This window comes from Prinia subflava (assembly GCF_021018805.1).
Source record: "Prinia subflava isolate CZ2003 ecotype Zambia chromosome W unlocalized genomic scaffold, Cam_Psub_1.2 scaffold_33_NEW, whole genome shotgun sequence".
In the NCBI taxonomy this organism is placed as follows: Eukaryota; Metazoa; Chordata; class Aves; order Passeriformes; family Cisticolidae; genus Prinia; species Prinia subflava.
Window position 1 is genome coordinate 3,301,223 of NW_026960610.1, and position 71,821 is coordinate 3,373,043.

General features: G+C 45.8%; 1 protein-coding gene across 4 annotated transcripts; it reads left to right on the forward strand.

Moving 5' to 3' along the window:
• Positions 1-2,762: 2,762 nt before the first annotated feature.
• Positions 2,763-38,768, forward strand: LOC134565100 (uncharacterized). Of its 4 annotated transcripts, XM_063424485.1 has the most exons (12): positions 2,763-3,014; positions 3,420-3,498; positions 5,698-5,834; positions 14,984-15,063; positions 18,404-21,055; positions 21,189-21,419; positions 22,304-22,386; positions 24,188-24,264; positions 24,765-27,742; positions 28,372-28,493; positions 30,701-30,824; positions 33,779-38,768. In XM_063424485.1, exons 3-5 carry the CDS (start codon positions 5,764-5,766, stop codon positions 19,720-19,722), a joined length of 1,470 nt encoding a protein of 489 aa, XP_063280555.1. In that variant the 5' UTR covers positions 2,763-3,014; positions 3,420-3,498; positions 5,698-5,763; the 3' UTR covers positions 19,723-21,055; positions 21,189-21,419; positions 22,304-22,386; positions 24,188-24,264; positions 24,765-27,742; positions 28,372-28,493; positions 30,701-30,824; positions 33,779-38,768. The 4 variants fall into 4 exon arrangements, with proteins under 4 accessions (XP_063280555.1, XP_063280554.1, XP_063280553.1 ...); XM_063424484.1 differs by lacking the exons at positions 2,763-3,014; positions 3,420-3,498; positions 5,698-5,834 and having other exon boundaries at positions 14,250-15,063; positions 33,779-37,272; positions 38,121-38,768; XM_063424483.1 differs by lacking the exons at positions 2,763-3,014; positions 3,420-3,498; positions 5,698-5,834 and having other exon boundaries at positions 14,250-15,063; positions 33,779-35,427; positions 36,171-38,768.
• The last annotated feature ends 33,053 nt before the right edge of the window (positions 38,769-71,821 follow it).

Below are 71,821 nucleotides of genomic sequence, written 5' to 3' on the forward strand. Positions count from 1 at the left end.
TCCTTTCTGTGTGGCTCTGCATAGACTTATGGATTGCTGGCTCCAAGATAGGCCTGCTCTTTCAAGGTCTGAAGGCATGGAATTGCAAACTAACCCAAAGCTGGTCAGCTAAACCTATCAACAGGGCAGTAAGTAAATGATATTACTTTATCTGAGGCACCTTCTTCCTCTAATTGGTTCTTGCACCAGCTTCTTGTTTCTTAAGCTATATCTTGATAAGTCCATGCAAGCATGCAGTCCTTTGGAAATTAGGACCTGTTCAGGGCTCATAAAGTTTTAGGAGCAAGTATTTGTACAGGTCTAAATCCCAAGTTTGCTTAGTTGTGCTAGAGTGAAGTGCAGCAGTGGATTGCTGCTCTGCCTCCTGCCCTTGCTGTCTCTGCAGAAGCTTCAAGCTCTGTGTGGTGCAGGGTGGCTTAAATTACCCCAGTGATTTGCTTCAGCATGGATGAGTCAGAGCTGTGAGTCTCCATTTATCTTTCTGAACACAGTAAAAGGAGTAATGCACACACCTCAGTGATGTATGGGGAATACTTCCCAAGTTGCATCAGATTTGCTTTAGCTTCTGGTTGGAAAATGCTGTTTAAAGGCCAACACAGCTCCAAAAAGCTGCATTGTACCACTTGCTTTTTTAAGATAGATGCCTCTAAGTGTCCCGGAGTACAGCATTACTTACCATGTCAGACAAATCCAGTTCCTGGCTTCTCTGGGTAAATATTAAAAATCTGATGACATCAGAAGGAGCCTGTTCCTGCTCCTTGGTGCAATGTCTGTGCTTTAGTCTGGCTTTCCTTCACTCATAGTAGCTGGCCATGGACCTGTGCACTGCTCAAGCCATGAAGACCTCTGTGATTGCAGCTGGATTGCTGTATCAGGGAGGATGCTTGCCTTGTATTTTGTGGTATTTCAGCTCAGGATTGCTTCCCAGAGAGGAGCTGTGTGGCAGGTACTGTGCTGGGTTGTTGAGGAAAATGTGATATAAATCTCTTTTGTTTGTTCAGTGTCCCAAGATGCGCCGCTATGCATTTGAGCTGAAGACAATAGACAAGTACAGCCACTATCTTACAGCTGAAACTGAGCAGGAGATGGAGGAATGGCTGGTTGCCTAGGTCGTTGTACGGGTATAAAGTCTCTAAAGGTCTTACAGCATTTTAGTATCTAAATAGAGTAATTTATTTATACAAAAGCACATATCTGAAGGCATAAGAGTTCTGAGAGCGGCCTTATTCTACAATCAATTATAAACCTAGGCAAACAAGTCTAAACAAGACAACAACCAAAGCATAGAAATCTCAACACACAGAGTTCCAATGAAACAGCAAACAAAGCACAGAACTCCCAACAAGCAAAACTAGTAAGACTACAAGCAAAGCATATCATTTACAGCCTCAGGGTAAAGCAACCTCTTATTAATGTCAGCGTTTTCAACCGCTGGGATCACACTAGCAGAGAGGAATCGATCACAATTTTCAGACAGGGATCTCAGCCGCAGGGATCATAACAACAAAAGGGACCCCGAAATTCCGAACCCACTCAGAGCCCTCGACCGCAGGGACGCGGGTACAGTGGGAAATCCCGAACCGCACAGAGCTCCCGTCCGGGGGATCGCGAGGGCAGTTGGAGGGCCCGAGCCGCGCAGGGTTCCCGTCCGGGGGATCGCGAGGGCAGTGGGGGCCCGAGCCGCACAGAGCTCCCGTCCGGGGGATCGCGAGGGCACTGGGGGCCCCGGGGTCCCTCCCCACGCAGAGTCCCCGGCTGTCCCGACCAGCGCTCTGGTGGCAAGTGCTGCAGGGAAAAAGGGGGAACCCCGGGGCCCAGGTCCCTTGGAGCGGGGACCGCGATGTATAATACCTTAAAATCCCGTCTCGGCTTCCTGTCAAGGATCGTTCCTCAGGTTGCAGGAGGTGGAGGTTGGATCGATAGATCGGATTGATCAATCAATCGATCCCTCCAAACCCCTGACCGACTGACACAGAAGCTTTTTATCCCAAATTGCAAAATGCATATTCATATTTTTTATCTACACACTAGCCAATCTAGGTACAATTCTAAAGTTCGTAAAACTACGAAGATCAGCGTCAAAACCTACGCACATAGCATATCTATTAACATAAACCTCTATCTTACTAGCATAAGGTTCTACCTTGTTGTACATAAAACTCATACTAAAAATTATAAACAGTACCCTACTCTATTTTTGTTATGTCTGTACTCTATCACTAAGCCTGAAGCTGTGTCCTTCTACACTGAACTAGGACTTAGGGCATGTAAAACTTAAGGCTCAGGGTTAGATTTCTACTTTATGTATCTAAAGCTTTTATATATTCTAATTTTTCTAAAGGTTTTAGTTCAATCTCTGTACTTCTCACTCTCTGTGGAGGATCCATGGAAACATGGACTCCGACAGCTGGTAACTGAGGAAGATAATTCAGAGCAATACTGAGAGTTTGGTGCAAGAGAAGAAAGATGCTGTGGAATCTGTCCAAGATTAGTTTGTAAACAAACACCTCCCTTCTCCCTTCTCCAGCAGGATACAAGCAGTGTGCCTGGAGAAGTGTATACTGTACTGTATTTAAAGCAAGAATTGTGGATGACACACAGTATCATGCAAAGGGGCTTAGTATAACACAGATGATAGTCTGAGGAATAAAAGTGGAGGGAAACATGACCCTTCTTCTGGATGGGAAATCCATGGCAAAGTTTCAAGGCTCCTGGAAAATTTGCTCTGTGCTGAAGTTCTGCTTTGGACAGACCTAGCAGACTGTAATAGTACACTTTGATAATCGTAATGCATGGAAAAAATCTTACTCCCAAGAAATGGAAAAATCTCTGTAAACTGTTTCTATGCTATTGTTAGCAAATACTGCAGGATGCTTTCTGGCAGAGCAGTCCTCCTGCAGTTGTTTTGAACATCTGTTTCTTGTGTCCTTGCAGATGATGAATCAAGCACACAGGGAAAGTCAGATAACATCCTGGAGAGCCTGGAAAGAAGCATGCCTCCAGAGCTGATGAAGGTATTGTGTTTGCAGGATCACTCTCCCCACCCACAGCTACTTCTGTCCAGCTTGTGAGAGGGGTTTTCTGCTTTCTGTGTCTCCAGCTCTGGGGGAGCTGTGCAGACACTAGGTCCTGGTGGGGTCTCTGTTATCCCACCTGTCTCATTGATGGAGCCCCATGGTTTGCGGCTACATGTTCCTCAGTTCCAAGTGTGGTTGCCTGCTTCTGCCTGCTTTTTCCTTCAGCATAGCCACATCTCTGTACTGTCCTTGCACCATGTCAGTGCTTTGCATCAGCTCATGTATCACAAAGACAATCTGAAAAATAATTATTTTGTTTTGACCCAGTTCTTTCCCAATAATGAGTGCTTGCCTCTGTGTGGCCACGCACTAATATCAATGCCTTCCTTTGTCCTAGTACAGAAGAGAAACAGATCAACTAAACAAACTGATCAGAAATGATGGAAGACAAAACATCTTTTCTTTTGACCCAGAAGTCCAGGTAAACATTCCCACATTTGCCAGTGTGAGGTTTTGCTCACTGTGTCGCGCCTCCCTTGTCCCCTTGCATGGCCACAGCTTTTGCCTGCAGAAGCAGCATGTTTTCCAGTGGAGAACAGAAGTGCAGCCCATATTCCTGTCAGTGAGAGCAGAACGAGATGTCAGTGCTCAGGTGATAGCTCCAGTACAGGGAAGAGTTGCAGCAGCCCCACACATGGCCTCCCTCCAGCTTTGCTGGCATTTGTGTGATGCATCCTGCTCTTGCTGGATTTCAAACCAGATTTTCTCTGGGGCTCTGAGAAGTTCTCATGCTTGCAAGAAGAAGCAGTGGAAGAGGTATTGCATGGATACCTGCAGTGCTACATGGGCTCAGCACATCTAGCACAGGGAGCAGTGGTGGCAAAGGCCATGACAGGGGTTTACAGGGAGAGCCTCAGTCTTCAGAGAGTTCTCAAATGTAGGGACAGACAAATGGAAAAAAACACCCTGTGCTGGTCTGATGCACTGGAGTAGAGGGTCATTGTCTATCGGACTGTTATCTTCTTGGCTTTGAACTTGAATTCTCTGCCAGGGTCCAGGTGTGGGATTTCAGTGGAATGAGCTGCAATTGCTAACAGAGTTTTAGAGAACTGTTCCAGGGTACGTCACTGTTTCTGGTTCTCCTTCTGGTTTGGTGTGTTCACACCTGTAAAATAGAACATTCTGGTTTAACAAGGAAATGTAATTAGTCTTTTGAAATAAATCCCCCTGTAGCCCCTCCAATGTTCCAATGCTAGCTCAGACCTTAGAGTGCTTTGGAAGAATATTTCATGGACAGGACAAAGGATTCCAAAAGAGGCTCTGACCCCCAGCTGTAGTTCAAGACGTTTATTCCAGCTGGTGACCAGAGGGGAAAGAGGACGAGTGCGGAAGAAGAGGGTCTTATCTGAGCTTCTCCCAGGGAGGGGTAATTGGGACACAGCCAATAGGGTCAGAAAGGGGAGGAAGGGTTAAACTACATGGTTACAGGCTCTAGGGGTCTCTGAGGGGGGAGAAACCATTCCCCAGGGGAATGTAACAGTCTTTAAAAGGTTTAGTTGTACAAAATGAGCTTTTCTCTTGGCAATTCTTTAGAATATTTAACAGAAGGAAGATAAGCATCCAGGAGGCTTTTTGGTTTTGTTGTGGTTTTTTTTTTTTTTAAGAGAAGCTCTGAGAAGCTTCCTATATTCTAGTCAGATAATAAAAATGGAAATATTACTCAGTGTGGAGCATCTAAGATAACTTCTTTTACGTAACCAAATGGTTAGGCTGAATTCACTGCCCTCTTTCTATACCCAGAGCACTTCATTCTGGTGTGGGTCAGTTGGATCTGCTGTAACACCAAGCATTCAAAGTCTTTGCTCCAGTCAGTGCTGGTACATGCACACTTGTATGCCTGATGCTAAGGAGACTGGGAGCAGGAACGTTTGCCTGCAATGTACTTTCCTCATGAAAAGAAAATAAGGGAAACAAAAATACCTGCTGGTATTTAGGGGTGTTTGGTTGCTCTGTCTCCAGTGCCCAGCACAATGGGTGTATCAAAGGCTGAGGGTCTTTGGTTGCAAGTGTGCCTGCTCTTTGAGGAGGATGGATGTGGAGGCACAGACCAGGCGTGAGTGTTCTAGGTTAGGGAGGAGGTGATGATAATCGGGCCTGTTTGTATTTCCCAGCCAGACACTCTTTGCTGTTTCTAGCCATACCAGTTAGTGCTGTCCTGCTGGACATGCCTTCCACTTTGAAATGTTGCTCACAATCCCACGTGTGCCTTCTCTCTATTTCAGGCACAGGGACCATCTCTAACCTAGTCATACCTTCATGGTGGAAGATACTTTTCTGATTGTAACGTTGTCTTATGTTCCACTTTCTTCCCCAAGCTCTAAGTGGTGTTTAGGAGGATCCCCCAGGTTACAACAAAGCAGGAAGGAACTGAAATAATTCTGAGGTTTAGTTTGCTGTGCTCTACAAAACAGGTTGCTAAAATTTGATACATACCCATGAATTCATGTCTTGAATACCTTTGTATAACATCATCAAATTGCACTCATTTGTGAATGTTTTGTACCTTTTGGACCACTTAAAAATTGATAAAGATAGCATTTGCAGTAATGTTATCCCTTAACATTATTCAGGGGGTTGTTTTCTTTTTTAATGAAACCAGATTTGTTTGTTTGCTATCTAGAGACTCGATTTCTCAGGGATTGAGCCAGATGTGAAGCCTTTTGAAGAAAAGTGCAGCAGGCGCTTCATGGTTTGCTGCCAGGACTTCTCCCTCAACCTCCTTGCTCAGCTGATGACAGGGCAGAAGGACCAACCAACGTAAGGGGAGCTCCTGGATGTCCTGCTTTGTCTTTTTTCCTCTCCTCAGCAAGAAAATACCTTGGCAAGTTAATCTGGGGGGGGCGTAAAATGATCCCATTTTGCTATGAGCACCAGTGAGACCTGGACAGATGATGACTGCTGTCCCAGTCATTGCAGGATTTGTTTGCCTTAGTATTTTGGTGTTCCAAGAATGTGTTTAGGGACAGGGTCTTTGCTGACATGCCTCAGCCTGCCAGAAACTGAAACTGCTGGGAAACCTGTGGTCCAGGGGCACAGGGAATGGGGAGTGTGTGTCTGCCAAATTCTGCATCCCTGTGAAAGTCCTGTTGGTAAATGATTAAGCTCCATCTCCAAACCACTCATGGCTGTGTTTTATTTCATTTCCCCTAATGTCAATGGATTTCCCTGTTCTGGAACCTTCTTCTGAGTCCCAGCCTAACTCTATTCACAGTCACTTTATTATATGCATTTGTTATTGTGCCAAAGTTGTGCCTTAACCTAAAAATGCTTGTATTTTCTGAGCCTCTGATGTCTGTAGACAGCTATTACCTCTCACTTCGGACTTTCTTCTGCTTGACTGAACAGACCAGTCTCCTCCAGTCTTTCCTCCCAAAACAAATCCCTGCTGTCACGTCCTGTGCTTTCTCTGGCTGGAGTCAGCCCTATATGCAGGGGTGCAGAGCAGCAGGGGAGGCAGAGGCACCAGCACTGCCCCATCTCTACTGATGCTGCCCTGTCTGATGCCTGGTAGAATCACAAAGGCTTTTTTGTGATGGTTTCATATTGGCAGTTCACAGCTCTGATACACAACACCAGGCTCAGTAACCCTCAGCAGATAGAGGCATTGCTAACAGCAAAGATTCTTGTTATCCATCCTTAATCAGGTCCAGAGTGAGACCTAATCAGCACATTTTCAGCATTGATGTAATGCCTCCAAGTCATGCTGGAATGTCTTGTGCATGCTACAGTTTTATCTTCAGGCCTGTATTTTTATCTTTCCATGGATGCATGCCTACTAGGATGTTTGAATTAGAAATACATGAATTATTGCCACTTGCCTGGTGCTGTCAAAGTCAGTGGCTACAAAGCAGTTGGCAGATTTTGCACATGCATTTCCTCAGCACTATAAGCCTTGTATTTGAGCTCTCCTGGCTGGGAGAGCTAACTTTCCTCCTGGGATAGCATCTGAGGAACATTTTGAGTGTCACAGTTGAGCCATCCAGAGCTGATGGACTTTGGAAAATAAATATAGTGATCTTTAGCAGGTGATCATAAACACTCTTAGGCTGATTTCTCATTGCAAAAGGATAAACAGCTCCGATAAATTGAGTTCATCTTTTCTTCCTGACTTCATAGTTTACCACTTACATAAAAAACATATGGATTTCATTCTTTATATTTCATATAACTTTGTTTATTGGCGATTGATTGAGAGACAGGAAGACTGATTCGGTGATCAGAATTCGATTTTACTCAGGTTTCCCAAAAGCTTATATACTGTTTCAAACAGGTTAATAATTTCTACTACAATAATCAGGTTAAAAATCACACAGAAAACTCATGCATTTTACAACAATTCTTTGCTTGCAGAAGTTGATTGAATCTTCTGTCTTCCCATAAGCAGGTTTAATCCCATCTCCTGTAATTTTCACAGTTCTGTTTGTTCCTGCCATGGCATCCTGATTATCAAACCAGCTATGCTAATCAAGTCTGTTTGACTCTCTGTCTTGTGTTTTCCCACATCTCCCCCTCCTGTATCAACCAAGAACACTCTCTTGATGGCCTTATTAATTAATCTCTGTACACAATGAAGCAAGCAAGGTATCATAACTAATACAATTATTATTAAAATCATTACATGCTTTCTTATTTTAAGAAAATCTTTTAGCCAAGGTGTCAAACCTTAGCCACTAAACAGGTTATTTAGCTAAGATCTAGATTTTACGTTTAGTTTAAACACACTGTAAAATATAAGGAATAATTATAACAATACATAATATAATGCTTAATACATATAAGCTTATTTTAACTAAATTTCTAATCTATTTATGGATTCTCTAGCTTCTCAGGAGTTTATTCCCCTATTCAAATCTATCATCTGCTTGCAGGTTTTTTACACTTTCTTTCAGGGCTGAGGCTTCACGATTCTTGCAACATAAACTGAATCTGTTACTAGATTAAAAGGAACAGAAAAATTGTGAAAAGCTCTGACAACAGTATCAAGTTCAACAATTTGAGGGGATTTTTCAAATGTGGATACATCTGATCTTTAGGCACTAGAAAAAGAATCTCTTTATACTGTTACTGATTTATGAGAGCGACCAGAACCATCTGTGAATACTGTTAAGGCTTGAAGTGGAACCTCACTTCTCTTAGATTTTTCTGTTAATTGAAATAAAGGTGTTAAAAGCTTATGTTTTGGAGGATGTATTGAGATTTGTCTGCAGAATTTAGCAAAGGCTATTTGATTAGCTTTAGATTCTTGAAATATCTAATTCAAATAAAGGTGATAAGAGGCAGCAAAACAATGGAAAATTTCACTCTTGCAAGAGAAGTTAGTCTGTCAGGCTTCAACAACTAGTTGGGCTATCATTTCATGTTGGGTACTGATGGTTTTGGTCGCTTGGTGAGGTAAAAAAATCAATGATAAGCACAGGGGCTGGTGCTTTGGAGTCTCATAGAAACATCAAAGCATGGGGCTGTTTTGCTAGATGCAAAAATATTAAAAGGAAAGGCAGTTTAGGTGCTTAGTGTGCAGCTTGCTGGTTTACCAAGCTCTGCAGTGCATGTTGAACTTGTAAATTAAGTTGTTTAGGTGATAAAAGGTTTGAATCTCTCTAGCAGTTCAAGCAAAGGACTTAGTTCTGCATTTGGGATTTCTAATAGGGACCTTGCTCCTAAAAAATTTTTGTACATCATGTAAAGTTTTGATTTCAGTTAAAATTTGCAAAGGTTGTGCCGAAATAGAATGCATTCTTATGCATCAGTCTAGATATTTCTATGGGAATCTCTTTTGAACTAAAAATCAAACTGGTTATCACAATCTTTGTCAAAAGCATGTAAGTTTAACAGGCTATGTCTGAGCACTAGAAACAATTCTCAGTAAATATTATGATAGTCAGGAAATCATCATATATCCTTATTCTCAGTGGCAGTAAGCCGCTGTGCTCTAATTCTTCAGGTGGATCAAACTTATATACACACATTAATCGTTGAATTTGTGCATTATTTCTGATGCATCTTGATGGATCACATTGACAGCAAATACCTTGTCTTTTATGAGATGCACAGTACTACAGTATCTCACATCTAACATATTTGCATTCAATCCAGGTTTGATGACAAACTAAACAAGAGAAGGAGAGAAGCAGTTCTGCATTAAGTTCTCACTCAAAGGCTGTAACCATTTGTTTAGAGTCCATCAGAACAATTTAAAAGACTGAAAACATAAAAGAGCTTTCTGCAGTCTTCTCAGCAGGGGTATCATCCTCGGCTCCCCCTTTCCTGTTAAGAACTTAAGAGACATTAATTTACCAAACTGGTTTTTTTTTCTTTCTAGGTTAGTTTTAAAGTCGTGCACTTCAATGACCTTTATACAAAATCTGACTGCATAAAAATTCTCCATTGAGATAGAACATCTCTCCCTCACAAAACTAGCAGCGAAGACAACACATAAGGCCTGAGAGTAGCTACTCTCCCCTCAGGTCCTGTGATTTGTACCAAGTATTGGCTTTGATAGCTTTGACTGTTTCTACCCAACCCTGAAAGGATCTGGGGGACAGGCATTAATGGCCAATCATTAGGCCATTGGTTTTGGGAGATAAGACTAATATCTGCGCTGATATCAATGAGTCTGGTTAAAATTAACTCTTTGCCTCTCAGAGACACTTTGCATCGGCACGTAGGACATGCAGGAGTTATGCGCTGCATCTAAAAAATTTGTGGTACCTCCGTTGAACCAAACTTGCCTCCCTTCTGATTAGCTATCGGAGGTCTGGATAAGGAGGCTGCTGGGAAAAGTACAAGCTGGGCAATTTTGGTCTCTGCCGGGACTACACGGGGGCGGCTGTGGGGTCCAAGCCATGATTTTTATTTCTTCAACCGTGTCAGAATCAATAACTCCCGGTAAAACAAACAATCCTGTGACTGAGGTAGAAGATCTACCTAAAAGCAAAGCATGGTGACCTGGTAGCAAAGGTCCATAAATTCCTGTGGGGAGACAAAACACTGAGCAATTGGTCAACGTTACTGTATCACAGGTTGAAATGTCCAATCTGGCGCTCCCTGGGGTTGCTGGACGTAGGTCAGAGATGGTCCGGCAGGCAGGGCCTGCGCTGGCTGGAAGCTGAAGGTTGGTTCCGGTTGTGACAGCTGCTGGGTTGGCTGTGGGACTTGTGTCTTCATGCGTTGCCATCCCATGCTGTGAGATGAGTTTCCCTGCAAAGGCTGGCCATTTTTGTGAAATTTAGAGCGACAGGAATTAGCAAAGCGAGGACCTTTCTGGCAGCGAGGGCACATACTCGGCATTCTGGGTTTTTGTGCCTTTCGACAGTCTTTTTTAATGTGCCCGGGCTCCCTGCAGCCGAAACAAACCAACTGCTTTTTGGGTATTATCTTTAAAGTGGCAAAAGCATCGGCTATGCCTTGTCCCACAGCTTGGTAGGTTACTGCTGTAGTGTGCTGCAATGTCCCCAGGCGGTTGCAGGCTTCTATCATTTGAAGCAGTGTGGGCTCAGGTTCTGGGGGCAGGGCTTTCAAGAGGCATTTACAGTCATCGTTAGCATTTTCTACAGCCAGTTTGAGGAGCACAACTTCCCTGGCTTGGTCATTATCAATCTGTCTCTCCAGTGCTTGTTTCAATTTGTCCACAAACTTCATATAGGGTTCTTGGGGAGCCTGTTTAATATTTATGAAGGACTGTTGTGGGGTTTTGGCATCAGGGACTTTAAGAAATGCAAAACGAGCTGCCTCTATGATCCCTTCCAGGGCTTCTCTCGGTAAGGCAGCCTGGCCATTAGGATCGGTATGCGCTCCCTCCCCTGCTAAGTGGTCAATAGTTAAGGCAACCAGGGCTTGGTTTGCTTGCCCTGCATATGTTACAATTAAGTTTTCCAGTCTCCTTTTCCATTGTGCCATGAATATCGCATATTGTGTTGGGGTGAGCAAAAGGTTTGCTAAGGATTTAACATCATGAGGGGTCATGAGGTGAGTAGTGAAAGTTGCTCTCAACAAATTACTGAAGTAAGGGGACCCCAGACCATATTCTGCCGCGGTACGGCGCACTTCCTTAATTTCTGAGTGGCCCAAGGGCTCCCATTGTGGATTCCCCCCCCTCGGGCTGAGTCGCACAGGGGCTACAAATATTTCTGCTGCAGTATCAAAGTCTCTGTCCTTAAGGGCTTTCGTTTTTATCTGTAACCAGTTGTTATGCATATTTGAAGGGAATAAGTTCAGATCTTTTTTGGGGCCGGGGTCAAAAGACTCTCCGTCACTGCTAGAGTCAGTATCCGCATAAGCGATTAGCATTTGGTGGCTCTGGGGTTGCTGGTGGGATACCGGTGGGGCTGCAGCTGGCGGCTGGGCTCTATCCTTGGCGTTCGTCGGGGAAGGGGTGTGGACGGGGGACAGGGAGCGGGACCTGGGCAGGTTTCGGTCTGGCACGGCCGCTGGGGCCGTCTCCGCGGTGGCCTTGCAGGCTGCCTCGCTCTCCCCCTCTTTTTTAATCGTGTCCATGACCGCCCTCCATGCAGGAAGCAGGCGTAGCTCTGGCTCGTGGCCAGGCAGCATAGCCAGGTCGTAGAGCTTTACGCCGACCTTGTCCCAGTAGCGGAGAGTAAAAATAGAAGAAGGGGTGGTATCAAGGAACATGCGTGACACCCATCGTAGGAGCGACTTAAGGTCTTGCTTAAGGATGGTGGATTTATGCTTGCTCAGCAAGCGTAGCATGGTTTCATTAACATCTCTCTTGTTGGACACGTCCTGTCCCATACTTTGAGTTCCCCTGGCTCACCTGTCACGTCACAGCGTACAGGTGATCGCAGGCCCAAACACGGTTCTCTCACCGTCACGATCAGTTCCAGGGGCATCGCCAATTGCCGTCAGATAGCTGGTTCTTCTCTCCTCACATGGGGCACCAATTATTGGCGATTGATTGAGAAATGGGAAGACTGATTTGGTGATCAGAATTTGATTTTACTCAGGTTTCCCAAAAGCTTATATGTTACATTCCCCTGTGGGAATGGTTTCTCCCCCCTCAGGGACCCCTGGAGCTCATGTCATGTAGTCTGACCCTTCCTTCCCTTTCTGACCCCATTGGCTGTGTGCCAGCTTGCCCCACCCTCAGAAGTCCTGAGAAAAGACCCTGTCCCCCTGGGGACGTCCTCTCTTTCCCCGGACACCATCTGGAAATAAACATCACTGCAGCTAAGGGTGAGAGCTTCTTTTGAATCCTTTTCCTTTCTCTTGATATATTCCTCCTAGGCCTGAGAAGGACTGAGCTAGCTAAGACCCGTAAGGAAATTAAAGGAGGTTTATTTATCAATTGGCACTCAAGTGGGTTGGAATAATTTCTCACAGCCCATGCGGAGCTGGGGACCTACTAACAGGGTCTCAGAAGCTTTTTGAGACGTTCAATTATCCTAGCCCCTTTGGCCACGTTCTGTTGCTATAGGTGGGTAGGGATAAGCTCGTAGCTTTTGATTTTCACCCTGTCACGAGTGAGCTTAAGACAGGACCTTCGGTTGCTCCTGACTCAGCACTATGCTCCCGCGGATCAGGTAAATACCTCTGTTTGGCTGTTACCCCGGGAATAACCTCCAAACTGGGAGAGAGTTATTTTTACCATTGGGAGTGTGGCAGGCGGGTGGACTCTAGGACCCAGTGGCTAGGAATTTTTTTTCTTTTTTTTTTCTTTTGTTTCCGATTGCCGCTGCCCGCCGGCCCCTGGAGCCGCTCCGCCCAGGGAGCCGTGTTTTTCGGGGAAATCCCAGCCCGGGCAAGTACCCCATCAGCCAAGCAAGGCTGCGGGACCCCCCCGGGGCCACCGGGGCTGGAGAACCGGCACAAATACGCGACCGCAGCCCCGGAGTTTTCCCTGCCTGTTTTCTCTGGACATAGGAAAAAACAGGAGTTATACAGCTGGCTGTAGCATCCGGAGGGTGGATTTTGAGCAAATAGCTTTCAGTAATATCGAATAATGGGCGTTCAGCTATCTGTTCATCAAAAGAGTGTAATAAAACAGCTTCAAGATCTTTTAAATAATGTTAAAATTTCCAAAAAGCTGCAGAAAAAATTTGTTCGCTGGCTAGAACATGAATTTACTGAAGCTGATTTGTTACAGATCGGTACTGTTTCTTTCTGGGACCACGTGGGTAATGTGATTACAGACAAAGTACAGAATAATGATCACGCTGCTTCTATATTTATTCCCATATTTTTGCAAGCTCGTAAACATCTAGAGTTAAGCAAACCTAGCCAGCAGCAGAAACTTCCCCCATGTAATCCTCTCTCTGACCCACCTTTATATCCAGGCTTACCATTCTCCTAGGACCCATTTAACACAGCAAGTTTTTCTCCGACAGATCCCTTTGGGGGTGCTGCGCCACCCCGGGGCTCCTGCCAGGCTGCAGACCCCCTGGGGGTCACTCTCCATGTGGCTGATAATAATGGCGGCTCCCATGTGCTCTGACCTTCCTCCCATAACCCCTTCTCCCCCCTACCCCCTGCCCCCACCCCCTATTCCAGTGCCAACCCCTTCTGGCCTCCGGCAGCCCTGCCCCACCCCCCCTCCCCCTGCCTCCCTCCCGCCTGCTGCGGCAGCACAGGGGGGGACGGGCCCCCCTCCCCTTACAGCCACGGCAGGGGGTGTGATTGCCTCACAGCAGGGGGAGGGGGACAGCCTGGGCTGCCCAGCCAGCATGGAGAGAGCATGCCTCCTCTTCCCAACCCCCAAGGGACTGCAAACGTTGTAACCCCAGTGTCCCCAGACACTGAGAGACCGGCAGCAGTTTCCAGACCCTTGGCAAATGCAGATGAACACATTTTCTCTGTTGCTCCTGTTACATATGTTGGTAGAAGGCAAGGTTCCAGGCAATACCAGCCACTTTCCTACCAAGATAAAGAGCTTGCAAAGTACAGCGTGAGTTTGGGAGAGACAGTGCCATCTTTAAAGGTATGTTTAGAGCCACATTTGATTCTAATGAAATGGTTCCCAGTGATATCAAGGACTTATTCAGATGTCTGTTATCTCCCTCAGAGTATGATCTATGGAATAATATGTGGAAAAGAGCTTTAAGAACAATTTTACAGGAGATTCAGCAAACCCCTAATGCAGCAAAAGACACTGAGGGACATGATATTACACTTGAACATCTGTGTGGGGAAGGGGCCTGGAATTGCCCAGAAAAACAAACTCGAGTGTTATCCAAGCCAGTTTTACTTAGGATTAGCAATGTAGCAGAGAAAATGTTTTATCAGCTACCATCAATGGAAGGGAAAGGAAGTTATATCAATGTTAAACAATTTGCTACATAGAATTTCTTGCAGTTTGTTGATCGTCTGAGGACACAGGTGGAACAACAAGTACCAGATCCCATGGTGCAGACAGAGCTGATCAAAGAGATGGCTCAAAGAAATGCTAATGAGACCTGTCGTAGAATTATTCTTAGCCTTCCCCTAGAACCTCCACCTACTCTGTCCCAGATGATAGAAGCTTGTTCCAGAAGGACAGAAATGTTCTGCGCATCTGAAAGAAATCCTGGACCTACACACCCACAGCATACAGCCCCTGCAGGACCAAACCCAAACAGGCAACTGATGCCACCAAATCAGCTGCAGCGCATCATCTGCCTCCGCTGCAGGAAACCAGGACACTTCACCAGAACCTGCCCTCAGACCCAGAAGCAGAAGAAATCCCAGACAAAAAAACTGAATTTACAGCGCGTGCCCGCTGTTAATACTACAACGCGCAAAGATATAAATATAGCGGGACTCACATTGGCAAAAGCCTCTCTCTTAAAGAAAAAGGGGGAGGGCAGGTCACAGGGTGTGGGGGTGCAAAAAAATGTAAATGTTAAATGCTCAACTAACAAGGTTTGGCAGCCACTAGGCCATTTTAGACTTGTAACTACCAAAGGTTTTCATTTCAGATCTACTGAGTGGATGGTTATAACAGTTGACCTATCAAACATCTCACAGGACCTGACGGTTTACGACATGGGATTGGACAGTGAGTATTTTGTTATTGGGGACACAGCACACACACCCTTGGAAATTGAGATAGCTCCCATGACCATTAAGGGAAAAATAATAGGCCTCATGTTGTTGGCTCACTGTATGCAACCACCCTTTTATCTTGTAGAGGGGCAAATTCTTGCTCAAGCCATTCCGGTTCCAGCAGAGATCACAGCAGACGGTAAATCACCAGAGGTCTACTGGACAGAAGTGGTGGGGGAACCTAAACCCTCTATGGCATGCAACATTGCTTGTGGGTCAGAGCACTTCCTAGTGGCGGGGGTGCTCGACACCGGCGCTGACATTACGATACTCCCACAAAGCATGTGGCCTTTGAAGTGGGAATTACAGCCTGTGGCTGGCAAACTTCAGGGCATAGTAGGAATCACAATGGCAAGGATTTCGAAAAACGTGGTGCAAATTGAGGGACCTGATGGAAAGGTGGCGAATGTCCGTCCTTTCGTAGCAGATTATAAGGCCCCACTGTGGGGGAGGGACACCATGTCCCAGTGGGGAGTCCAATTGGTCATTCCTAAAACACCCCAGGATTTTTGCAAGTAGCCACTGTGGAGCGCCCTACCCAAAAGTTAAAGTGGTTGGAAAACACCCCCAGATGGGTAGCACAGTGGCCTTTGAGTAAAGAAAAACTCAAGGCGCTGGAAAAACTCGTGGAAGAGCAATTAGCTCAGAGACATATTGTGGAGACAACAAGCCCCTGGAATTTCCCGATCTTTGTAATAAAGAAACCGGGAAAGAGCAAGTGGAGGTTGCTCCATGATCTACGAGAAATTAATAAAATAGTAGAAGACATGGGACCCCTCCAACCAGGAATGCCCACTCCAACAATGCTCCCCCGAGACTGGAAATTGGCTGTCTTAGACATCAAGGACTGTTTCTTCCAAATTCCATTGCACCCTGAAGATGCCCCAAGGTTTGCTTTCTCAGTTCCCAATGTCAATAGACAGGCTCCAATGAAGCGTTATCACTGGAGAGTCCTTCCCCAGGGTCTCAAATCGAGTCCTTTCATATGCCAACAATATGTAGCCTCATTACTGTCTCCAATACGCGCACAGAGAAAAGAAGCCATCATCCTTCACTACATGGATGATGTGCTGGTGTGTGGCCCTAATGACTCTATACTCCAACACACGCTTGACCTAGTGGTTAAAGTTTTAACCTCTGCTGGATTTCAATTACAGAAGGACAAGGTTCAAAGGATGCCACCTTGGAAGTACCTGGGTTTGCAAATCACTGCAAGGACCGTTGTTCCACAGAGTTTAGAAATTGGTTGCAATCCAAAAACCCTAGCGGATCTCCACTCCCTGTGTGGGTCTTTGAATTGGGTAAGACCCTGGCTAGGCCTCACAAATCCAGATCTCGAACCCTTCTTCAATTTACTGAAGGGGGAGAGGGAGCTGATGTCTCCCAGAGAACTGACCCCAGAGGCAAAGACGGCAATCGAAAAGGTACAGAAGGCCTTGTCAGAGAGGCAGGCTCATCGGTGTGAGCCAAACATGCCTTTCCATTTCATTGTTTTAGGAAAGCTGCCACATGTGCATGGTTTGATTTTCCAATGGATCGAAGAGCAGAGAAATTCACTCTTGATCATAGAGTGGGTCTTCCTCTCTCACCAAAGATCCAAGACCATCACAGAGCCACAGGAGTTGATGGCTCAGCTGATTCGGAAGGCCAGGGTAAGATTGTGTGAATTGGCAGGTTGTGACTTTGCATGTATTCACTTCCCGGTCAGACTTGCAGAGGAGGGAAAGAACTCTCCTGAGAGACTGACCAAAGAGATGTTTGAGCATTTGCTGCAGAGTAATGCCAGTCTCCAATTATCTCTGGACAGCTACAGGGGACAAATATCAGTCCATGCTCCGTCCCACAAGTTGTTCAGTGAGGAATTCCACCTCATTCCTCATGAGAAAAGGAGTCGGAGACCACTCAAAGCTCTCACAGTCTTCACAGACGCATCGGGGGCTTCCAATAAGTCGGTGATGACTTGGAGGAACCCACGGACTCAGCATTGGGAAGCTGATGTTGAGTTTGTGGAGGGATCCCCCCAAGTGGCTGAACTGGCCGCAGTGGTAAGAGCTTTTGAGAAGTTCTCAGAACCAATCAATTTGGTAACCGACTCTGCCTATGTGGCGGGAGTAGTGTCCAGAGCGGAGCAGGCTGTGCTCAAAGAAATAGAGAATGAACATCTCTTCAGGTTGCTTTCAAAGCTAATCTATTTAGTTTCTCGAGAGCATCCGTTTTACATGATGCATGTGAGGTCACACACTGATTTGACAGGTGAGATCGCAGAGGGGAATCGCCAGGCAGACTCCCTTGCACCACCAGTTGAGAAGACACATCTCCCTGATGTCTTCCAACAGGCAAAACTTAGTCACCAACACTACCATCAAAATGTGCCAGCCCTGATCCGACAATTCCAGCTGACACGGAGCCAGGCTCAAGCCATTGTAGGTACCTGTCCGAACTGCCAGCTCCAGGCCATGCCATCAATGGGCATGGGGGTTAACCCCAGGGGCCTGGGCAGCTGTGAGGTATGGCAGACAGACATCACACACATTCCTAGTTTCGGTCACCTCAAATATGTTCATGTGAGCATTGACACATATTCAGGTGCAGTGTATGCCTCTGCCCACGCAGGAGAAAAATCCATACATGCCAAGCAGCACCTAGTGCAAGCTTTTGCAGTGTTGGGAATTCCAAAAACAATCAAAACTGATAACGGCCCAGCGTATGTGTCCAAGGAGTTCCTAGAATTTATCCAGCAGTGGGGAGTGGAGCATAAAACTGGCATCCCTCACTCCCCCACAGGTCAAGGTGTGATTGAACATGCACACCAGACGCTCAAACAGGTTTTGGCTAGGCAGAACACCTCAGCTTTGTGGATGACTTCACAGCAGAAGCTCTGCAAGGCCATGTTTACTATCAATTTTCTGAACTGTTCATTTGAAAACATGAGTCCACCTGTGGTGCGTCATTTTAACAGTGGTGATCAGTTTAAATTGTCTCAGCGTCCACCAGTTTTGATTAGGGATCCTGAAACTTGGAAACCAAAGGTCCCTATGAGCTTGTGACCTGGGGTTGTGGCTATGCATGTGTGGCTACTCCCTCAGGCCCTCGGTGGATTCCCCAGAAGTGGGTGAAACCTTTTGTCCCCAAAAATCCAGCTCTGGCGGAAGGGGATGAGAAGCAAGTGACTGATGCTTCGAAGAGAAGATGCCACCGGATGGAAGAGAAAGAACCTCCCTAGGTGTGGATTTCTTCTGGCAGAAACAGGAACATTTTAACATGTTTTAAAAATGTTTGTTTTTCCCTTCTAGAGAAAACCTACCTCCCACTCAACCCTATGATGAACCCCATCCAAGTTGTCATCCTGCTAATGCTGAACAGTCTGGTAGCTGCATGGATCGTCCCTCAGCCGCGTCAGAACGTCTGGGTGACCCTGGCACAGACACTTCAGCAAGAAAACATATGTTTGTCCACTGCAGCAGCTAAGAACCCTATGTCCACCTGTCTGGTAGGAATTCCTTTGCAGGCTGGAGAATTTCCAGCAAGTTTGGACAAATACAAGTCCAACGAAGTTCCGGAGGCGCACACCCCACAACCACACAAGGATCATCAAAAACAAGATGTGTTTGCCATGAACCCCTTAGCGGAATGGGTGCGGGGTTTGCCCAAGGTAGCTCATGAACCTCAGGAGTTAGAACTATTGGGTTCCTCCCCTGCAACATACTGCATCCATTTCTCTGTCATCCCAAAACCCACTAGCACTGACGAGTACCACCTTATAAGACAGTTCCGGGGAGAGTTTACTGCAAAGAGGTGGTGTCATAATATAAGCCACATTGCAGCAGACAACCCATCTCACTCTAGCCCCAGAAGCCTCCCTAAGGGATTGTTCTTGGTTTGTGGGGATCGGGCATGGGCAGGAATTCCATTGCGGCTTTTAGGAGGGCCATGTACCGTAGGGCGATTGTCCGTATTGACACCCAACCAAACTTTAATTCGCGAATGGACTCACAAAAACAAATCGGCTGACAAAATTCAAAAAAGGAGTGCTGACAATTTGGACCCAAATTGTAATTCAGAAATTTTTCATTGGGCAAAGTCAAAAAGAGTTGCTGTATCCCTGTTTCTTCCGTGGGTAGCAGCAGCCAAAGCTCTAGGTGAATTGGGCCACCTAGAGTGCTGGGTGGTCAAACAGGCAAACTTAACATCCATCGCCATCAGCTCTCTCCTAGAAGACGAGGAGATTACCAGACAGGCCACCATCCAGAACCGTGCTGCTTTTGATTATCTTTTGCTATTGCATGGACATGAATGCCAGGAATTTGAAGGACTCTGTTGCATGAATCTGTCCTCAAAGGCTCCAAACATCCATGCTGCCCTCCGAAGCATGAACAACATGATCGGGCAAGTGAAGCAAGAATCTGAAGACTGGATCAAGGAACTGTTCAAGGGCTGGGGATTCACTGGGTGGTGGATTTCTGTAGTTAAAAAAATTTTGTTACTTTTTGTTATCCTTTTCCTTGTAACCATAGCATTCGGGATCCTACGCTGTTTGATTTTCAAGGCTATTAACAGCCTCATACCTTCTACCTCAGAAGTCAACCACATAGAGTTGGCAAACCTAAAGTGATCTGGTTTCCCTACCAATCATAAGTGGTGGGAAAACCCACACTCCGTGTCAAACTGAATTTGAGAATTTTTCTTGGTATCTTTTTAAACAAAAAAAGGAGGAGATGTTACATTCCCCTGGGGAAATGGTTTCTCTGCCCTCAGGGACCCCTGGAGCTCATGTCATGTAGTCTGACCCTTCCTTCCCTTTCTGACCCCATTGGCTGTGTGCCAGCTTGCCCCTCCCTCAGAAGTCCTGAGAAAAGACCCTGTCCCCCTGGGGACGTCCTCTCTTTCCCCGGACACCATCTGGAAATAAACATCACTGCAGCTAAGGGTGAGAGCCTCTTTTGAATCCTTTTCCTGTCTCTTGATATATTCCTCCTAGGCCTGAGAAGGACTGAGCTAGCTTAGACCCGTAAGGGAATTAAAGGAGGTTTATTTATCACTTATATACTATTTCAAACAGGTTAATAATTTCTACTACAATAATCAGGTTAAAAATCACACAGAAAACTCATGCATTTTACAACAATTCTTTGCTTGCAGAAGTTGATTGAATCTTTTCTCTTTCCATAGGCAGGTTTAATCCCATCTCCTGTAATTTTCACAGTTCTGTTTGTTCCTGCCATGGCATCCTGGTTATCAAACCAGCTATGCTAATCAAGTCTGACTCTCTGTCTCGTGTATTCCCATATTTGTTCAAACTGACTAGATCAAAATGCAAGAAGGTGCAGGAAAAAATGGATCTGTATATTTATAAAGCAAATAAACATGGATTGTGTGTCACAGTTCTGTGAAATGCTGGTGTACCAAACTAAAGGAACAAATAGAAGCAGAAGGTTCCCAGTTTCCTTATCAGGGAAAGCAATGCATGTTGATACTCTTTAGCCTGTGCTGTGCATTTTTTATGACGCACATATTCAAAAAAATTTCCAGGTTGAGCCCTTTTTCCTAAGCTTGGCATTATTCGACCTGAAAAGTAATTGCAAGATTTCAGCTGACTTCCACATGGACTTGAACCCTCCATCTGTCCGGGACATGCTGCTGGATAACTCTGAGCCTGGAGCAGAGGGCACCCAGGGACACTGTCCTGGACAGAGCCTTGAGCACAAGGTCCCTGAGTCCTGCCTGCGCTACATAAAATGGACGAATATCTCACTTTCTCCTCATTCTGTGTCACTGCTGAGGCTTTTCAGTGACTGTGGAGTGTGGTGTTATCCACTGTGTGATAACCAGAAGCCAGCATTTCTCTGGAGTTTTGGTCGGTGTCCAAGTTGCCACGCAGGGCTCACTGGCAGCGACAGGCCAGGTGCCAGGGACAGATTTCCAAGACTTGGCCATGCTCAAGCCTGGTAAGCCCCTATGGCCCATCCCCAGGGCAGGATGTGTGGGGGGTGTGGGAAGGAGCAGTGGGATGATCAGGGCCAGACCCCATGGTGCACATTGGGATCCTGCTGTGTGACAGCCGCTGCTTCTCTGTTGCAGGGGGTGTTCTCCGTGACCAACCCACACACAGAGATCTTCCTGGTGGCCCATGTGGAGAAGGTGCTGCAGGGCAGCATCGCCCACTGTGTAGAGCCCTACATGAAAAACTCAGACCCCGGGAAGGTACTGGCTGGGGCCATGGGAGTATCAACTGAGTGATGCTGTCTGCTGCTGCAGGGAGTAGAGCAGGCTGAAACATGGGTTCTTCTGCGGCTCTTCAGTTTCTTTCTGGTAAATGCAGTCTTTGTCCATTCTGTTTGCATTGTTCCCAGGCTGGCTTCTGTTGGGCTGTCCTGGGAGACTTGATTCCTTCCCCTGGAAAGAGCTAGAGGATTTTTAGAAAGAGGCAAGCATTTGGGGCCAGACCTTTTCCCATTACACTTCAGCAAGCCAAAGCCTGGGCTGGCAGGAAAAAGTGGGACACTTCATCCCCAGAATGAAGTGTCTGCATAGAATCATGGAATCCTTTGTCTTGGAAAAACCCTATAAAATCACTGAGTCCAACCATTAATCCAGCACTGTCAACCCCACCACTCAACCACGTCCCTAAACACCACATCTACATGTGTTTTAAATACCTCTACCACTTCTCTGGGCAGCCTGTTCTAGTGCTTGACAATCCTCTGAGTGAAGAATTTTTTCCTGCCATCCAAGGGAGAGGCCCTGCTGCTGCCACCAGCATCAGTCTCTGCATCCAGGTGGAGCTGATGCTGCCTTGTTGCAGCCAGTCAAGAGTAGTTCCTGAAAAGTCAATTATAGAATATGTGGTAATGATGGCATTCCCTTGGCACACTTTGTAAGTCAGTATAGGATGAGCCAATTGCAGTCAGTTTTGGAAAATAAAATAATACCCTTTGGCAAATAGAGCACTAATACCCTGACAGTTCAATCCCGAGGAGGTTTAACATGACTGCCCACAACGTTAGCTATTGCTTTGCAAAGTAACAGCTGTAGGTGGCAGGAAGTGACAGACAGGGATGTCTGTCAGCTGTGCTGGTGCCTGGGGAGCAGACGAAAAAATGCTCCTCCCTGGAGACTGCAGCACCCTTCACTGCTGCTTGGGGGCAGCCTCAAGGTGCTGGCACACACTGACCTGCCTCTCTCATGTTTTGCAGACTGCCCAGAAGGTCCATAAGGTGGCCAAGCAGGTGTGCAGCCGTCTAGGGCAATACTGGATGCCGTTTGGCTGGGCTGCCAGGTCAGTGCTCGGGCTGGGCTGTAACCTCAGGCTGGGCTCTGCCTACAGTGGGAGCTGCTGCTGCTGCTGAGAGTGACCTGGGACACGATTGGGAAAGGGCCAAGTGACTGAAGTCAGTGAGGTTGCAGCTGAGGGCAGAGTTTGGCTCTGACTCCCAAGAAAGAATTGGGATTGGCCTGAAATGCTCTATCTAGAATTAGAAACAAAATATTGAAAAGTAAACAGTGATAGGGCTGGGAAGGCAGTAACCTTCCTACTGACCTGTAGCTACTGCTATCAGGGCAGAACATTCCTGGGGACAAAATACACCATCCCATGATACCAAGGGAATCACTGCAGAAATTCCCTCCTGGCACCAGCCATTGCCAGGGACAGGATGAGAGCAGAGGACTTCCCAGCCTGGCAGTGGCAATCAGACAGGATTTGTTTTCTATCTTAAACTCTGCTTTAATTAATGTTCTTGGGAATGGCTGGAGGTAGTGATCCCATTCCCTTGCTGTTCTTTTACTGAGACTGGTAAGTATGTCAGTGCTAACTCTTAAATCTCAGTCAGAGGAAGGCAGTATCATCTACTGCCTCTTAGTGCTAAATTGCATTTTGGTGCTGACAAAAAGGGTGAGAATGACATGGGAACACAGAAAGCTGTCACAGTGGGCTGGAGTCTGGGGATATACTGCTTGCCATATGTATTCTTGAACTGGATGTTGCTGTGATGCTGGCTGCTCATCTTTGAGATGGTGGTTTTGGGATGCAGCTGGATCCTGGGAGCCAGCACTCAGCCCTCTTCCAAGTGGATCCTCACCCTAATGGTGTGCTCTGGGCAGGCATTGACTTTGACTGGCTTCAGGTTTGTTCCTGCTGGGTAAAGAGCTGCCTTTAGACACCAAGGAACTGAGTGGACTGGTGCGGGGAGCTGTCTTGCTCTGCATCCCTGGAACATTTCCCCTGTGGGTCTCAAAGGAAAGTGCTTGCACAGAAGGGGACTGCAGATGCTTTAATGTTCCTATTATACACACACACATTATTTTCAAGGGCAGAGATGCTGGTATTTATCCAGGGTAGAATCCAGTCTCCTGCTCTGGCTTCAGGAGGAAGCTGATGCATGTCCCCAAACTGGTTTTTATCGTGCACTCCTTTCCTAGGAGGATTTCTGTGCTCTGACCCCATATGCAAGTGAGAAGATGCTTTACCACTTGGTGTTAGTGGGAGGGGGTGGAAGGGTGTTTGTGATTGTGCACCAGGCTTGGAAATGGGCTGAATGTGTCCTTCTGACTTGGCTGGAGAGAGGGGAATGGGTAATGATGTCCCATGTGATTTCATGAGACAATTGCAGCCTGGGTGGGGTCTAAACACCAGTCAGAGTGGGAGAGCAGTCAGGTCTGGGGTACTGGGAGCAGTCACAGGCCAGTAAACCTCTTGCCTGATGAACTCCCTTTCAAATGTGTCAAAGACCTCAGTGTCTGTATATTTACCAACATTTAGAAAATACACCTTTTCTGCAGACCAGTTTTCAGACTCTCAGGGCACTCTTGATGCTGATGGAAAATTCTCACCCCTGTATAAGCAAGACAGTGGCAAACTCTCAAATGAAGATATGCTGAAGCTTTTAGCTGAGTATAAGTAAGTGTGAGAGACTGGTGCAGGGGCTGGGCAGGCATTTTGACATACATTTTTAAACAGTTAAGTGTAAGCATGTGATGACAATTTCTAAAATACTTGGAGGGTAGCAAAAAATGCTGATGATGTGCTCAGCACCTGAGCTTTCAAGGTTCACACTCTTGTTCCTTTCTCCCTAACACAGGCCAGAGAAGACAAAACTGCCGGTCATTCCAGCCCAGTTAAATATCATCATCAAAGACATCCCGCTAGACTTCACAAGTAAGGATCTTGGATCTTAACATAAGTGCTGATGGCCTGAGCCTCAGGAGATAATGCTTCAAGGGGGGATTTTGCTGTTTCATTAACAAGAGTATCTCAAGGTTGCAATAAGAAATGAGTAATTCAGTGCAACCACTGGCTTGTAAGTCTTTCTGATGCATATTGTGGAGATGTGGTCCAAGTGCAGAGATTTACCTGAGGGATTGATCTGCTTTACAGTTTAGCCATCACATCCTAAATCCAAAGGAAGCCAGCTGCCTGCTTTTGCATCAATCTCATATGACACTTTTGATCCATAACATTGTAGGGCTTTACAAACATAGTCAGTGTTTCTGATTCTTTACTTTGCATTTAAAGAAACTGAAGCAAAGAAAGGACTTGTGATGTGTTGAGTGTCGTTCCATGGGCTTTTGGCAACTCCTGTCACAGGTTGTGTATGGTAATCTGTCCAAAAGGCTTTTCTAGTGGACCTAATTTTTTCTGTTCTTATTCTCTTCCAGATTGTTTTGAAATGAACAGGGCTAATGCCTTTATTAATATTCAGCTCTTTATTAAAGTGATCAGCTGGGTGGTAGAGCCCGACGGAGTTTTCCCACGCTGCTGTAGCAATCCAGAGGAGCAGGAAGTGTTCCAGTTCACCATTCAGCTGCAGACAGCAAGTGCCAAGTCTTTGTTCCCATGGGAACTCCTAGATGCCGAGGCCGTTTCTACAGGTTAATAGGTCTTAAAGGTCCAAGAACATTTTAAGGTCTTATACGAAGTTGTTTATTACATGAAAGCATGTATCTGAAGGTGTGAGAGTCCTAAATGAGCGGTCTTACAGTCTCACAATCGGTTATGAGTATAAAGTCTTAGAAATAAAATACCAGAATAAACAGTAGTCTTAACATGGAATTAAACATAACATTCCAGCCTTAGAATAAAACAACCTTCAACTCCTGACCCCAAACAGGGTTCCTGGCCGCGAGGATCTCACTGACAGAAAAGGGGTCCCGAATCCCAAACAGAGTTCCTGGCCGCAGGGATTGCAGTGACAGGAAGGGGGTCCCGAGGTCCCAAACCCACACAGAGTTCCCAGCTGCAGGGCCACAATGGCAGAAAGGGATCCCGGGGTCCCGAACCCCTGCAGAGTCCCCGGCAGCCCCGAACAGAGTTCCGTGGCAAGCGCCGCAAAGGGGAAAGGGAAGGGACAGGACCCCGGGGCCCTGCTCCCAAGTGACAAAGACTACAATAGATGGTACCTTTAGAATCCCATTCAGCTCCTTGGCAGGGCTCGTTCTTCAGGCTGCAGAAGGTGGAGGTTGGATTGATAGATCAGATTGATCAATCGATACCTTCACTTCCAACCTTTTTATCTATAAGTTACAAATGCATATTCATATCTTTATCTACACACTGGCCAATCTAGGTGCAATTTTTAAAGTTCGTAAAACTACAAAAAACTATGAAAAGCAGTATCACAAAACCTACACATATAGCATATCTATCAGTGCAAAAACTCTATCTTGCTAGTGTAAAAGTTCTATCTTATTGTGCTTAAAAATTCTATCATGTTATGTGAAAAACTCTATCTTAGAATACGTAAAAAACTTTATCTTATTTGCGCAAAATTCATACCAAAAATTATAAACAGTACTCTATTTTTGTTGTGTCTAAACTATCACTAGGCCTGAAGCTCTGTACTTCTACACTAACAATTAGGCACTTAGGGCATGTGAAGCTTAAAACTGAGGCTTACATTTCTACTTTATGTGTGTGTGGCTTTATATATTCTAATTTTTCTAAAGGTTTTATTTCAGTCCCTGCTCTTCTCACTCTCTACGGGGGATCCATGGAAACATGGACTCCAACACCTAGAAGCTCTCTCTGGTCACCTTGAGGAGGCAGAGTGGTGCAGGTCTGTCGCTGATATGCACAGCAGCAGATATCAGCTTTTTACCCTCATGGGATAAACCCGAGGCTTTTTTTCTTTGTCTGCCACTCGAGCTGGCCCAGCCCCATGTCAGTCTGGCTCTTTACAGACCGTGGTGAGTTCTCAAACTGGGTCAGGGGGTGCGTCCACCTCCTCCTCGGCAAGAACATCGCCTGGCTCTTCCACCATGTACAGTCTTCCATCTTGGGGTGCCGTTCATCTCCAAAGAACTGTTCCAGCGTACTGTGTGTTCATCTTATTTGCATATGCCTTCCTCGAATAGGCAGTGTGGGGGGGGGGCTGGGTGAGCTCCAACTACAGTAGATACAATCAGGACAATCAACTAGCTTTTAACATGCTAATTCAGAAATGCAGGACTGGCAAGATATCTGCCCAGCACTCACACCCACTGAGAATTTGTTCATAACAGTTTCACAGCTTCTTATATTCCTATAAAACCTTTTGAGAAGGGCAGTGAGGACATTGCAGTTGAAGTGGAGGAGCTTCTCCCAGAAGTTGCAAAATACTGTTACCCCTTCATGGTCTACAAAAACCACCTCTATGTCTACCCCTTACACTTGAAGTATGAGAACCTGAAGGTGTTTGCAAAGGTGAGTGACCTGGGCAGTGAGCTGGGCAGTGACCTGCAGCCAGGCTTGGTGTGGGCCAGGGTGATGCTGCTGCTCATCCTCCTGTTCTCCCCCATTTCAAGCCAGGAATATTGCTGTCTGTGTTGAGTTCAGGGATTCAGATGAAGCTGATGCCAGGCCATTAAAGGTGGGTTAATGTTACCTGTTAACGGGGCTGCCATTTGGCCACTGCTGGATGTTCTGTACCAGCCAGGCTGAGCAGGGCAGGAGAAAAGCACTGAGTTTCCATGATCACTGGTTTAATTTGGCCAGCTGATTTAGGGTGGCAGGACCCCAAATTTAGCTCTTCATTTGTGTTTCCAGTGCATATATGGCAAACCTGGGGGCCGTCTGCTGACCACAAATGTGTATGCTGCCCTGCTGCATCACAACCAGAGCCCAGAGTTCTATGATGAGGTAAAAGCAAAGTGTGGCAAACAGCAGATCTTCCTGGATGCTACAATGCCAAGGGGCTTTTCAGGGTACCTCTTTTTCCAGGGCTGGGTGAAATACAAATAAAGGTAATCACCAGCCCTTTGCCTCAGCAGAAGGGCTCAGCAAAGCCAGAGCCTTTGTAAATTTTTCATGTCAGTTTGTTTTCTGCTGTCTACTGTCACGCTTTGTGTACTCCATTCACACACCCCCATTAATAAGTAATGTTGCAAATGTGATGAAAATGTTAGGAGCCATTTAAGATGGGTAAGAATGTGTCTTGTGTAACTCCATACAATATAACATTTGTGAAATGAAATAGAACTAAAATATTACTCCACAACTAAAAATACAGTCTGATCTATCGTGATATCATTTTAGATTACAATTGAGCTTCCAATTCACCTCCATCAAAAGCATCATTTGCTTTTCATCTTCTATCATGTCAGCTGTGAAATTAATACAAAGGCAACATCGAAAAATCAAGACACTGTTGAAACTCAAGGTATGTTCAATGCTTAAATTACTTCTGTTGGAGTGTAAAAGGCCAAGATAAAACAAATGTAGAAACATGAAAAAAGTGATTAACATACCAGCCTATCTGAATTTTCTTTTCTAAAAGCAACCTAATACAAAATTGTAGGTCTAAAATGGAATAAACTCAATGTCTTTAGTTTATATTAAAGGTCAAATTTTTGCTGCAGTCTGACAACTCTTTCTGTGTGTTCCTGACTTGACTTGCACAAATGTGCTGTTGTCAGGCAAGTCACCAATAAAAACTTGCTGCGAGATCAGGGTCTCAGGGGTTGATCCTACCAACACGAGGCATGTGCACACCTGGGTCCCACAGGTTAGGAAGCCTCTCCCTTCATGCAGTACTCACAGGACCCTCATGATGCACAGCCATTGCTCACCCACTATTCCTGCCCCTCACACCCACTCCTGGTCTGTGCTGTGTCTGAATTTTGTTCACTATGTAAAAGGTGCTTTAATGACACTGGCGTGGTTGATCCCTTGCTGAAGCCACTTGCACAACTACAGGTTTGGACTTCCCAGGGTGAGACAGAGCTCTTTTTGAGCTGAACACGTAGCACTGTGTGTCTGCTGACTCTGCTGCCATGGTTGCCTCCGCAGTGGGGTTCGCCTGGGTGCCGTTGCTGAAGGACAGGCGGATTGTCACCCTGGAGCGGCACCTGCCGGTGTCATCAAACCTCTTCCCTGGGTACCTGGGGCTTGGAGACATGGACTCACGGAAGGTAGGAAGGCCTTCCATTTAGAATGGGCTTGAATGGAAAAGGAAGAGGAAAAGTTGAGCGTTTGTTACCACTAAATTCCCAGTTTCTGCTGGTGCTTTGCTCAGCTGAAAAGATCTCTACTGCAGGGCACCTCCAAAGCTTAAAGTTCTTAGGGATGGGAGTCAGGACACCTTTAATTCCACTTTCTCTGCTTATGCAAGTTGCAGAGGGTATTTCTGTGGTGGACTGGGCTGCTGCAGATGGCAGAGCAGGAGAGTGAGCCTGTTCTCTGTGTGCATGTTTTCATGGGGAAGGTGGTGTTTATACTGGGGGTGAACCCCTTCTTCCACCCCAGCCTGTACCTTCTGACCAGGTGTCTGCACAGAGCCACCTTTTCACCACAGTCTGAAACCAAGTATTTGAGTGTTGTCTGTTCACAGCAGCCCAGTATGGAGCCAAAGTGGGTGGATGGAGCAAAGCCACTGTTTAAAATCAGAATCCATTTGGACTCAACCATTTACACCCAGCTAAGTCAAACACCTTAAAAACTTGCAGCACAAATGCAAAGGAAGAGACTGCTATGTCTCTACTACAGCTAAGCCATAGGTGGTGTGGGAAAGAAGGCCCTGGTATCTGATTTGCAAAGCAGCACTGAGATAAATCTGAAGCAGCATGGCTGGGATTACTTGCAAGGATCTGCCCCTTGGCTGGATGGGATGAGATAATTGTGTGACTGAATGAGCCTAGGGAGAGGCTAATGTTTCCTTGGCCAATTCCACTATAACTGGCAGGAACAAGGAAACATTTGAGCAAATGACCAGCTTCAATGATGCAAAAGAGAGAACTGGTGCATATGAGAGGCTTCCTCAAACTGTAGTATCATTAATGTTGAAAAGACCTCTAAGATCATTGAGTCCAAGCTAGTATTAGACTTTTTATTAATTTTTTTTTTTAAAGTTCTCTGACAACAGCAGACACAAGAAAACAGTCTTGGTTTCCATTTGAAAGCAGTTCAGGCTATTTTACCAAATCCTAGTATGTTCTGTTGTCTTATGATAGTGGTGTGTCACTGTGAGCCTTGCTCAGCAAACTAGGAAAATCTCATGGCAACATCGGTGGACTTCCCTAAGTTTAACATGATGTGCAGCAAAGATCCCCAGCACATTCTCTAGGGCATGTCCTGTCAGCACTGCTCCTGGGGGAATGCTCTTGGCTGGATGTCACCAGCTACATTTACATTCAGAGCAATTGGCTTTCAGCATCTAATTCTGTTTTGAAGATTTACTGATTCTGTACAGCACTGAGAGCAGCATAGTAGTTGTGGTTCCCACCAAATTACATTTCCAGATGCTTTTCAGAGTTAAATAACCCATTAATTAAATCTAACCTTGGAGGAGGAGGGAGAGTAATGGGAAGGAGAGTCTGCCTCAGATGGATAGTAGGAGGCTGGTGATGCAGGTGGTGAGACAGTTTCTGTGAGTTGCAGCTGTTGAGAGGGCTTCTGTTTCTCCAGGCCAGTGTTGGTTGGGGATTGGGGTTCAGGTTAGTACAACGACTGGAGAATTTTAACACTGCTGGAAGTTTTATGCTTAATATTGAGGTTAGTTGGGAGCCAGGGGCTGAGCAGTGGGTGGGTATGTTGGAAAAGACAGAGAGCAGTCCTGGGAGATGGCAGCTGGCAATCATAAGTGCCACTGGCAGGGACATGAGGTTTTCTGGGGACATGGCCCACTGCTTCAGATAAGTCACCAGATTTCCAAGTGCAAGTGATAGTGGAGGGTTAAAAAAATAATTTCTGTATAAGTTAACCGCGGGTAGTTGAGGGGGGGAAGGTAGAAGACGCACAATCTGAACTTGGCGCAGTCTGGCCTTGGAACAAACGTCAGCTTTCTACAACCAGCCTCATACTATTGTTTTAATTGAATCAAGTGTGACTCCAGCCCAGGAGATAATTGAGAAGCATTGTTTTAACCAAATCAAGTATAACTCAGGGTAAAGCATAGGTATGATTTAAGATAGTAACTAAGAAATAGGAGAACCAGTATCTAGGGGTGGAGGTTAGTTAACATATGCATAATTTGAAACTATAAAAATCACAAATCAACTCTGTATTCTTGGGCACAAGATTTGGGCATTTCATGCCCCTGTGTCCCGCACACTCAAAGAACCGCATATGATTGCCTTTGTGTGGTTATATGTTTTCCTACGCTAACATTTTGGCGACGCAGATGGGACCTTGTGGGCACAGCCAGGACCCCGCGACCCGATCACGCTCCAGCCGGCACCGGGTGATTTCTCGGGGAGCCCATTGGCGCCGTGACCCTCGCCGCTCACAATGACCCCTGGTGAGAGGTAAGGTTCTTTATTTTCTGGTCTGGGGGCCTGCCATTAAGACGCAGCGAAAGCTACGCTTGGTTGGGCAAAAGGAATTCCTGGTGGTATTGCCTAGGCAGTCGTCTGTCAGACATCACAAAAGCGTTGCAGGTTCAGCATCTATGGTTTTTATGTATCTGTAATATGGAAAAACTAAAAGGGTTAAAAGAGGTTTTGGGCAGCAATAATGCCTCTATACCAAGTTCTTCTCCTCTGGGTTGTTTGTTGGCACACTGGAAAGAGGGGAATTTTGGTCAGGAATTACGAAAAGATAAATTGACTGAGTATTGTAATGTGAGCTGGCCAAAATATGCTTTGCCTGAAAACCAGAGGTGGCCACAGAACGGGTCTTTAGACGTAAAGGTTATTATGCAACTTAGATCGCTTTGTACACAAGATGGAATGGTGGAACAAATCCCATACCTGGATTTATTTCTATGCTTGCTCGAAAAACCAGTTTTGTGGGGTAGCAGCAACATGGAAGCAGTAAGGCTTGAAAATAAAAAATGTCTGGCTTATGTCCAAAATAAATGTTGTATGCAGCATGCGATTTTAAGTGAAGCTTTGGGGAGAGGAAGAGATGAACTGGAACCGGATTTATTAGTAGCCCCTGTAGCTCCTGGATCCACCACAGCCCCCTCGACACCGAGTTCTACCCCACTCACCCTGACCCCACTTGATTCCCTTACACCTCCCTCACTCACGCCAGCACAATATGTTTCCCCCCCACCTTTGTCTGCTGAAGGTAATTATCCTCCTCTGTCTGCTCAGGTGCCTGCCCCTCCTCTGCCTGCTCAGAGAACCCCCCCTTCTCCACATATACCTGCTCAAAGCTGTCCTGCCCCCCCGCCGATGCCTGCTGAAAGATTTATTCCTCCTCCAACACCAGTTCAAGGGTACCCTCCACTCCCACCTACACCTCCTTTACCAGCTCCTATCCCCTCTGCCCCCCTGTACCCTCCCCTGCCAGACTCGCCTGTCCAGGATGTGATTGTGAGGCTGAAGCAAAGGGGGGATGCAGAGAAGACAGATAGAATGGAAAGTAGTGACAGTGAAGAGGATGAGCTAGATGCCCCAGTAGCTCACCGAACACGAGGAAAACTGGCCCCAGAGTGGCCTAAGGCAGGAAAGAGTATATTGAAATCAGGCAAACAAAAGAGAACAATTATTGCACCACTAAGGCAAGGGGTGAGAACTAATGGACCTGTCTTTGTAAAGGTACCCTTTTCACCTGCTGATTTAGTTATATGGAAACAATCAGCTGGAACATATAGAGAAAACCCAGATAAGGTAGCTTGCGTGGTTAAGATGATAATGAAAACTCAGAACCCTGATTGGGAAGATATTCATGTGATATTAGACACTCTGATGGATGAGACAGAAAGGGACATGGTACTTCGGGCAGCAAGAGAAAGAGCTAGAGAAGACATACGAAATGGTTTGGTGACAGGGACACTGGATTACAATTTTCCCACTGCAGACCCAGAGTGGGACGCTAATGACCCATCTGGAGTAGATATGTTAAGGCTAAAGAGATATCAGGAGTGGATTTCAATCGGTGTTCAACAGGCAATACCTAAGAGTATGAACTGGTCTAAGTTGTATGAAATTCGACAGGAAAAGAAAGAATCTCCCACTGCCTTTCTAGAAAGACTCAAGGAAGCAGCTAGAAGATATACTGATCTTCAGGTAGACAGTGAGCAAGGGAGAACTCAGCTTGCCTTTATTTTTCTGGGTCAGGCACAGGAAGATATTAGGAAAAAGCTACAGAAACTGGAAGGTGAAGAGTTAAGAAACTTGGATAAACTCCTAGAGGTTGCCTGGAAAGTTTACAATAACAGGGACAGAGAAGTTGCCAAGAAACAGGGACAAAGCCTTTTGGCAGTTTTACAGAGACAGGGGCGAGGACGTGGTAGAGGAGGTCGTGACGGTAATAGAGGTGGCTTTGACAGAGGTTCTGGTCATGGAAGGCTAGGTCTGAACCAGTGTGCGTATTGTCGAATGGAGGGACACTGGAAAAGGGAGTATCTGAGTCAGTTTAGCCAGAATGGTCAGCCTCATTTAGACAGCATGTTTAATCAGAGTGGTGAGCCTCAGTTGGATGGTGTAGCCAGAGTCATGGTTTTACATGAGAGAGAGTCAGGATCAAGAGAGCCCATGGTGACTTTGCATTTAGAAGGGAAAGACGTAGATTTTCTCATTGACACAGGGGCAACACATTCTGTATTAAATTATCTTGAGGGGCAAGTCGGGAACAAGTCAGCAGCAGTCATCGGAGCCACAGGGAAGGAGGAGATACGACCATTCCTGCAACCCCTAGATATGAGCTTTGAAGATAAGATCTTGACCCATGAATTCTTATACATGCCAGATTGCCCAACTCCGCTCTTAGGGCACAATCTGCCGGCAGCACTGGAGGCAGTAATTACTTTTGAGAATGGTGAACTTGTAATGAGAATACCTGAGTCTAAGACAGAAAGGATTTTGATGATAAAAGAAAAACCAATTTCTAATATTCCTAAGGAAGTAGAGGATGCAGTAATTCCCTCTGGGAAACAGATGTACCTGGAAAATCTAAGTTAGCACAAACGGTACATGTAGAGTTAAAAGAAGGAGCAAAGGCTGTACGAATCAAACAGTACCCTATAAAACCAGAAGCACGACAGGGAATAGCAAAGACCATTGATAAATTCTTAAAATATCGAATTCTAGAGGAATGTGAATCAGAATACAACACCCCAATATTCCCAGTAAAGAAACCCAATGGTGAGTATAGACTTGTACAGGATTTAAGAGGCATAAATGAAATAACCAAAGACATTCATCCAGTGGTTGCCAATCCCTATACATTGTTAGCATCCATAAAAGAGATATATAAATGGTTTACTGTAATTGACTTAAAAGATGCCTTCTTCTGCATACCCCTTGACCAGGAAAGTAGGAAACTATTTGCCTTTGAGTGGGAACATCCAGAAAATGGAAGAAAAACCCAGCTCACCTGGATGCGACTCCCGATGGGGTACAAGAACTCACCCACTTTATTTGGGAGTCAACTGGCAAAGGAACTGGAAATCTGGACCAGAGAAGGGCAAGTACCGAGAGACCAATATCTATTACTCCAGTATGTAGATGACATTTTGATTGCAACAGAGGAAGAAATGACCTGCATAAAGGTAACCTTTGAGATTTTAAATTCATTAGGAATGGGAGGGTATAAGGTATCCAGAGAAAAGGCACAGATTGCTCAACAGACTGTGATTTACCTGGGATGTGAAATCTCACAAGGGCAGAGAAAACTGGGTACTAATTGTATTCAAGCTACCTGTGTTATTCCAGAGCCCCAGAATCTACACGAGCTGCGGATCTTCCTTGGAATGACTGGGTGTTGTCGCCTGTGGATCATGGACTATGGACTGATTGCAAAACCCTTGTATGAGGCTCAGAAGACACAGCCGTTCACCTGGGGCAAACCACAGAAAGAGGCCTTCCATAAGTTAAAGGAAGCATTGACAACTGCTCCTGCGTTGGGGTTACCTGATCTGTCTAAAGACTTTCAGCTGTACGTGCATGAAAGGCAGCGACTGGCACTGGGAGTCCTGACCCAACAACTGGGAAGCTGGAAAAGGCCGGTGGGTTACTTTTCCAAACAACTCGACAACGTAAGTGCCGGATGGCCTTCATGTCTGCGGGCAGTGGCAGCTACCAAGCTGCTGATACAGGAAGCCAGGAAGCTCACAATGGGAAGACACATAGATGTCTATGTCCCACACATGGTAACTACAGTCCTGGAACAAAAGGGGGGCCATTGGCTCTCTCCAAGACGGATGATGAAATTCCAGGTAACCCTGACTGAGCAGGATGACGTTGCACTAAAAACAACTAACCTCTTGAATCCAGCTCTATTTCTAGGTGCCACAGCTGAGGAAGGTCCATTAGAGCATGACTGTCTAGAAGTAATCGAGCACACCTATTCAGCAAGAACAGACCTGAAGGATGTCCCCCTAGAGCAACCAGAGTGGGAACTCTTTACAGATGGAAGCAGCTTCATGGAAAATGGAACCAGATACGCAGGATATGCAGTAACTACAATTGATGTAGTAATAGAGGCAAAAGCACTACCACCTAATACATCTGCACAGAGGGCAGAACTAATTGCATTAACCAGAGCACTAGAGCTGAGTGAGGGGAATACAGTAAATATATGGGCTGACTCCAAATATGCCTTCGGAGTAGTGCATGTACATGGAGCTTTATGGAAAGAAAGAGGAATGCTGTCCTCCCAAGGTACACAAGGTACACATCAAGATGCGGTCCTACAACTGATAGATGCAGTACAAAAACCTGAACAAGTAGCAGTCATGGCTTGCAAAGCACATCAATCAGGCAACTCCAAAATTTGTGAAGGAAATCGAAGAGCAGATTGGGCAGCCCGTCAGGTAGTGTGAGAGGTGCAGAAAACAATGGCATTGATACCTTCAAGACTTAATATCTCTCAATTTAATTTGCCTCCTAAGCCAAAATATACAATAGAAGACGACAAACTAGCACAACTGCTGAAGGCACAGAAGAACGCAGAAGGGTGGTATGTAACTGCACAAGGGTAAATAGTGGTACCTCCTTTGGTAATGAGAGAAATTTTACAGGTAAAACATAATGAGTGTCACTGGGGTGCAGAGGCGTTGGTAAAGTGGTTAAGACAATACCTAATCTCAGTATGGATGCAAACAGTGTCCAAGTCAGCAATGTCTAAATGTGAAATCTGCCTAAAAAACAACCCGGCAGCTAGACGACAGGCACAGTTAGGCAGAATTCGGATGGGAATAGAACCAGGAGACTATTGGCAAGTGGATTTTGCAGAATTGCCAAGAACTCGGGAATACAAATACCTGTTAGTAGGGGTTGACACATTTTCTGGATGGCCAGAAGCCCTTCCCTGTCTCACAAACCAAGCAAAGGAAACAGTTAAGTGGTTATTACAGATCATTCCCAGGTTTGGGGTGCCCCTAGGGATATCATCAGACAGAGGCCCACACTTCATAGCCACCGTGGTACAAGAGGTAAGCAAGTTATTGGGAATATCTTGGGACCTCCACACACCATGGAGACCCCAGTCAAGTGGGCAAGTAGAGAGAATGAACCAGACACTGAAGGGGCAGATCAGTAAAATATGCTAGGAAGCCAAACTGCAGTGGCCGCAGGCTTTACCAATAGCATTGCTGAGAATTCGGATAAAGCCTAGGAGTGGGATGTCAGTTAGTCCTTATGAAATATTGTATGGGAAACCATATGAATCTCCTAACCCATATCCAAATGTTCATGTCACAGGGAAACAAGATGTGTATAATTATGTTCTGTCCCTCGGGAAAACTCTAGCTCGCCTTCGAAGTGTTCTCGTGTGGAACAGACCACTGGCCCTGGAGAATTCAGTCCACAATATCGAACCAGGAGATGAAGTATACATCAAAACCTGGAACGAAGAACCACTAAAAGATAAGTGGACTGGTCCTCATCAGGTACTGCTAACCACCTTTACAGCAGTCAAAGTGGCTGGAGTGGAACCCTGGATACACTACACACGCGTGAAGGAGGTCCCTCGTGGAGTCCAATCGTGGGCTGTAGAAACTATAGGACCGACAAAGCTGAGGCTAAAACGTCTGTAACTGCTCAAATGGTATCGGTAATTGTGCTCATGCTCTTCTTGTGGGTAATGTTAATTTCATGGATACTAATGTCACCAGTGGGGATATCTGTTACTTTGGGATATGGAATACAGAAGGGTCAACTAACCACTCTTCATTCTAGAATGAAGAGAGAGGTACAGGCAAAAACACAAGTAATAGAAATTTCTAATGAAATTCGGGCTGAGAAGGTAATGATTGGATTGATCAGAGACTTTGCCAAAATGCACAATACCAGCAGAATAACGGCCTGTCTGCCAATACCAAAGGCAGCAGGGGACCCAGTAAGCTGGGGAATATTAACGTCAAAATTACCTGAAATAGGAGGGAACAAAACAGTCAAATGTAAACAAGTACCAGAGTCAAGGGTGGTGGTCAAAGAGTACTGGAAGATAACAGAGAGATCCTATATGCAACCTATGAGAAAATCAGACTGCACTCTTAGTAATGGCAAATTAGGACAAATCGTAGAGTGGTGGGTTAAGGACCAAGACCTTGCAAAATAGGAATGTTGGTTTCTACACTATCAAAAGATCAGGGACAACGCTACAGAGAGCATTGTGGTGTGGAAATGTGAAGAAAAGGATTGGAAAGGACTGGAACCCTGGGACAGTGCATGGTCTATGAGTATCCTCCAGAGATTCCAATATATGGCAAGCACACCCTGGTGGATTAAATGGAAAGGCGAAAATGAGACAGATCCCACGGTGAAAAGTACTGGTACTAGCAGTCAGAAAGAGGCAGATAAGGTAAGTTGGTGGGTATGTAATAAAATTTATGATTGCACCTCTGATTACGTGGAAATAAAACAGTGGTCACCACTGGCAGTAGCCTTACGAATCAGTTGTGCCTGCAGGAAAATTAGACACAAACAAGGCAAAATAGATTCCAAGATTATAGTAGGATGTAGCAGGAGTACAATTCAAAGTCCAGGACCGTTTGTATGGGCAATGAGTGATGGCACATGGACAACACACTTGCCTATGGATGGGGAGGTAAGAGAAATCACCCTGGGCCTTCCCACTTTATGTCCAATTTGGAAGAAATCCCCATTTAATGGGAGCCGTGAGCCCTTGCAAATAAAAGCAAAACGAGATGTCTCAGAAGACAAGAACCCAGATGACACTTGGCAGGAACCCTCTAGTGGAGTAAAGATTGGGTGGGCCCTAGAATCCTTGTTTGGTCCCGTTGCAAATTATCGAAATAGAGAAATGCTATATAGACTCACAGGTCAGGTAGATAGATTAGCAAGAATCACACGAGAGGGATTTAAGGAACTCAACATGCAATTACAGGCCACCACCAAAATGACTGCAAAATCGTTTGGCTTTAGATATGTTACTTTTGAAAGAACACGGAGTGTGTAGATATTTAAAGAGACAAATTGACCATTGCTGCATCCACATCCCAAATGTAACTGCAGATGTAGAACATGACATCAGCCAGTTAAAACAAATAGAGCATGAGGCACAAAAGGAACAATAGGATTTAGCTACCAGCTGGTTAGGTAAAATCTTTAAAGGATTAGGATGGAATGAGAGTTCATGGATAAAGTCTATCCTTGAAAATCTGATAATTTTACTAATTTTATTTTTAGCAATTTGGTTAGTTTACAGAATCCTGAAGAGAGAGATACAGAAAAAGGCATCTTGGAACAGGACCATAATGAAGACATTGGCACGGAATCCATATCCAGCGCCTTCGATCCTCAACAACATCTGGGACAAAACCCATGACAACCGAGGATTTAAAGCTGAACATCCAGTAGAAACTCTGAAGCCAAATGGACTGTATTAAGTGAAAGCATTTACACTTCGTATATTAGAGTGAAAATACTTTCAAAGGGGGGAATGATAGTGGAGAGTTAAAAATATTTTCTGTGTAAGCTAACTGCGGGTGGTGGGGGAAGGTAGAAGACGCACGGCTTAAAACCTGATGCAGCCTGGCCTTGGAACAAACGTCAGCTTTCTGCAACCAGCTTCATACTATTGTTTTAATTGAATCAAGTGTGACTCCAGCCCAGGAGATAATTGAGAAGCATTGTTTTAACCAAATCAAGTATAACTCAGGGTAAAGCATAAGTATGATTTAAGATAGTAACTAAGAAATAGGAGAACCAGTATCTAGGGGTGGAGGTTAGTTAACATATGTATAACTTGAAGCTATAAAATCCCAAAACATCTCTGTATTCCTGGGCACAAGATTTGGGCATTCCATGCCCGTGTCTCGCGCGCTCAAATAAAGAACCGCATACGATCACCTTTGTGTGGTTATATGTTTTCCTACGCTAACGCCCTCTGATCCGCCCCAGTCTGCCGCATGTCCTGCTCTGCTGGGGATGCCTTGCAGAGCTGAGAAAGAACTGAGAGATAATGAAGAATAAACATCCTTGCAAACATGCACTAGCGGACTCAGCTTGTCTTCTCTGGCTCTGGCATGAGACCTTTTGGGCAAGAGAAACTTGAAAGTCTTATTACCACGGGGAACAGCAACCCCAAGGAAAGTCTCAGAGAACAGCAACCCTGAGAGAAAACCTTATTACCTCGGGGAACAACAACCCTGAGGACAGTCTCAGGGAAAAGCAACCCTGAGAGAGAGAGAGTCCCGAAAACCTTATTACCTCGGGGAACAGCAACCCCGAGGAGAATCTCAGGGAACAGAAACCCTGAGAGGTGCATGTGACCACGCAAGAAGTCCTTGTTCTTGTCCATGTCCTTGTCTTCTTGTCTGCAAACAGAAGCACCACCCCACTTGTGTCTCCCTTAAAAAGCAGGGGTTTCAGAGAGGTGGTCAGGTGCCTGTGTGCAGGGACACCTCCCAAAAACCAGAAGACTCAGACACTTCGCAGTTTGCACATTTGTGCCCACATGAAGGGCCATTTCATACCGAACATACTCTGCTATCAGGCAAGACACCATCAGCTCACAGTACTAGTACAAGGGTATGGGACTCCTGAGTGACCCATCACAGCGCTGCCTGCCTGTGTAATCCCAAAAGCTGGTAGATACCTGTCTTGGTTTGAAAGATATCTGTTAGGAAGGGGGCAGGACCTCCCTAGAGATGGAGAATTCGAATCTCCTCTCTCTAAGTTATTCTAATTTAAAAAATTAAAGGAGCTTTCAGACAGAGGTATGGGGATAGGAATAACAGTTCTTTACTAGTATATATGACAAAACAACAAACAAACAACAACTACAGCATTAATAATAAACAGAACTAGGAACCTTGAGGGTTTTCTTTCACAAAAACGCCTGGGGCAGTTTGATCTCGGTGCCCCTGCAGGACTCCGAGAGGCTGAGCTGGAAGGATGGAAAGTCCCGGGCTGGTGGATGAGATGAGTAGCTCTGCGCTGGTAGCTGAAATGGCTGGGGTGTCCTGGCAGGGCTTGGCAGTGCAGGGCTACAGAGTAGCAGGAGAGCCTCAAAGCTCCGGAGAAGCAGCGGCGGTGGGGGGAGAGGCTGGAGAAAGCGAGCTCAGGATTCCTGGGTACACAAGCAGATGACTGTAGATTTCTCAGGACGAGACAGAGGCAGAGTGATGGCCACAAACCCTTCTTGTAATGGGGGGCAGCTTGACTGTCTTCTCGGAGGCTGAGAGCAAGCAAGAGTGAGTTCCCCTCCCCCAGCTCTGTCTTCTTGCTTTTCCCAAACCTCGTCATCTCTCCCCTCTGAGGGACACTCCCAGGGACTCAAAAACAATAGGTGTAGCCTTGTGCTGCCATGTCCCTCAAGTACTCCCTTTTGTTCTGACTAAGTAGTCATCAAGGCTTCTTGGAAACTTATGGGAAAAAAATTCTGTAAGTGAAAAAAAAAAACAAATCTAACCCCCAACATTATCTACCCTGATTTTTTTTCCCATACCAACTTATTACATTGAATTTAAACTTTTAGAAATATATACACACATGCACTACCTAAATTATATACATCTGTACATACAGATATGGGTACAGACACATGATGTGGGTAGTTCATCCTAAAACAAGGTCTCCTTGAGGTATGCATCAGGCTTCTCCATCCCTTTGCATCACCCACCAGGTGCATCCTGGTCCCTGAGTGAAGACAACCCCACGGATGGGATTGTCTTTGCTGGAGGCAGAATTAATCTAAATGTTTTTTCCCAGCATACCTTTCATGTGTACTACTGGAACCTTATCTCTATCTGTTGTTCTCAGGGGCTCAGATTGGGCAGGGCCTGCTCAATTGGTGGAACCTCGAGTATTCACTAACCATGTGGCTTTTGCTAAATTAATCTCCCAGTTCTTGAACGTCCCCCCACCCAGTGCCTTCAAGGTGGTTTTAAGCAGGCCATTGCACCGTTCAACTTTCTCGGCTGCTGGTGCGTGATAAGGAATATGGTACACCCACTCAACGCCATGTTCCCTAGCTCAGGCTGCTATAAGGCTGTTCTTGAAACAGGTTCCATTGTCTGACTTGATTCTCTCAGGGGTGCCATGTCTCCACAGGACTTGCTTTTCTAGGCCTAGGATGGTGTTCCGGGCAGTAGCGTGAGGCACAGGGTAGGTTTCCAGCCATCCAGTGGTGGCTTCCACCATGGTCAGCACTTAGCGCTTGCCTTGGCAGGTTTGGGGAAGGGTGATAAAGTCAATTTGCTAGGCTTCCCCATACTTGTATTTGGACCACCGCCTGCCAGTTGGCCTTTTTCCACTTTTTCAGCCAACCTCACAGAGCATTGGCTACCGTCTATGAATCAGTGTAGAGGTAGAGCTTTGGCCACGTCTCTCTCTCAGCAATGTCTAGGGCCAATTGAACAGCCTTGAGTTCTGCAAGTTGACTCGATCTACCTTCTCCTTCAGTGGCTTGTGCAACTTGTCGTGGGGGGCTCCATACAGCTGCTTTCTACTTCTGGTTCATCTTTATGATGCGACAGGAACCGTCAGTGAAAGAGCGTAGCATGTTTCTTCTGCTGGCAGCTGATTATACGGAGGAGCTTCTTCAGCACGTGTCACTTGTTCTTGTTCCTCTTCATCCGTGAGACCCAAGTTTTCACCTTCTGGCCAGTTTGTGATTATCTCCAAAATCTCAGGGCGATTTGGGTTTCTGATACGGGCGCACTGAGTGATGAGGGCAGTCCATTTGCTCCATGTGGCATTGGTGGCGTGGTGGGTAGAGGGAACCTTTCCTTTGAACATCTACCCCAACACTGGTAGTCGGGGTGCTAGGAGGAGGTGGGCTTCTGTCCTAATCACTTCTGAGGTAGCCTGGACTCCTTCATAGGCAGCTAAGATTTCTTTCTCTGTTGGGGTGTAGTTGGCTTCAGACCCTCTGTAGCTCTGACTCCAGAATCCCAGTGGTCGACCCCGAGTCTCACCAGGCACCTTCTGCCAAAGGCTCCAGGACAGGCCATGGTTCCCGGCTGCAGAGTAGAGCACGTTCTTCAGCTCTGGTCCTGTCCTGAGTGGGCCTAGGGCTACCGCATGAGCGATCTCTTGCTTGATCTGGGCAAAGGCTTGCTGCTGTTCAGGGCCCCAGTGGAAATCCTTCTTGTGGGTAACCAGGTAGAGAGGGCTCACAATCTGGCTGTACTCAGGAATATGCATTCTCCAAAAGCCTATGGCGCCTAGGAAAGCTTGCATTTCCTTCTTGCTGGTTGGTGGAGACATCGCAGTGATCTTACTGATGACCTCAGTGGGAATCTGATGCCGCCCATCTTCCCACTTTACTCCCAGGAACTGGATCTTCTTGGCAGGTCTCTTGACTTTGCTCTTTTTGATGGCAAAACCAGCTTCCAGGAGAATCTGGATGATCTTTTCTCTTTTCTCGAATACTTCTTTTGCTGTGTTCCCCCACACAATGATGTCATCAATGTACTGTAGATGTTCCGGAGCCTCACCCTTTTCTAGTGCAGCCTGGATCAGACTATGGTAGATGGTGGGACTGTGCTTCTACCCCTGGGGCAGTCGGTTCCAGGTGTACTGCACGCCCCTCCAGGTGAAAGCAAACTGAGGCCTGCATTCTGCAGCTACAGGAATGGAGAAAAATGCATTAGCGATGTCGATTGTGGCATACCACTTTGCTGCTTTGGACTCCAGCTCGTACTGGAGTTCCAGCATGTCCGGCACAGCGACACTCAGCGGTGGAGTCACTTCATTCAAGCTACGATAGTCCACAGTCAGTCTCTATTCTCCATCAGACTTGCGCACAGGCCAAATAGGGCTGTTGAAGGGTGAGTGGGTTTTGCTGACCACCCCTTGGCTCTCTAGCTCTCGGATCATCTTGTGGATGGGGATCACAGTATCTCGATTCATCCAATACTGCTGGCGATGCACTGTGGAGGTGGCAACAGGTACTCGTTGCTCTTCTACCTTCAGGACTCTTACTGCAGATGGGTTCTCTGATAATCTAGGCAAGGTGTTCAATTCCTTAATGCCCTCTGCTTCTACAGCAGCTATTCCAAAAGCCCATCTGAACTCCTTAGGGTCTTTGTAATAGCCATTCCTGAGATAGTCTATGCCCAGAATACTCGGAGCCTCTGGGCCAGTCACAACTGGATGTTTCTGCCACTCCTTCCCAGTCAGGCTCTCCTTGGCTTCTAACAGAGTCAATTCTTGTGATCCCCCTGTCACCCCAGCAATGGAAATAGGTTCTGTTCCCACATGTTCTGATGGCATTAGGGTACACTGCAAACTGGTATCGACCAAAGCTTCATATTTCTGTGGCTCTGATGTGCCAGGCCATAGAACCCACACACTCTAAAAGACTCGGTTTTCCAGTGCCTCTTCCTGGCTAGAGGCAGGGTCCCTCTAGCACTGGTTACTACTCTCTTCTTGTGCATACATAGTAGAGGTTCCTTCAAGGGGGTCTGACAGAGCATCCTCATTTCTGTAATACCTGACAGCCTGGTCATGGGAGGCTGAGGCTACCTTCATTCTAGTGGAACCCCCTCGGTTAGTGTTTCTCTCTTTGAGCTCACGCGCCCGTGCTGCTAGAACAGAAGTGGGTTTCCCATCCCACCTTCCTATGTCTTCCCCATGGTCACGCAGGAAGGACCACAGGTCAGCTCGTGGGGTGTACACTCTCTCTCTAGCCGAGGGATGTTGGGTTCTGACTCTGGGGCCCGTGACTCACCGGTGCCACATGGGAACTGTTCCTCCTCATCTCCTCCCTTACCTCCCTTATCTCCTCTTGGAGTTCTTTAACCACGGCAGAGACCTGAGTTTGTATTGGGCCACTGATCATACTGTCAAAATTTCTAAGCTTGCTGGCTACAGAACCTACAGTCACTCGGTTGGTATCAGCATTAATCATTGACATGAATGTGGTGTATTCAGATGGCCCTTTAGTTGCTAGATTCCACAACATTTGCCCTGTGCACCTGACGTTGTCGGGGTCATTGTCATGTTGTCCACCCCTCCCAAAAACTACCTCCAGTATTGCCACTTCTCTCAGCTGTTGGATCCCTTCCTCAACAGTCTTCCAGTGCATGCTGAGGTGGTGGTCCTGCATTCTGTCTCTGTGGACAAACCTCTCCCTTACACTCATCAAAAGCTGCTCCCAAAGGTGAAGGGGTCCTTGCTCTTTTACAAATACCTGATTCACACCTGAGTCTTGGGTCAAGGGTCCCATATTCCTTGCCTCACTACCATCTAGTTGCACACCTCTAGCCATAAGGTCCTAAACCCTAAGTAACCAGGTTGTATAAGGTTCACGTCCCCGTCGTGCAACATCTTTTTGCAGACTACGGAGGTTTTCATATGACAGGGACTCAGTGATGATCTCAACTTCTGGCTCCCCTGTGGGTTGTGAGGGCCCTCCTTTTTTATCCTTATCACCTGGGTGCTCTGATTTCACCTTATATTTCTTCCTTTCCACATGGGCAACTGCTGCTGGCTGTGACTGCCCCTGTGGTTCAGCTGGAACCTGGACAGTTGTAACGTCTGTGGGTTCCACTGCTGCACCTTCAGACTCTCCCTCTTCAGGGCAGGGGGAGGGTTTGCCACCATCTGGGGGTAATGAGGCCAATGAGGCCACCACTATGGAAGTGTGCTCCTTCAGCATCTGGCCTATCTCCTTCACCAGAAATCCCACCACATCTGGGTGGTTCATTTCTGAGGTGGGCTTCATGGCAGCGTCAGGTGGTGGGGCAGCATCCTTAGTCTGTGGGGCAGTGTCAGGCTCCATGGCAGCACCCTCAGTCTCTAGGGCAGTATCCTTATTCTCTGGGCTAGGTATCAGGGTGGTTATCCAGGCCAGTCTCCCCTTATCTCTGAATGGTAAACAGAACAGGCATACCAGCAGCACCAGCCACTGTATGATATCATTAGCATTTAGAGAAGATTTAAACCCTTCCAAAACTGGTGGAATAGACCCAAACAGCTGAGTGAAGGGCTGGGAAAAAATTTCCCTGGTGTCATTTCCTCACAGTAGGTACCATTGTTAAAGTAACCCCACAAACAAACACTTAGTGTGATAGCCATGTATCCATGTGCCTGCCTTCCAGAGGAGGTTAAAAATCCATGAATTCCTCACCTTATTAACCCATAGTGCAAACTGGATAACAGCCACAGTAGCCTTAGTGAGAGGGCCCATGTTTAAATAAGGGCCTGCAAATGGGAGAAACACAGCCACAACCACATGCCACCAAAATCAAGGTAAGCTAGACCACATGATGCTATTTAGGGAGGTTTCTATACCCAGTGCACAAGGTCACTTAAGAACTGTTATTCCTTTTCCTCTCAGTGCCCTCAAGCCCCACGTTGGGCACCAAAAATCTGTCTTGGTTTGAAAGACAGATATCTGCTAGGAAGGGGGCAGGACCTCCCTAGAGATGGAGAATTCGAATCTCCTCTCTCTAAATTATTCTAATTAAAAAAATTAAAGGAGCTTTCAGACAGAGGTATGAGGATAGGAATAACAGTTCTTTACTAGTATATATGGCAAAACAACAAACAAAGTGTTATAAATGCCAATACGATATTCGAATTAAAATAATAATTTGGTTTATTAATAAAAATCAAATTACAGAATTTCGATAAACCCAACAACAGAGGAGACACTTGACAGTCTTTTCCCGGGAAAATGCCAAGGGTGAACCGTGAGATACAGAACCTGGCAGTCTGCTGTCTCCCCCAACGGTTCACAAATTTGCCCGGTTCAGGTCTTGGTTTTTATACACTTTATTCTGCCTTCGGCAATATTTCCCCATATTTCCCTTTGTTTCCCGACTAGCTATTTAAATTCGAGAGTTTCCCCGACCAGGCTGAAAAGAGTTCTTTTTCTCAGTTCATATGTTAATGTCCAATTCCTATAGATCTTTATGGTTGATGAATGGTCGAGATATGGACGATAGTGCTTGATGGTCTGTGAGGGTGTCAACCAAGGTGTGGATCGCTGGGCCACCTTATCTTGATGGGTCTTCTCCCGGTGTTCGAGAAGGCTGCAGGTTTTCCCGTAAATCCTTTGTTCCTTTCTGAATGGTGGCGCCTGCTTTTTCAGAGTTGTTAGTTTCACCATCTGCTACAAGGTCTCCTAAAACATATACTTTACCCAATACACATTTATACAATTTTATAGTTTTTTAGTTAACCATAAGAACATGAATTAATCATTTCATATTTTTCACACAGACAACAACTACAGCATTAATAATAAACAGAACTAGGAACCTTGAGGGTTTTCTTTCACAAAAACGCCTGGGGCAGTTTGATCTCGGTGCCCCTGCAGGACTCCGAGAGGCTGAGCTGGAAGGATGGAAAGTCCCGGGCTGGTGGATGAGATGAGTAGCTCTGCGCTGGTAGCTGAAACGGCTGGGGTGTCCTGGCAGGGCTTGGCAGTGCAGGGCTACAGAGTAGCAGGAGAGCCTCAAAGCTCCGGAGAAGCAGCGGCGGTGGGGGGAGAGGCTGGAGAAAGCGAGCTCAGGATTCCTGGGTACACGAGCAGATGACTGTAGATTTCTCAGGACGAGACAGAGGCAGAGTGATGGCCGCAAACTCTTCTTGTAATGGGGGGCAGCTTGACTGTCTTCTCGGAGGCTGAGAGCAAGCAAGAGTGAGTTCCCCTCCCCCAGCTCTGTCTTCTTGCTTTTCCCAAACCTCGTCATCTCTCCCCTCTGAGGGACACTCCCAGGGACTCAAAAACAATAGGTGTAGCCTTGTGCTGCCATGTCCCTCAAGTACTCCCTTTTGTTCTGACTAAGTAGTCATCGAGGCTTTTTGGAAACTTATGGGAAAAAAATTCTGTAAGTGAAAAAAAAAAAACAAATCTAACCCCCAACAATACCACAACTTTAACTCTTGGTATCTTCTCTGGATGTTTAAGATTTGCATTGTAGAATGACATGTGGCTTTTGGAGGTGTGGGACTTTGGAGGTCAAGGTCTTTCTCAACCAGAAGCATTCCTTATGGGATAACATGCAGCTTGTGGCCACCCGCCCTTTGGGAGTAAGGTGAAGGCACAGCTGTGTTGCTGCAAGCTCTCACTAAAAGTGAACTCGAGCAAGCAGATTTCCTGTTCAAAATGCACTGATGAACTTTGAAGTTTGAGCCCATCTTGGGTAAATCTGTGTGGCCCTGCAGTTACTGGCAGCTTTCCAGCTCAGCCTGCTGTGCTCTGTGGGACTGGTCCCCACCCTTTCCATCCTGCTAATACAAGAAAAGCCTGAATAGAGTGAACAATGCTCTGCATAGGGATCCGACAAACCCTATGTCCTATTCCACGTGACCTTAACGAAGTCACAATCCTTCTGTTTCCCTTTCCACCCACACAGGACTTTTCTACTCAGACCCAGTTCTTTAGAAGGGACGAGCGATGTTTGCTAACCCCAGCCCCAGAGCCAGTGGGAACATGAGCTCTTGCCTGTTCACACTGCAGGCAGGCAGAAGCAGCCTCCCATGCAGCTGCAGCATGTTCCCCAGTGGGTCACCATGGCAGGAAGGAGAACCCCAAAAATATAAAACCTGCAGATATGCTGCTCCTATGCTGCAGCTTAGACACAGCCACTGTTCTACAGCAAAAGGCTGCTCATATAAGCATCCTGCTGTCCCTCGGGGTCTTCACGATGTAAACAAGTGGTCAGGGCTTGCACACCTGGGGCTGTGTCACCTGAGAAGACAGTTTTTAGGTGAGCTCTATCAGCAAGAGCAGTCCATATGTCTCAATTCAGCAACTGCAACCATGTGAGACAACACACTGTAGTCGTGGTTGAAGCTCTTCAGCTAAAAATACAGCAGTAATGCAAAACTTAAAAGGACAGGAATATATTCCAAGGAAGAAGTAATTAAGAGCTTATAGCTTGTTTTTGTTAGTTAATGGCCCAAGGCAAAGTTCAGAGTAAGTCATGCACTGAATACGAGCACTGGATTTCAGTAACAATCCATTTCATGGTAGGCTATGACATGTAATCCATGTCAACTCTGATAGTTTAAAAACCCCCAAAAACACCAACACAAAAAACCGCACAAAACCCCCCAAACCACAAATGTTTTGGACAGATGGGCACCAGTTTCCCAGAGTCTTTTTTTTTTTTTTTTTTTTTAATTCCCAAGAGTTCAGGACACCAGCCAGGTGGGAACACAGCTATTGTTTTGATTACAGCTTCATCCTTTTAATCACACAACTCAGGCTGCAGAAAGCCTCCTCTGACTGACATTATAAAGTTTTGGTGGTACTTTTGTCACATCAGCTCTGGATGTTTGTTGTATTTCAGGGCTGTAAATCAAAGAATTGTATTCCCCTAGAGCATTTCTTTTCTTTTTTGTCATACTGAAAGATGCTGAGATTTTGGAAGTTGTTCCAGGTCACCTCTAGGGTAGCCCTCAGCTCCATCTCCCAGCTGGAGCACACCTTTCTTTCCTTGTGACTGCTTTCATGCCAGCAGTGCAGGATGCGGGGACTGCCTTAAAACCACAACCCTGCAGCAGTGCCTCAGTGCTGTCCATGTGGATGCAACACATTTGCCCTTTCACCCCCACATCTGCCACACAATTTCTAGACAGTCTCAGGGCTCGCCCAACACCATTTGGGCAGCATGGTCAAATATTGCACTTCCTCTTCCCTATGATCCTTTAACATACTCTGGACAGCTTTGCTGCCATTAACTGTGCTAAAGAGAGGAAGAGCACACAGCAGACTCAGAACCAGATCCTGAGATCAACACAAGGCAACATGGAGGTCTTTTGTTGTTCTCAGACAATACACCATTAGACACCACCAGGCACAGTCCCTCAAATTGGAACAGGACTGCCTGGCAGAGTTCAACTTAACGCTGCCTTCAGAGCCAACCCTAAATGTTTCCTGCCAGGGAAAGCAAAGCTCATCACCTAAACACTACATAATATCACCTTTGTCAGTGGTGAACAACAGAAACAGTAACACACTGTAGATAATCAAGACATGCTCTTCAAGGTTTATGTCATATTGATCTTTTCTTCTCCTATACGCTAAACCCCATTCTATGATTAGTTGTGTTCTAAGAAGTCAGCTAAAATGTATCACTTTAGGTATAGACCATACCAATAAGTCAAATGTTATTTCACATATCCCAGAACTTGGGTTGCAAAATATCAGCACTAAACCCTAAAATGTCTGCATGTAGATATATATAGAATGAAAGTTGATTAATAACATTCAGTGCTCTTTAAGACAAAGGCTGCTACACTAATGAAGGACTATTAGGGATATACATGATTTATAAAGGGATTTAAAATTATTTTAAAAACCCTAAAATGTTACACTGCATTCCAAATTTAAAAAAATTGAAAAGTTTATCACATTTATGTAGTAAAAATGAATTGAACATTCAGCGAAAACCAAATTCTTTTCCTCGCAAACACCACCACCCTATTTATGTGCAGAACATGTCATTTTATCCCTCCTATTGCTTTTCTCTCCCCCCTCATATCAGGAGTCGGAATGTATTTGCACTCGCTCAAAGCAAAAATATTAGTTTTACGGATTTTTCTAAATGTAGTTTTAGATGTTTCAGGAGTAAGATGTAAAAAAAGAAAATCAGGAATTTCAGGGTCCCTACTTTTGTCACATGTTTAAAGAAACAAACAAAATTATCACTGTAAATCATAATACCACTGAATATAACTAAGTTGGCAGTGGTATAGGAGAACTTCCTATATAGTAAAATAGCAACACATTAGCCCAGAGAAGAGATTAGAAAATATAACCTCCACCAGTCATTTCAAATTCTACCCACATCCACATTGTCTAGAAGGGAGGGATGGATAAGGGTCTGTCCTGGTTTGAGGGGAAAGTGAGTTTTCCAGGAAGTTGTAGTCAAACCAATCAGTGGTCAGGTTGTATGCTGGCACCTGGAGTAGCCACTGAGAGGTTAGACATGCCTCTGAGAACACAAGGAGAAGATGTGTGGGTGATAGCTAGGGACAGGCGCTCGGAAGATCACGTGATGTCACGGGAAGATAAGGACCCTCCCCCCGTCCCTTCGGTGGTGGCCCCTCCTAGCCCCATTAGCTTCCCACCAACCACTGACCTTTAGATCCTTTGCCCTCCCACTGACATAGTAGAAGACCCTTTAGACTATTTAACCCCATGTGTAATACAATAAACCGCCATTTGCCGTCCACCACATTGGTGTAAGCGTGTGAATGGACCGAGTAGCTCGAGGACGTCGAGCTGCCGTGCTGACTCTTTGAAACCAGGTCGCCATTGCCTCATATCGAAGGCAACATTCTGGTGCCGAAAGCCCGGGGAACAAGAAAAACGCTCGGGAGTCGGGATTTTTCGCCTGGACAGGAGCAGCGGCCGGGGCAGGCCAAAGGAACTGACCCTCGGTGGGGGAGACGTCCCCGGACCAGCGAGACTCATGGAGGCAATCGCGAAGGTCGTAAGTGTAATTCACAGACAGTGGGGGATTGAGTGCAAGCCCAGAGATTTACAACTTGCTTTGGCAAGATTACTGGAGCTTGGGGTGATAGAGCGCCCAGTAGAAATCCTCCATTCGGAGGTATGGGGGAGGTGTACACTCGCGCTGGCCGAAGATACGGAATCCACAGGGAGCGGGAAACACCTTAAAGCATGGGGGAGGGTCAAGCAAAGTTTACGGAAAGCGCTGGAAGAACAAGAGACCTGGAGTGCCGCCCATGTGTGTTTGCTGGCCACTCCTAAGCTGGGAGTGGGGGCCACCACGCAAACGGCGTCTGAAAATGATTTATCCGAGTGCGAGAAGCCGCGGGAGCCAAGCACGCTTCCCCCCTCCCGGAGCCCGAGCCCAAAGCCCCCGGTGCCCTCAGGGAACCCCCCGACCCCCACCCCGAGCCCGTCGGCTTCCCCCCCGCCCGCGGAGCCTTCCCGGGCATCCGGAGGTCCCTCCCCAGTCCCCTTGCCGTCGATCGGTAGTTCGGTACCCGAGGCGCGGCAGCGCGTGCGATTTTTCTGGCAAGGACTGGCCGAAGAGGCCAGAGACGCCGAGCACGTGGCTCAGGAGAGCACGCGGCCGGCACCGCCACCGTACGGGTTTGAAAATGGCGCCGGCGGCAGCGGGGAGGGGCGGGGTCTGAACGTTTGTGGTGGGGAGAGCCCGGAGCCGTGGGTGTGCGCCAGTGCGCACGCGCAGGGGAAAGCCGGGGAAGAGGGAGAGGAATGCGTGCTCGGACAGGAGCCGCGGGCTTCTGCTGGCGCGTGCGCGCAGCAGGAGGGGAGGGGGTGCATGTTCGGAGCGGCGCCGCGAGTTCCCGCGGGCGCGTGCACACGAGAGAGCGGCGGGGAAAGCGCGCCCGGCCCGGTGCCGTGGGCTTCCGCGGGCGCGTGCGCGCCGGGAAGCGGTGGGGAAAGCACGCTCGGGGAGGCGCCGCCGTTCCCCGCGGACGTGCACACGCGGGAAAGCCGCGGAGAGCGCCCGCGTGGTTCGGAGCCGTGGTTTTCCGCAGACCCGCATGCACGGGACAGCGGCGAGGAGCGCGTGCGCGCCTCGGGGCCGCGGTTTCCCGCAGGCACGCACGTGCGGGAGGGGCGCGAGGAGCACGTGTCCCGTCGGGAGCTGCGTTCAGCACTGCCAGCATTTAGGGGAGAGACCTCGCCCCGCAGGAGGCAGGGCAAGCCCAGGGGGCGGGAGCGGAGCCACCCCCGAGAGGGGGGGCGGGAGTGGAGCCACCCCCGAGAGGGGGGGCGGGAGTGGAGCCACCCCCGAGAGGGGGGGCGGGAGTGGAGCCACCCCCGAGAGGAGGGGCGAGGCCGGAGCCGCACTGAACGACACTCAAACCCAGAAGTGAGCTTGCAGTGTGTCTCTGACTCCTTGTCAGACAGTACCGGCGGCAGCAGCTCCGGAGAGCAGACAGACAGTGATTGGGATTCAGAAACAAAGAGAGCAGAACCAACACGATTTAAAATGAAACCTAATAAAGCTTTCAGCCACTTCAAAAAGAGTTTACAACATGAGCCAGCCCAGGTCACTGACTGGGGAAAAATAAAAATAGCCTGTGCTGAGTGGACACCGGCTTCCACAGTGAAAGCATTCCCAGTAAGGGTTACTAGAATAGAGGACAACCAACAAAAAATATACACGCCAGTAAATCCCAAAGACATACAAACAATTGTAAAAGCGATTCCAGAGAAAAGGAACAAACCGAGAGCACCCAAGTGTCCCACGCCAGTGAGACCCAGGCAACAACGATGCTTTTGTATGATTTTGCTATTGGGGCTGGTTGCCAGAATGCAAGCCAGCCCAGACTATTATCCTCATCAACCATTCAGGTGGGTCATGAAACACCTTTCAAATGACAAAGTGCTCAAAGAAATCACCACACCGGGCACCCCATCCTTTGTGTTCCACATCACCGATCTGTTCCCGGGGCGACCAAAGATAGACCGCCACGCCCCACACCTCATGCACATGTACATGGCCTACTGGTGCCCAGCCTCCAACCCAGGGAAAAGGTACTGCAACTACCCGGGGTGGGGCCACTGTGGTTACTGGGGCTGTGAAACCATTGTTACAGATGCCAGACCATCAGGATATGGGTGGGACCCACAGGAACCCGATAAATTCTTACAGTTCTCCTGGGCACCCACCGGCTGTAACAAACCCTTCTTCAGGTCAGGGTTCTATCGAAACTATTATCAGGACCCTACACGCCGGACATGCACTGATTATAACATGACTGTTTTACAACCAGATCACCCTAGCTGGGCCACAGGCAGGACGTGGACAGTAGTCCTCCAGTCACCAAAAGAATGGGTGAATGTACAGATTATCAGACTCCAGCCGCCAGTGCCCCGGGCGGTCGGACCCAAAGAAATTATTAGAGACTCACAAAAAAGGAAAAGCACAATCCACCCCAAATCTTTGCCCACAAAAGTCACCAATACCCCGACCAGCTATGCAGATGCCTTTCAGATAGACCACTTAGCCGTGTCTGACCCGAATCCCATTTTCCGCATGCTAGAAGCTACCTTTTCATCTCTGAATGAATCCAACCCAAACCTAACCAATCCATGCTGGCTCTGTTACGATGTTAAACCTCCTTTCTATGAAGGAGTTGCTCTAAACATCCCATTCAGTTATTCCACAGCTGACGTCCCCCACCAGTGCAGGTGGGACACTCCCCGCAGAGGAATCACCTTGAGTCAGGTCACGGGTCAGGGAAAATGCTTTGGCAGTGCAACTTTAGCCAAGCAGAAGGGAAATGTTTGCACCGAAGTTGTCAAACCTGACAAGAAGATCAATAAGTGGGTGATCCCAGCTGCATCCGGAATGTGGGTTTGTCAACGGTCTGGGGTGAGTCCTTGTGTGTCCCTGGCCAAATTCAATGACTCTGATGATTTTTGTATCCAAGTTCTGATTGTTCCTAGGGTCTTGTACCGCTCAGACGAGGAGGTGTGTCAACTTTCCGAGGAACCGGGCCGGCTCCACAAGCGAGAGATAATAACAGGGGTAACCATCGCGATGCTGCTCGGCCTGGGAGCAGCCGGTACAGCCACAGGTGTCTCAGCCCTCGTGACCCAACACCAAGGACTTTCTCAACTACAAGTGACTATCGACGAGGACTTGCAGAGGATCGAGAAATCCATCTCCTTCCTGGAGAAATCGGTTTCCTCACTTTCAGAAGTCGTCCTGCAGAACAGGCGGGGACTGGACCTCCTGTTCATGCAACAAGGAGGCCTGTGTGCCGCCTTGAAAGAAGAATGCTGTTTTTATGCTGATCATACAGGAGTCGTTAGAGACTCCATGGCAGAACTCCGAGATAGACTGGCTCAGAGAAAGAAAGACAGGGAAGCCCAACAGGGCTGGTTCGAGTCCTGGTTCAATCAATCGCCATGGCTCACCACCCTAATTTCCACATTGATAGGTCCATTGGCAATGTTACTCTTAGCTCTCGCCATTGGACCATGCCTGTTAAACAAGCTGGTCACATTTATTCAAACACGCCTAGAACGGGCCAACATTTTATTTGTAGGACAGCAACAATTGTTGTAAACCAAACTGTGAACACTGCCAGTTGCAAAGTTCTGCCTAGTCAGCTTCGCAGAATTTACTCAAGTTTTCCAAACCCCTTCTTTTTTTTTATCAAGTTACTACCTTGTACCCCTTTTCTCCAATGCCTCTAACTACCTCATTTTTTTTTTGTGAAAAGGGGGGGGGAGATGTGTGGGTGATAGCTAGGGACAGGCGCTCGGAAGATCACGTGATGTCACGGGAAGATAAGGACCCTCCCCCCGTCCCTTCGGTGGTGGCCCCTCCTAGCCCCATTAGCTTCCCACCAACCACTGACCTTTAGATCCTTTGCCCTCCCACTGACATAGTAGAAGACCCTTTAGACTATTTAACCCCATGTGTAATACAATAAACCGCCATTTGCCGTCCACCACATTGGTGTAAGCGTGTGAATGGACCGAGTAGCTCGAGGACGTCGAGCTGCCGTGCTGACTCTTTGAAACCAGGTCGCCATTGCCTCATATCGAAGGCAACAAGGAGATAAAAGCAAGGACTTCCAGAGAGATTGCTCTTTTTGGTTCTGGTCCCAGGGTGAGCACACATCTCCCCTTCCCCCCCCAGCTCGCGGGGCTAGGTGGGGGGAGGGGAGGGAAAGAGCCATGCAGAGCCTCTTCAAGATGGAAGGGTGGAGAACTGTAGAAGTGCCTTCCATTCCCGTTCCCCTCTCCCCCCCCCTCCCCCCGAGAGAAATTGCTCCTTCAGAATTGATATTGGCAGCAGCCGGCAGCAGAGAAAGAGCAGGAGAAGAAAAGTGTCCGGCTGTGTAGGGGAGTGCCGAGCCTGCGGCCCTGCCGCGAGCCAAAGACTTTTAACTCTTTCTGAGGCAGAAGAAAACCTTCCAGACATTAATTTCTCTTGACTGGTGGTTTGAGAGAAGAGAGAGAGACAGCCTGAGACTAAGATGTCAAAGGAAAATGAAAAGAATTCCAGGTAAGCAGAAATGAAGAAGAGTAGCTTTTCCGGCTAGACTTTCCTTGCATAATGTTAGCCATAAACTAAACCTGAATCCTCTTGAAGATAAAGACTGTATTTGAGTAAATGCAGTTGGCTCGACTTTGCTGCAGTGACTGCCACTGTAAGAGTAGAGCAAACAGAAAAGAGAAGAAGAGAGTGTAGTAGCACCCTCTGCCTTCAGAGATCTCTGTTCTTAGAACCCTCAGCCCCAGGAGAAAATAGAAGAGACTGCTGTCCCGAAATGAGACTTAGCCAAGCATCCTTAAAAGAGCCCTATATGCAGCTTTAGCCCATAGACAGTAGTGAGAGCACTAGACATGGAAAAGAAGGTGTCACCACAGCAGACTTCTCCGGGCAGTGCCATGAGTGACATAAGAACATGGGATAGTAGACCTGTGTTTCCTCTGGGGAGTCTACAGTGCGAGAGAGACTCCTCTCTCCCTTGCTGAATTGAAGATTAGTTTTTTTGAGTAGTGATTGTTTTGATTAAGAACCTAAGGTTTAGTTTGAGCGTAGAAATTAGGAGAAGAAATGTTCTGAGAAGTTTTCATTTCTGTTTTTGTGTGTTTAAGGTTTTTTTTCTTTTCTATTTCTGTTCTTATGTAGTTTAATAGTTTTCTTTCAATTTTTTTAAGTTTTGGGCCTGCTCTTCTCTGTTCTTGATCACATCCCACAGTACTTGTTAAGAAAAACATACTCATAAGTGCACTAGCATCTGGCCAGTGCCAACCTATAACAGGGTCATTTCAAAAGCACCAGATGAAATCACCTTGATCTCTGGAGGAAAATGACAGTTTTGCATCCCCACTGTAAATGTCTGTACCACAACCCTCATGAACTGTAAATCCCAAGAGGCACCAGAAGCAGTTTTTCTGTCCAGGTGTTTTTTTATCCTTTCAGTTCCTATTTCCTCCCATTGTATGACTGGAAACATAGATTGTTTGCTTTGCCTAATGTTTGTCTGTGTCTGACTGCAGATCAGTGGGAAAAGAAAATGAAAACAAAGGAACAAATTCAAGCTCTTTCAAAAACACATATTTGAATATCTACATTTTTTGCAATATCAATATGTTCACTTGATCAGATTACCATCCTCATCCAAAACATGAACCACTCAAGGCTACTGCATACTTCTATGAGAATGGACTGGGGACCGATCTTTTGGGATACTGAAACCTGCTCTCAAATGGGTCATTCTCACTGGGATCAGCAAGATCAAGCAAAGCACCAAGCTCTTTTGAAAATATCATTCTAGCCATAACACGAAGAGGTTTGTCCTCTACTTATTTGAAGTGGGTGGTGTCTGGAGAAGAACATCCCATGTAATCATCTGCACCTCCATGCTCATTTGGAGGGAAGTACCCATTCCTGTGGCTTCTCTTAGCTAACATGTAGACATGATGCTTTAGATCCCCAACTACTACTTAAAGTTTCTGAACAATGTGAACAAGGTGCAAGACAGAGAGCAGGAAAGAGCAGGAACACTTCTCCTGGGGCAGGTAAAATCAGGGTGGCCTGTGATGGGTGTCAGTGGGAGATTGAGAGCTGCAGCACATAGAGCACCTTGGAGGAACAACCTTAACCTGCCACATAATAAAAGGCAATCAGATATGTACTGATATGATTTGGCTGCTGAGGGCAGAATGTTTGCAAGAAGCCTGTTATGATAAATATTTCAGGTTAGACTGCAAAAAACAAATATTTTTTGTAGCTCTTTCCTTTTTTCCATAAAACAAGACAACATCATGAACAATCTGTGTAAATAATATATTTGAGAATCCATTATCAAAGTCATATGCATATTTCATTATGGTTTTGTTACATATTTTAGTATAATTGTTCACAGGTTTAAAGCCATCAGTAAAACAGAAGTAGACAAATCTACTGCAACAGAAATAATTAGTAAACTGTTACTCTTTTGTTATTTTTAAATACTGGGATAACACCTTGCTAAATTCAGCATACTAAATGTGATAAATGGCATGGGATAATTCGTGTTTGTAATACATATGTGTAACCGAATTTCTTAGAGATCGTGGGCACAATGTGCTGTGGAATGAGATTTGAGCTATCCCAAACTGGGCCTCAGATTTGGGCCTGTGTAGAAGTAGATAAGCTGTGTGGCGCAGTTAGAAATTAGGTTAAGGTGTGGGCATAGACTGTATAGGGCAATTAGAGTGAAGATACAGTAGCTGCCTTAAACTGAAATAGTTTACATACTTGTTCACGCTGAATGCCAATAAGAATGCACCTGTAACTGTAAATTATTTTGCACTGTATAAAACCAGCCATTTCGGGAATAAAGAGGAGAACGTATGTTTTAACCACACTGGTCATATCTGTGTTTGCTCCATCTCCAACCCCAAATAGAGACCCTGCTTTCACATATGTGATATAAAATGAGTTGTACCTTATACAATAAATGAAACAGTCATTCAGGCCCGGGGACAAAACAAACTTTGGAATTGGAATTACCTCTGCCAGGAATTCAGGAAAGACTGGAATTTGCAACAGAAAGGAGGGAGGGTCCAAGGGAGATGGGCCTCCTCCGGAGATGAAGCTGAGAACAACCCAGTGATCAACGCTTGATATGGATCTTGTCCCACCATCCAGGGTGTGCATTTCAATGCACAGTTCCCAGAAACCGAATCAGACATTCATCTCTTCTCAGAAGACCTATTCAACTGACTCGGCATCAGGAAAAAGATTGCATGAATATGGAAAAACTGGAAAGACAAAGAGAGTATGAAGTAATACTCTGTCCCGCTGAGAAACTGTATATAAGCAGAACCCAAAGAGACTGAATTTGTGAACCAAGGGGGCTTCCGTGAGATAGAGGCCGAAGCTGAGGTTCACCCAGTGCTGGTCCCGGGCTCGACACTGATCCTTGATTGTTGGCTTTTTCAAAATTCTGTTTATTAATTTATTAATAAAATTCTTTATTAATTTAAAATTGGCTAATAGTTTATTACACTAAATAAGAAAGATATCTACATTTTACTGAACTTGAGGAATTTTTCAGAAGGCTGTGATATATGATGTGAAATAATTCATGTTTGTAATTTGTGGTATATACGAGAAAAAGTCACTCAGGCTTGGAAATAAAAAGTGTTCAGGAATTGTAAACACCCTTACCAGGTACTCAGGCAAGGACTAAAATTTACAATAGAAAGAAGGGTGGCTACCAGAAGAGATGGGCCCTCTCCGGAGATGGATCTGACAATGACCCAAAAATTAACACTAGATATGGATCTAACCTCCATCATCCAGGGTGTGCATCCCAATACATGGTTCCCAGAAACTGAATCAAGTATTCATCTCTCCTCGGAAACCTATTCAACCAACCAGCAGTGAGGAAAAAGACTACATGAATACGAAAAAGAAACTGGAGGGAGAAAAGAAGTATGAGGTAATACCCAGTCCTGCTGAAAAACTGTATATAAACTGGCTCCGCAGAGACTGAATTCATGAACAGGGCAGCTCCGGTGCTATAGAGGCCGAAGCTAAAGTTCACGCAGTTCCGATCCCGGGCTCGACACTGATTTTTGCTTGTGGCTTTTTCGAAATTTTAAGTTGTAAATTATTAATAAAATTCTTTATCAATTTAATTGGCTACTTGTTTTTAATGTGATAAATGATGTGGGATAATTCGTGTTTATAAAGTATGTATAATATAAATCAAGTTATGCCCTTTGGAATAAACAGTAAAATCATACAAGGCTGGGGGGGGGGGGGGGGTAAACGGATTCGGGAATGACCTTACCAGGAAATTGGGGAACGACCGGATTTACAAAAGAATAGGAGAGGGGATCCAAGGAAGATGGATCCTCGCCAGAGATGGGATTGCGAATGACCCAGTCATTACCACTGAGATGGGCCGTACTCTGCCATCAAGGACACACATCTCAATACGCGATTCCCAGAAGTCGTACCTAATATTCATCTCCCCACGGAAAGACTATTCAACTGACCAAACGGCAAAGATGAATCCCCATGAATATGAAGGAAAGCTGATTCAACCGACCAAGTGGCAAGGATGGACCCCCATGAATATGAAGGAAAACTGAAGGGACAAAGAAAGCATGAAGTAATGCTTTGTCCCACTAAAAGAACTGTAGAAAAACTGGGCTCGTGGAACCGAAAGCGTGAACAGGGGGAGCTGCAGTGCGATAGATGCCGTAGCTAAGGTTCACCCAGTGCCGATCCCGGGACTCGACACTGATTCTTTGATTGTTGGCTTACCCGAAATTTTGTCCATTTATTTTTCTTAAATTAATAAAATCATTTATTAATTTGGAATTGGCTCGGCATTTATTACAGTTATATCTTTAACCTTCAGGCTGTCTTTCATCTCCTGCCACTTTATACTTCCTTCCTGCCTGCCTGGTGAGAACTGGTGTGAAACTCCCTACTGTTGTCAACCCAATGCCCTCTCTCCCTCTCCATCTCCTAGATCCTTGGCTGAAATTAATTCTGCCTGCCTTGCTCACCTCTGGTGAGTGCTCCAACTTGAGGATTAATTTCCACTTGACAGAAAGCTCTACCCAAAAATGAGAAGTATAAAAGTGTTTAGAAGTACAACATGGTTTGTAGTATTTTGCAGGCAGGTCTCACTATCCCTGCTGTGTGCCTTTACCACCACATTTTACCACCACATGCCTTCCCCCTGCACTCTGCTGGGAGTTTCTATGGGTGCTCCAGTCCCACTCACACCTCTGCAGGCAGGGCTCTCAGCAATTCTTCCCTTGCTGTTGAGGAAGGCAGAGCATCATTTCCCCATAAAGGCCTTGCAGGTCTAGCAGAAGCAACAGCTGCTTTTGTCACAGATATTCACAGCAGATCTGTTGAGGCTACAAATGCCACAAGGACAATTACATAGTAGAACCAGATTTACAAGGCCTGAGTTCTTCACCAGCTTGCTGACTGGTTCTACAGACACAGAAATGTGCTCCAGGTGTTCCCCACAGCCCCATGCCCTGCTCCTGGCAAATCCTTCCCAAAGCCTTGACCAGAGTGCTTGTGCTATTGCTGACCTGTGAGCAGTCTCTCTCACTTTGCTTTTCTGCATGAAGTTGTGTGGCAGAGGAACTCCCAGGAATCAGAAATTCAATCCATTAGTGCAATTGTTAATAAACCCACATTCACCTATGTCGCGGTGTGTGACTCTCTTCAGTCCCAGGGCACACAGCGGCCAGGAGTGCGACACCTTCCCCCCTGGGGAGCTCTCACCTCCCCACCTAGGGACTCCGATGTTCTCGGCAGTGTCTATTTCGGAAGCAGAGATGGAGTGGAGGCGAGACGGGTCTTGGGGTGAACTGAAGAGTTTTATTAAGGAGATGAGCAACTAAAAGACAACACCCCAAGAAGCCCCGAGCAGGGCTCGGGCAGTGGGTTTTATACAACAAGCTTAGGGGAGGGGTAAAGGGAGCGGTAAATTTAAAGCAACCAATTAGGGTCTGTATCTAGGGTGTTGCATCCGCGGGTAAAACCAACAGAAACCAATCCAGGATGTGTGGGATGGGTTTACATAAGGCGGGAAAGATAATAGACAGATAACTGAAAGTCACATAACATAACAGGTGCATGCATAACTTAAAGCAACTGAAGGAGACAAAGGAATACTAATTAGGGGGGTAGGGGTACATAGAACTGAATTAAGGGCACATAAAGAAGGAAAATGGGGTACGCAAAACTGAGTTATTACAACAAATATGAAATCATAATAAACTAAAAGTAATGCACCGCCACACACCTCACCAATAACAAAAAGTGAACAGGTTCCCTTAATAATAAATTCAATTTTTAAAATACCAAATAACCAAAGCTTAACAAGCACAAGAGAATTAAATGCTATCTGTACAGCTTTCCTCTCCAACAGCCATAGTCAAAACCCTGAAGCCAAATTCAGCGACCACAGACCTGAACATAAAAACCTTTCAAATGTCTATGTGCATGCAAAGGATGTTTTGTATTAAAAGGGAAGTGCAAGAATGGTGGGGAAAGAACTTCCTTTGTTTCCGCAAAGGAAATGCCATTGTACCCCAGAAGTACTCGGATAATTCTGAGCTCTTCTGTCATCATCCTAACACAGATTTGGGTCCATAATAATCCTACCAAGAGTAATTGCCCCTGCCAGATGTGACACTCAGTAAAGGAAGAGTGTTTTAAACTGAGGCTCAAAGTGACATGCTGGCTTGTTTCCTCTAGCTTTGTTTACATTGGGTCTCAGCTACAAGTGTGAAGCTGGCAGAGAAATAAACAAGAAGATAACTCATAACAAGATTTCTGGTCTACAGGACATAAACAGCTTCTTAAACCGGGGGCTTAGCCTGAAAAGGGCAAACTGACTCTTTTCAGCATTTCTCAGTTCTTTGAACTGTAAATTCAGAAAAAATATCATTCAGAAAAACTCCAACACACGTGATCATTTTATTGAAATAATCACCCAGATGAGGCTCAGGGAATGGACATCCCTCCCACTCCCATGGCTGTGGGAACAGCCAGGCTCAGCAGCTCATGCCACATCTGTGACTCCAGAGCCAATCCTCTGCATACATTTCCCAGCATTTTCACAATACAAATCCAACATGAAGCTCAGAAACCCCAAAGCTCAAGTTAGGCTCCCTGCTATACAGGTAGGAGACAAAACCCTCTTCAAGCTTCTGGGTTCCCCTGCTCCCAGTGTCATGGTGGAGAGCCATTCCAGTGTGCCAGCCTTTCCCAGGACCCCCCTCTGCAGCAGCTCCCCAGCACATGCACCAACATTAGACAGGATCTCTATGAACACCAGCTTTCCTTAGCACTGGAACACTCCCTGAGAGATTTATTTTGCTGGAAGTTTTCTTACCTTTTCTAAGGAACCTGCATTATGCCCATGCCTGAAGCACATGATCAGATTGATGCTGATGCTCCAACATCAGCACTTTTCTCCCAGAATAAAAATACTTCACAAAAATCTCCATTACTTTTGTCTTTTATATGAACTAGAGATTTTAGATATCTCCTTAGTGTTGCTTTAGGGAACAACCCTTTGCTGGCTAGGGTTACACATTAAAAGTCTTTATAGGCTTGTATACAGCCTGGATATGTCTGGATGCTAGCTTGGTAGCAGTCACACAATGCCAGGAGTACTATTTCATGACCACAGAAAAGCAGAGAATACTTTTATCAGGTCACACCTTGGAAAGTATCAGGATAACTTAGTGCAGCTGCTGCAAAATGATTTGGGACTGCAAAGGGAAGATTTAAGTTTCAGATCATGGACGTCCACTTACATTCCAATTTAGTTAAAAGATGCAAAAAAAATGAACTACCAACACAATCCACTTCCTAGCTTCAGCATTCCTGGGAACCATCCCTACGGTGCTTGGAAATCACAGTAAAATGTTGTTGTTTTCAATGCATTGTTGTCGCTGGTGCCTTTCAGAATGCGGTCCCGCCCTGCCCAGGCTAGCTCAGGCACCGTGGCAAGCAGCAGGTACGGCTGGCAAGCAGCGCAAGCCAAGCCGATCCAGTGGGTCTTGGTTCTGACGAAACGTCGAGGGGACAGGTGGCAAGGGGCAGATGACGGCAGAGAATAAAGGGAGGAGCCGGCCGAGTAAGTCCAAGGGGGTTTATTTGAGGGGTCAGGCGGAGCCTCTTCACCTGCCAAGAACTTGCTCTGACCGAGACAGTTTTGCCTTTTTCAGACCTTCTTTTATGGGGGGGGGGGGGGGTACAGAGGGTGGTGAGGAGGGTACAACCAATAGGGTTCAATACAGAAGAGGCTAGGAAGGTGACTGACACAAACGAGGACCACACATAAGGGAGGGGAGGGAATTTCCCCCGAACCTAGCCAATCGCTCGAAGCCCCTCACAGAACTTTCTAGTTCTGAGGCAGGGCTCTGAGGTGACAGGCAGGCTCCAGGGAGGAGGGGGGAAAGGACTGACACCTAACAGTTACCGGGGGATTAGCAGGGGCAACTATCAGGAAGGTAAAACGGGGGGTACAAGGAACAAAACATCTTACAAAGAACTTAGAAAAACTTAGAAAATATAAAGAACTCATTAGCACACCACTACACATTGTTGGATTGTGCTCTGAATATTTCTCATGCTTTCTCCTATTTGAACTAAAGAAAATTCCCACTTCATTCCAAACACATTAAGGTGTGGCCAGAAAGTTATATTTAAACCTGAATCTGTCTTCAGATTTCCACTTGGCAGAGACTGCTGCATTAGGATCAAGAGACAGGGTTGCTATCCTGAGTAAACTGGAAATACCAGAAATCCTGACAAACAAACCAAAACAGTAATTTCCTGTACAGTACTCAATAACACACACAGTAGTTTTCAGCTCTTTAAAAATTAAATAACTTTCTTCAGTTCCTGGCAACCATGCTAGTTCAGTTTCACAGGATATCCAAAATGAGACCAAACAGCTTCCTTCCCAAAGGATTCCTTAGTGGACAGGCAAGCTGGAAAAAGTACCTCTGACTACTGTAATCCCAGCCAGGATGTCCACCACGTTCCCCAAGGCTAAAACTTAATATATAGGTCTCCCACAAAATATGCATTATTCCAAATGCTGCTCACAGGGACTTTTGCAGGAATTTATTTTCTTTCCAGTGGTACCCAGACAAGCTAGCCTATGCCAGGCTGTCCCCACACAGCACAGGGAGCATGAGGAGCCCTCTCACTGCAGCACTGATAACCCTCCGTGCCTGCCTGCCCCAGGACTTCACAACATTGTTTTAGCTCAGCCCTTTGGAGTTTCTCAAGGAAACAAATGCTGCCACTGGAAGTTTCCAGTTTCCCATCAGCCCAGCACATAGCTCTGCTCTGCCTGAAAACAGCCACACCAACACTTCCAGGGAGAAGAGTCATAACCTCTGTAACTACGGTGTTTTGCACTCCTGTCTTTGGACTCTGTTCCAGCACCAGTTGAATCCTCAGTAGTGATTTTGTGCAGTAATACATGAATTATATAGATAACTGCTTCCCTGTGTGAAAGCTATTTCTATTATTTTGTCTCTCCATGAGAATTTTTCCTACTCTGATTCTCTTTTCTTTCCTGTGTCACTGAGTATTTCACTGTGACTCTGCCTTATATCAGAATACCAAGTCAGTATCTGCCTGCTACAACGATACCAGTGCACAAAGGCTGGCTGGCAATTTTGCAAAATAAAGATAATTTATTGAAATAAATTGAACTCTCATGTTTTGTATAACTATTGAATCTTGCTATTGTGCAGCCATCTGCCTTGCTAGAGGTTTTTCCCTTTCCTCCCATCTTCTGCAAATTTATTTCTTCATTCAAAGTAAGAACACTTGGAAACACTTCGCAAGGAACAGTAGCTATATGTTACAAGGTCATCAGATCCCAATGGGGTTTATGAATACTATAATGAATTTCAGCCCAACATCTGTCTGCTCTCTGAAACAGATGCAATTATGGAAAAAAAATAGCTGCTGCCTCTTCATAGGCAGATCTCTCAGTAAAAAAACCCAAAACATGAAGAAAATTGACAATGCACAGTTTAATCGCTACCACATTAATTTTATCAGTCAAAATATCACATGACAGACGGTCTTTTTCTGAAAGCAAGACAAGTTGTGGTAATTCTGGAAGACAAGCAGGTTTTTTTGACTTTAGAAAATCCTGCAGGCATGGCTTTGCCAACCAAATACTAACTACTCTGGATGATTCAGACCATGGTTCCTTTTTATCCAAATCACTGAAGTCTGGTGGTTAGCTAAAAAGGAGCTGTTATCTGAATCACCCTTGGTTGGGAGGAATTGTCAGATTAAAGTCTTAGGCATATGTTTTTGGAGGCATGGTGTTGGTTTAGTTTCTGTTCCCTTCTTTCCTAAAGGAAAGAAAATAAAGATCAACAACTTTAAATGTGGGGACACCTTTCTTACTCAAAAAAAATTTTTTTAAAAAATTAACTTTATCCTATCATTTTAACCTTCTCAATGTCATGTGTCAATCTGAGCCCATTCTCAGTAAATTAAACAGATTTTTTCAGTCCTATTGCAAGCCTAACCTGTCCCTCACAAAATTACAGAATTTAAACCTTGCCTTAGGTACAAAAAAAGCCCAACTCATCGCTCAAGTCCCTCTTACACATCTGCATTTCCCAGTCTTATAAATGAAAAGCTAGACTTGCCAGTACATCAAGCAATATAGCCAATTTATTAATTTGTTCGATAAAAGGGTGAGCAATGGCAGCGCTGGGTGTGCGGGGGCTTCCGCCCCAAGCAATGCATGAATTCAGCTCTTGAACGGTAGTTTCTTATACCATTCTAGGCACTTCACTTCCCCAAATTTTCAGTTATTTTCTACTTGCTTTTCTTCATAATCAGCAGTTGTGGTTTTTGAAGATCTGTTGGGGAGGCAGTCCGAGATGGTCTTCTGATGTGTCTCCAGACTCCCAGTCTTCTTTTAAAATATCTTTTTCCACTAGCATTATTTTTGGTTATACAGTTTGCTTAAGCAAGCATATATATTCTGTTAGTCAGCATACATTTTGCAAGCCTCCTCTCAGTCATTACACAATCTAAAGCTCCTAAAGCTATCATGTCTCAATAAATGTCTTCATAGGGCCCCTCTCTCAGTGATTACAAAACTCAAAGTCAACATTTTCCAAAAATGTCTTTGTGGAGCCTCTCAGCTTATGTTAGTCCTACTTCCCCTTAAGTGATTACAATTTCTTCCATACTCAAAAAACCCCCAATTTATAACTTTTACAAAGGATAGTTTGAAACTTATACTACAAGGTAGTTTAAAGCTTATATTAATTACTTGCAAACAATTACAATTTTGTTGTTAAAATAAACAGTTAGCTAAAAGCCTACTGTTATATAGTTGCCTTGTTAAACCCCACTTCCATGCCTTACTTAGCTGATTTTTAAAACTCTTCTTTACAATAATCCCACGGTCTCTGTCGGCATTGCCTGCAGACACACATACATAGGTGGGTTCTATCTGACTGACACGAATCACAACCTGATTTCTCACACCAGGCCCTCTGCTTCTCCTTTTCTTTAAGGAGGAAAAAAAAGGCAAAAGAGGAACTGTAATTTATAAACCTCCATCCAGCCCTCTGGAACAAATCCTGCCCTATGTGACCTATTAAACATCTTTGGGGAAGTCTCCTCTATTCTCTCTCCAACTTCCATTTAGTTCCAAGCTGCTTTTCATCTCAGTATTTTGCCAACTCTGACCATTTCAAACACACTTAGGTGCCCCAGTGCAGTGCCTGAGTCTTATAAATTCTCCTTTTTTCCTCAAGGGAAATGTATCCTGTATTTGGGAGACTGCCTAATTAGTGTGTATGTGTCTTCTGGATGGGGAAGGCAAAGGGAAGCTCATTTAGGCATTGAGGAACAGTGCCCTCATCCAACATTAACTAATGAATAAGTCTGTGTCTTTTCCTGTAGATTCATGCCAGTCCTATCTTAAATATTCTCTATCTTTGTATATTTATAACCTGCCAGTGAAGTTTCACTTGTTCCTGTAACACCAGGCTCAGCCTGCAAAGAGGCAGAACAGCTCCTGTGGGGTTTTGTGAGCTTCTCTCTGCACTTCACAGCATTTTGGGCAGAGCATTGAGTAGGTGCACTCACCTTGATGTTGCTGCTGCACAGTGCAGCTGTCAGCTGAGACTGTAAACATTTTTAAAAATAAATCTGACAAGTTATTTAGTGGTTTGGGAAGAATGGGAAGGCTCTATACATCTGCCAGTCATTCACTGATATTTAGTCATGGAAGTTTTGTGGGAAAGAAATGTGTTTTCACAGGTCTGAGACTGGGTGTATTCACTGTTTTTATTGATAACTTGGAAACAACTGCTAAATAAACCCATTGAAACAATAATCACCTGAACAGCAGCTCGTGCCAGGTTATGTACAAGCCCAGCCTGCACACAGTGGGGTGAAGGGCTGTGGCACAGACCCTCCTCCCATTGCCTGGACACTGCCCAGAGCCCCAAACTATATCAAATCTGTGTGAACACCTCCCTGTGATACTGTAGGACAAGGGCTGATGGGATCAGCTGCATAAGCAAGGAAAGACAAGGAAAGGGACTTTCCCTCCCACACTGCTTTGCTGAGGCAGCAGCTCCAGCATCTTTCTAGTAATGCACAGAGCAGAAATGAAGACTTGGATTCAGTGAAAGGAGGGGGCACAAAAAATAATACTGAGGACAAAATAGTTTAATGTGCCCACTTGGAACAGCTAAAGCTCTAACCTTATTAAAAAGAGAAGTGACATTTTTATTTTCTCCTACAGAGAAAATAGTGGCATTTTAATCACGAGACATAATAAGAGCTGGTAGCTGAAGCAGAAACCAAACAATAAAAAGAATAAATCCCCCCCAAACTAAAAAAAAACAAAACTTCAATGAAGTAGAAACAAAGGCACCACATGTTCACAGACCTCCTGTTTTCCATTTCTCATGGGTCTTTCACTTTCTGGTTCCAAGGGTGTGAAAGAGTGCTCAGACCTCCCCAAATCAGAGCTACTTTCAACAGCCTCTCAGACAGCTTCACTAGTCCTAAGTTACTGGGGAGACAGATGTCCTGGCCACAGCTGCTTCTGTGCCACCCAGGAAACCTGCTCCCTCTGGAGGGCTGATGGCTGCTGTGCAGGAGCCAAGTCACAGCTAGGCCCTGAACTACCACCCTATAATCTTCTAGAAGGGAGATTTGGGGATTTAAACCAGCTTCCCTTTTCACAGCAGCTTAAGTTCTTTAAGGAGTTTAGCTCCATAAGCCAGTTCAACATCTTTAAGTCCTTGAGCTCTCCTACCTTCCCCAAGCAGTTTGCATGCTTACATGGCTTTACAGGCTGAAAGCTGATTTCATCCAGCCAGGACCTGAGCATTTTATGAGGTCACAGGCCAAGCAATCCCAGGCTGAGTCTGTAAGTCTAGAATCCTCTGCAGACTAGCCTCAGAGGGTTGTACTCTGTGGCCTCGATCCTGAGAGCAAATTCTTGCAGGTTTGGAAAAGGCCAACTCCACTTTTATTCCTTTGCTTTCCAGAAGTCCCAGCTGTAGGTCATAAAGTAATGGATATCCCATGCACTCATAATCTTTACACACTGAGAGTGGGAATAAAGCAGTTTATTATCCTCATTTACACATCCACTGTGGAAGTGTAGTCAGACATAACTGGTGTCATCCCCTCAGGTTCCATCCCAGTGCCTTATCTCTCCTTCCTGTCTTTTCCTTTGAATTAGTTAACACTACAAGTAGGAGAACAGTAATACAGGGATTTGATATTTGAATATGAAAGCTTAGAACCAACTCTCGGAAGTACTGTTCTAGGCTTTTTTCTAAGGGTTTATTTCTGTTTGTTTTTAAATGGACAAATCAGCAACATCTCAAAAGCCAGAAAACCACAACATAAAATTTTATGAGAAGTTATCACCAGCCCCCTTTGTTTCCTGTAAGACATATCCTGCATAGCTAGATATATTTATATATAAAGTATATAGATTTACATTATATATATGTTTAAAAAATCATTGTATATCTCCTAAATGCTCTTTTTAAGTCAGTTAACCATTTGTCATTATGTTGTCAGAATACAGTTTTAACTCCTTCAAAGAAAAACCAACATGCTGCAGTAACTATGTGATTCTGTAAACAGTTGTGGATTAACATTCAGTGACCATCAAATCTTCTCTGTGATTAAAAATCCCCACCAGCTGCCCAATCTGCTTTTGTCAGTGAACTTGCTATCATTTTATAGCAATAAATATACTGTTTGCCCATATACTTGAGGTCAGTTGTGCTTATGCCTGGAAAGGCACATTTACATGAGTGTTATGATAAGGGCAAACCCATAGCTCTGGAGCTGCTCAAGGTCACCACCTCTGTTTCTTCTAAATCAGAGACAAATCATCCCAGAAAACTCTGTATGATCAGCACCCAGGTAGTGCCCTCTCCATCAGGTTCACCCAAGAAGGATTTGACACTGAGGTGCAGCCCCTGGACCCTGAAGCAGATGTGAGGGTGCCGGAATGGGCTTTCCAAGATGAGCCCTGTCCCAGTAAAGCACTTTGTGCTATTCATTACTTGAACCCAACTGTTATAAATGTGTAGCCAATCCAATTAATAAAAATGAATTTTAATAATAATTTACAAAAAATAAAATTTGGAAACAAAATTTGCAAAATGAAAAAGCCACAAACAAAGTCAGTGTTAAGCCCGGGATTGGCACTGGCTGAACCTAGCTTCAGCCTCTATCACACCGGAACTCCCCTGTTCACAATTTCAGTCCCAGCAGGGTCAGTTTATATGCAGTTTTTGGCTGGACAGGGTCTTTCTTCATACTTCTTTGTCCTTTTTCCACTCTTGCTCCATATTCATGAAATTCTGTCCTCACTGCCGGATGGTTGATTGGATTTCCGAGAAGAGATGAATACTTGATTCGAATTGGATTTTGGGGAATCTTGTATTGGGATGCACACCCGGGATGATGAAGTCTAGATCCATATCGAGTGATAATTGTCGGTCGTTGGTGAGTCCATCTCTGGAGTGGGCCTATCTCTTCCCATAGCCACCCTCCTTTCTGTTGTAAATCATGGTCCTTGCCCAAGTTTTGAGAAAGGGCACTTTTCAATTCTTAATCTTTTTTACTTTATTTCCAAGCCTGGGTGACTGCTACTGTATTTCTCCTAAAACGTGGCCGAACTTATATCATTGATACATCATATTACATGAACATGGATGCTTATACATTTATATTGCATGAACACAAATTACATCATATATTACACCAACTCATCAATGCCTTTGTGCAACTTGATGACCTGCAGCTGTCACTTGCAATTTGCAACACACTGTTGTGCTGCAGCAAACAGGAGTGATGCCCTCCACCATGGTTCATCACACTTCCTCCAGAGCTTTCCACCCCCCAGTTTCAGGGCACCTTGGCTGTGACTCAGTGGTTTTTGGGTGGTTTTAGCCACCCCAGAACTGCTCCCCTTGGCCCTGGTCCTGGCTGTGCTGAGCTACTTTGGGACACAGTGGGGGTTGTCTCCCCAGACTGGCTGCCCTGTGAGCTTCTGTCTTAGTTTGAAAGACAGGTATCTGCCAGGGAAAGCTGGAGCCTCACTTGGAATGGAGAATGTAAACCCTCTCCTGCCGCAGCTGATCCTGACGATAAGAGAGGGACTCAGGAGACATTTTCTGGGTTCTGAGCAGATCAGAGCAGGAGGCAGGAACTCCTGCAGTTTATTTACAAAGTAACTTTATATACATCTCCTATAATGTCCATCCATTGGAGGATTAAATTCCCACCTTTCAATCCCACTGGCCAAACTAACTGTCCATTACCTTTTCTCCTCCCATCTAGAAATATGTAAACAGAGACAGTTAGCAAAACATAGCCAGTGTTTACATTAACAAGCATGAGAGAGGCTGCATATTCTCTTTCAATATGAGCACTTAGCATACAGGAAAAAACCTCATGGCAACACTCTCCCTCCAAATTATTATAATTTTGAAATTAAGGGGCTCTCAGGCAAAGGTATGGGGATAGGAATAACAGTTCTTTACTAGTATGTATAACAAGGCAAACAAAACAATAACCACAGCATTAACAACAAAACAGAACCAGGAACCTCCTGACAGCCCTCTCAGCTGAGACAGGAAGGAATGGAGAAGAGGCTTTGCTTCACAAAACCCTGAGGCAGTCTGATCCTGGTGCCCCTGCAGGACTCTGAGGAGCACCAAGCTGGATTGGCAGCAATGAGCAAAAATTCCTGGCTGGTGGATGAGATGTATCAGAAGCTCCGTGGTGGTAGCTGGAACTGTGGGATGTTCCGGCAGGGCAGGGAGTGCAGGGCTACAGCATAGCAAAAGACCCAGAGCAGTGCTGAAGAAGTGGCGGGGGTGGGACAGCGGCGGCCCAGCTCCAGCAAGGCAGGAGAAGGCAAGCTCAGAATTCCTGGACACACGAGCAGATGGTGGTAGATCCCTAGGACTGGACTGTGGTGGTGACAGTGAATTCTCCCCCCAGTAAGCAACAGCTTGGCCGTCCTCCTTCTGATGCCAAGAGTGAGAGAGCACAGCTGCTCCCAGCCCTGTCCTTTACCTGCCCCCAAAACTCACGGTATCTTCCCCCTCTGAGAGAAAGTCCCAGAGACCAAAAGAGGTGTAGCCAGGTACTACACTCCTCTCCTCTGGTCACTTCTTTGTTTTGCTTAAGCACCCATAAGTACTCAGTAGTTAATTTCCTAGCAACTTATGGGAGAAAATTCTACAAGTAAAAAAGAGACAATTCTAACCCCCAACAGCTTCCCTGGTATGGATTAACACCATGGATTAACATGTGCTCAGCACCCTCTCTTCTTTAATCTGTTCTGCGAAATCAGAATCCTCAGGCTGGCTGTGAACAGACATGCATATGCTGTGGGTGCTCACACACCTCCTCCAAGCAACATGCTTTGTACCATCTCTTGCTTTGAAGCAGCAGTACCACTTCCATTCTTTTTCCTAGGTTTTTGTTATAAATACCAATACGATATTCCAATTAAAATAATTTGGTTTATTAATCAAAAGATGGAATTACAGAATTTCGATAAACCCATTAACAGCGGAGATACTTGACAGTCTTTTTTCCGGGAAAATGCTAAGGGTGAACCTCGAGACACAGAACCTGGCTGTCTGCTGTCTCCCCCTAGGTTCACAAATTTGCCCGGTTCGGGGCTTAGTTTTTATACATTTTATTTTGCCCTCGGCAATATTTCCCCATATTTCCCTTTGTGTCCCAGCTAGCTATTCAAATCCAAGGGTGTCTCCAGCTAGGCTGAAAAGAGTTCTTTCTCTCAGTTCATATGTTAATGTCCAGTTTCTATAGAGCCTCATGAATGATGAATGGTCGAGATATGGATGATGATGCTTGATGCTCGGTGAGGGTGTCGGCTGGGGG

What these genes read in the sequence shown, in the direction of transcription:
- LOC134565100 (XM_063424482.1), top strand. Translation starts at nt 14,430, where the DNA reads ATGGTGCAGACAGAGCTGATCAAAGAGATGGCTCAAAGAAATGCTAAT. An exon ending in TTACGACATGGGATTGGACA is followed by an intron (nt 15,064 to 18,403) that starts GTGAGTATTTTG and finishes TTTCCCTTCTAG; the next exon opens with AGAAAACCTACCTCCCACTC.